This window comes from Neodiprion pinetum, chromosome 3, assembly GCF_021155775.2.
Source record: "Neodiprion pinetum isolate iyNeoPine1 chromosome 3, iyNeoPine1.2, whole genome shotgun sequence".
Classification (NCBI taxonomy): Eukaryota; Metazoa; Arthropoda; class Insecta; order Hymenoptera; family Diprionidae; genus Neodiprion; species Neodiprion pinetum.
In genome coordinates this window covers 39,371,296-39,443,384 of record NC_060234.1, presented here as the reverse complement: position 1 = coordinate 39,443,384, position 72,089 = coordinate 39,371,296, and the positions used below count along the sequence as shown (strand labels likewise).

The 72,089-nt window shown below is 41.9% G+C and overlaps 2 protein-coding genes and 2 long non-coding RNA genes across 5 annotated transcripts; all 4 read left to right on the top strand.

The window, feature by feature from the left end:
* Positions 1-2,802: 2,802 nt before the first annotated feature.
* Positions 2,803-9,472, top strand: LOC124215016 (uncharacterized). The gene is made up of 2 exons (XM_046617866.2): positions 2,803-4,988; positions 5,053-9,472. The coding sequence occupies exons 1-2, from the start codon at positions 3,665-3,667 to the stop codon at positions 9,075-9,077; spliced, it is 5,349 nt and encodes a 1,782-aa protein (XP_046473822.1). The 5' UTR covers positions 2,803-3,664; the 3' UTR covers positions 9,078-9,472.
* A 1,110-nt stretch (positions 9,473-10,582) lies between these two features.
* LOC124215019 (uncharacterized) lies at positions 10,583-19,996 on the top strand. Its single transcript, XM_046617870.2, has 20 exons — positions 10,583-10,889; positions 11,080-11,443; positions 11,518-11,794; positions 12,055-12,215; positions 12,985-13,153; positions 13,275-13,477; positions 13,548-13,668; positions 13,763-13,952; positions 14,115-14,257; positions 14,327-14,532; positions 15,769-16,124; positions 16,315-16,678; positions 16,752-17,028; positions 17,290-17,450; positions 18,226-18,394; positions 18,516-18,718; positions 18,789-18,909; positions 19,004-19,193; positions 19,356-19,498; positions 19,568-19,996. The coding sequence occupies exons 1-20, from the start codon at positions 10,628-10,630 to the stop codon at positions 19,772-19,774; spliced, it is 4,287 nt and encodes a 1,428-aa protein (XP_046473826.2). The 5' UTR covers positions 10,583-10,627; the 3' UTR covers positions 19,775-19,996.
* An 18,646-nt stretch (positions 19,997-38,642) lies between these two features.
* LOC124215025 (uncharacterized) lies at positions 38,643-50,975 on the top strand. 2 transcript variants are annotated; one of them, XR_006882258.1, is made up of 3 exons: positions 38,643-38,793; positions 40,339-40,526; positions 40,714-40,895. It is a non-coding gene; the product is annotated as an uncharacterized lncRNA (long non-coding RNA). The 2 variants fall into 2 exon arrangements; XR_006882257.2 differs by lacking the exons at positions 40,339-40,526; positions 40,714-40,895 and adding exons at positions 50,013-50,224; positions 50,535-50,975 and having other exon boundaries at positions 38,662-38,793.
* On the top strand, positions 44,215-45,524 carry LOC124215024 (uncharacterized). The gene is made up of 3 exons (XR_006882256.2): positions 44,215-44,366; positions 44,651-44,853; positions 45,206-45,524. It is a non-coding gene; the product is annotated as an uncharacterized lncRNA (long non-coding RNA).
* Positions 50,976-72,089: the final 21,114 nt, after the last annotated feature.

Here is a 72,089-nt window from a genome sequence, read left to right as displayed (position 1 = left end):
CATATAAGGATCTGTGATATATACCTAGTTACGTACAGACTTCTTCGAACGTCGTAAGCCAACTTGTAGCATCAGGACGACGGTTTTACACGCCAATAAAGAAGATACGGCTTGAAGCACGGAACTTTTTAATTACCCGAGTGTTTCCTCTCTGTTTATCACTATTCTGTCTCTCTTTTCTTTTAACTTCATTTCTTACACCCTCAAATTTCAGCTGTACTCAATGCTGCGCTTATTCTCTTTCGAATCTACAACGCGTATATTTTCACCTTAGAACTACGATAATCAAGAGTCGAGGAGTTGAATTACCGGCTGAAATTTAAAAACTATCAAAGATTTCACAAGGATTCGTCAAGTAAATCCTCATCCCCTTTTTTACCAATCATTTCATCAACTACGCGGTTTATTCCCCGGATTTTCTACTATCCGTGACTTTTCGCGTTCTCTTCTCAAGCAGTTGCACCCTTTTGGTGTCGCACGGTTTCCGTGAAAGTGCACTTTACGCTACTCGCGATCGATGGATATTCACCTCAATTTTCAGTCGAGCAAACCGTAAATGTTCACCTGCGGAAATAAGCTTCGCGGTATGTTCAACTTCGGTTTTCCGAAGCACTTTGCGGTATTACATCCATACCGCTAATGCAACTCCCACAACATAATTGCACTATAACGTCACGGGTCACACGGCTATTATACCGATAAGTGGCGCACAACCACGTGAAGACAATCGTATTATAACAATACCTTTCAGCGATTTACCAAATAGCTTTTGCAACTGTACAAAAATACTCTTCCGGAATTAATTTTTTGGTACAAAAATAATTGTGATTTCGAATATTGTATCTCTTTCAGATTTGTGGAGAGTCGTCGTTCAGAATTTATTTACGTTTCCAAAAATATAAGTTGACTAAGTTGAAAATATTTTAGCCAAGCTTTATTTCCTGCGAAAAGATTTTAGTGAATAAGTTGTTATATTTTTCCCAGTCTACATGGATTTACTTTTTATTTTTTTATTTTTTGTTTTTTTTTTCCTAATTCGCAAATATTCTTTTCATCAGATATTTTTTTTGTACCGGATTTTCATTCACAACTTCTTCATTCGGCTGCCAAGTTCTATGAGTTTCAGATCTTTCGCTCCTTTGTTTTTGAGATCATCGCACAAATTTGTCCGACATACCAACACACTGTTCCCTTTTCATGGTGATAAAAAGTATCGCGAAAAAACAGTTTTTCTATTTTATTTTCCCATTTCATTCGACCTTCTAAACCAGAACAATCATAAATTTCTTCTCTACTGCTTGAATTTCAAAGTAGCTGCATATTTTTCTTAAAATAATGACCAGGTTTCCGGGGTTCGATCACCTGACGACAGTAATTTGTAGACACCTGGTTCACAGAATATTTGTACTTCATCGCTTCTAATATCAAGGGTGGTTATACATAATAAGAGAGAGCAGATGTTGTGCACTCTGTACACCGAACGTCTTCGGCGCCGTAATATGAAACTGTAAAATTGCGGAAGCGGCGAAACACTGCAGCTAATACACTGGCAGCAGCCACAGGAAGGAAAGCTCGAATCTTGCATAACGGGGTGAGCATAAATTGCAACGAGTAGTTATCCACCGTTACCTTGCACACCTTTTACATCGGTTCTATCGGAATTGAAAGTAAATTTTTGACCTGTTCTCATTTTTTGTCTCAAGATTTTCAAACCGGAATGTATAGGTACAGGCTGGTTCAGGTGTGTGAAAAATGGTATCGAACTTCTCCACCTCTCATCTCTTTCTTTCTCTTTGTTTCTGAAACTTCGAAGCAGGGATGGCTTTTTAGTGGCAACAGATTTGAGGATTTGTCAGGATCACAATCAATTTTTATCGAGCTCTTTCGTCGAAAAAATTATAAACGCGGTCAAAAACTGGTATCGAATGAGTTTTGTCAATCAAGATTGGCGGTTGCCGATCGCGCCAACTTCATTGAAAATAAACATGAACGCTCGCGAGTCAACGCGCTATCTCGTATCGCAAACTGAAGCCCTTGGTCTACCTGGCGAAAATATTATCACGTATACCTCCCCTCCCACGATCAAATTTGACACTCGACAAGTTTTGTACGTTTATAGATCTTTAGAGCTTTCGATCAAGCCCTGTATCAATATGATCACTGCACGGAGAGCCAAAATATACCAGTTATAATATTTCCAACACCGTAGAAATCGTCAGTTCAATCAATAATTTTCGTCGTCTTCGGAACAAACGCTTTTTGGTGTGTATAGATATAGAATCAGTGTTAAATGCGTTGGTAATGATCCGAACCGGGCAAATGGATTTACATTTCACACGTGCTTACACGGGAGTGTGATAAAAATTAGCGCATTGTCAATAAACAAAGATCACAATTGTGATTAAATTGTGATTTTACGAAAGCGACACCATTATCATGGAACATAACTGAAAGCTAAAAAGTGATTGTTGTACGTAGCGTGTAGTGCGGGCACGTGTAATAATAAACATATTCACGATACATCGAAATCTTTCTTCGTATAATTTTATTGTTTTCACGAAATTATTATCGGCATTGGTTTTTTAAAAGTAACCTTAAAGGATTTGACGAAAATTGATGCAAGTATGACGGAAGAGTTTCACCCTAAAGAAGAAAATTTCGCTGCGGCTGAAACACGTGGTGGAGTAAAGCAGGGAGGCAGGTAAGTGATAATTTACATCATTGACGTACGTTGGTACATCACATTGGCCTAAATTTATGAAATTTGGTCGATAACACAAGACTTCTCTTTCATATTGTTCAGTCAACACCCAAACTGCCCGGGCGAAGCGAAGTTCGGCTTACCCGCAGCAAGAAGGCAGCACTAAGCAGAGCACAGATCACCCGACAATCGATAGCCAATCAATGAATCTCTAGTTCAAATTCACTGACACTTGCGCATTTCGCTATTCTCTGACGTCATTCGCTATGAATTTTCTGATTGGCTCTTAGCTATGGGACATGCTTAGTCTTCCTCACGGGGAAGAAGATTCGTTTTCTAACGGTTTCCGCCATTCTTCTTCTTTCGGCTACCTCAAGTTCACCTCGTGTTCTTCTCTCAGCTAATTTTTCTAATTGCTTGGCTTCTGTTAACCAAAATTACTGTGTGTAAATTCGCTTTAAATCAATTATTTAATTAATTGTGTTTTGGGTGCATTCGCTGCCACGTGTTACTCTTGGCATTGTATTTATTCGGGTAATTCGCTAACTGTATATAGTGTACAATAAATATCATTATAATTTTTTTGTTTTTTGCCAAATTCAGTGCGCGCAGTTTTTTTTATTTTTCTCTTTTTATTGTGACAAACTGTATCAGACCAGATCCCGAATTCCTCTATTGTTACTCGCTTTAACATTTGGTCCTTCGAGCCGGATCGGTGCTGGTTTGGTCACAATAGAATTGTGCTTGGCTTATTCTCTGGGTTATTTCTCACGTTAACAATTCGTGTTCAGCATTTGGTGTATTCGCTGTGCAGTGCCAATCTGGTGAAAAGCTAAGTGTCAAAGGCATCGCTGGACACATCGGGTGTCGCCTTTGGCGGTCAGTGTACACCGGTACATAGAACTTTTCCGTATCATTTGACCGAAAACTTAGTTCCGGGTCACCAGCACTGTTATTCGCATCATGTCTCTCAACAACAAGGCTGCGCTGCAGCAGGACCGGGTTGATTCTCTGGCCAACATTGATCAAAGACTCACGCCTGAGGCACTTCAGGCGATGTCTCTCGAGCAAGCCATGGCCCAGTTGGCTTTAGTCAATAGAACCGTCGACCGTATTGAGGCCTTGCACGAACGCATTTACGAGGAGCACGAAGAAGTGCTCGAACATGAGTACCACACCGCTCAGGTCTATCAACGTGGTGCAACGCTGTACGGGAGCCTGCAGACCCGCTTGGAGGCCAAGGTGAACTCCCTGAAGGCAGAGGCGACACCTAGGCATGCAGATGCTACACAATTTTTCGCGACTGGGCCATCCTCTACTAAATTGCCTCACATAAAACTACCGACATTCGACGGGGATTATACGAAATGGCGTGGGTTTAGGGACTTATTCACCACCCTCATAATTGATGCCGAGCAACTCACTGGGGCACAGCGCATGTCCTACCTCAAGACGCAACTCAAGGACGATGCACTGGCACTCATCGCAAACGTGCCTCTTACAGACGAGGCATTCCCTGCTGCTTGGGATCTCCTCGTCGCGCGTTATGATAACCCTCGTCGGCTTCTCAACACCTACTTGGAGGAACTCCTCACCACAGAGCCAGTGCCTAATCACTCGGCACCTCAGCTAAACGCACTTGTATTACAGACACAGAAAATTATCGATGCGATGGGAACCTTACGAGTCTCCATTGCGGACTGGGACCCTATCCTGGTTTTCGTCACCCTCAGACGTCTGGTACCAGAACTTAGGGAGGAGTGGGAGAGTACCCTGGGCATCTCGAATGAGCTGCCGGCGTACCAGAAATTACAAGACTTCCTCATCGGGAAGGTACGCGCCTGGGAGATCAGCGCCATCGGAGTCACCTCACGACCAACCTCACCCAAGGAGGACAAGGCTTCAACCTCCAAGCTGCTAAAAACCTCTAGCAAGCCCCCAAACACACGGTCACCCTCACATTCCAGCAAGACTGCAAGTACCCCCTCTGGTTCCACCGCTCAAGTATACTATACACCTAAAGAGGCTACAGATGAACCAGGCATCTGCCAACTGTGTAGGCAAAAGCACTTTATTTTGTACTGTCAGCAATTTAAGGTTGCCTCTGTCGCACAGCGCCGTACTATGGTTCAAGATCATCGACTGTGCTGGAATTGTTTGGGACGCCACCGCTCACAGGACTGCCGCACCACTACAAGATGTCGCCACTGTGGCAACAAGCACCACACGGCCATCCATGAAGAATCTCGGGCTAATCCTCAACCGACTGCTGCTTCGGGCAGCTCAGGTACAGAATAGTCCTATTAGGTCATTCGCTATGGACAGAATTCGCTAACTGCAATTGTTTTTAGGGCTCAATTCTCTGGAAACAATAGCCTTACTTGCTACAGCAACTTGCAGGGTATATTCGACAACGGGAGCTCCTCTGACAGCCAGACTTCTGATAGATCAAGGTTCTGAGCTGTCATTCATGACGAATTCGCTACACAAGAAACTGGGACTTCCTCTGAAATCCGCAAACGTGGGCCTACGGGCCATCGGCAACACATCTGCTGGCCGCACATTGGGCTCATGCACTGTTGAGCTACATTCGCTATATGGGAAGAATTCGCTAAAAATACAGGCCCACATTCTCTCTGTGTTGGCGGTAGACTTGCCGTCATACACCCTTATCGACAAGAAATGGTCGCATCTACTGGGACTGCAATTGGCTGACCCGCAATTTCTGCAGTCCAGACCAATTGACATCATTTTGGGAGCAGCACCTGCAGCTTTCATCATGAATGAGAAGATTCGCAAAGGGCCTGTTGATTCGCCAATTGCTCAGTCAACCCTCTTGGGCTGGATTGTCTACGGCTCAGTCAATCCAACTGCTACGAAATATTCGGCCAATTCTCTGCACGTGTCAGCCGACGAACAGCTACCGGATCTGATCTCCAGATTCTGGGACCAGGAAGAACCGCATGATGAGCAGCACATTCGCTATAGTGAGCAGGAGGACGAATGTGAAGCTCACTTTAGATCCACACATTATCGTCACCCAAATGGGCGTTACGTGGTGCACTTGCCACTCAAGGACAAGGTAGAAGCACTTGGGAATTCACTGAGATCCGCACAATTTTCACTGCGTCGGGTTTTGAAACGGATGAGCACGGACACTACTTACAGTGACCTCTACCACAACTTTATGTCTGAGTACGAGAACATGGGTCACATGAAACACATTTCTATGGCAGATCTACCGGAACAACATTGCTTCCTACCTCATCACGGTGTCCTCAAGGAACAGAGCACTACTACAAAGCTCAGAGTAGTGTTCAATGGATCATGCAACACCTCATCAGGAGTTTCGCTGAATGGGATCTTACACGTTGGGCCAAAAATACAAGTAGACATCTGCGATGTACTACTCCGCATTCGTCGGTTTCCAATACTTTTTGGATCCGACATCACAAAGATGTTTCGGCAAATTGACATAGATCCGAAGGACTGGCCGTTACAGTCCATCCTCTGGAAGACCAAGGACAATTCTCAGCAAGCGTACACCCTCACTACGGTCACATACGGCACAACTTGTGCTCCTTATCTTGCTGTCAGGACTCTACTGCAACTAGTAGAGGACGAAGGATCCAAATACCCGCTGGCAGTAGCTCCAATGACTGAAACCCGCTACGTAGATGACATCTACGGGGGAGCTGACACAGAGACGGAAGCGATTGCAATCGCTAAACAAACCAGGGAACTCTGTGCAGCTGGATGCTTCCCATTAACAAAATGGTCAAGTAACAGCGCTCGGTTACTCGCTACAATGTCACCAAACGATCAACCAGTGAACTCGCTACGGGAAATCGGAGATACTACGGTGAAGGTCCTCGGAGTTGGCTGGAATCCTCACCACGATGTATTCCAGTTCAACTATCACTTGGCTGAAGATCCTCCAGCAACAAAACGGGCAATCTTGTCTGAAATTGCTCGTCTGTATGATCCTCTCGGTTTCCTCGCTCCGATCATCATCAAAGCCAAGGTGATCATGCAAGAACTCTGGCTTGAAAAACTGGGCTGGGATGATCAATTGGCTCCGACACAACTCCACAAGTGGACGGTATTTCGAGCGGACCTCACCAACCTTGCTAACCTCCGGGTAAACAGATGGATTAATCTCAAGGAGAATGTGTCTGCAGAGCTCCACGGGTTCTCAGACGCATCCCAACTCGCTATGGCTGCGGTGGTCTACCTGAAGGTGACGGATCTTCAGGGGAATTCGTCAGTTGCACTTTTATGCTCCAAAACTCAAGTAGCCCCTCTGAAACCACTCACAATTCCACGTTTGGAGTTGAACGCTGCCGTACTTCTCACCAGACTTACTCTCTACGTGCGAAAAACACTTAACTTGGAGCAAATACCAATCTATTTGTGGACTGACTCTGCAGTAACCCTCGCTTGGATACAAAGTCAACCCTCTCGCTGGAAAACTTACGTACGCAACAGGGTTGCGAAAATACAAGACACTCTTCCTGGAAGCCGCTGGACCTTTATCGCTGGGAAAAGTAATCCAGCTGACTGTGCTTCGCGAGGACTGTCAGTTGGCAAACTGCTGAAACACCCGCTTTGGTGGTCGGGTCCAAAATGGCTCAGTTTGTCCCAAGAAAACTGGCCAACTATTGAACCACCTGCTACGACCGCAACTCATCAGGAAGAGAGACCAGGTCTAACCTTCATGACATTCGCTAAAACAGATTCACATCCTCTGCAAATTCTCTTAGAACGCTTTTCTCGCTGGGTTTCGCTGGTTCGAACGCTTGGAATCTGTCTACGTGCCATCAGCCGAATGAAAAAGGTGCCACAGTCCTCACTAGCCACCCCGCTATCTGCTGGAGACCTGGAACCCGCAAAATGGCTACTGGTCAAATATACACAAGGCCAGTACTTCTCATCGGAACTCAAGCTGCTTTCTGACGGGGGATTCCTACCAAAAAATCACCCACTCGCCAAGCTGACCCCCTTTGTCGACTATCACGGAATTTTGAGAGTCGGTGGCCGCTTGAAAAATTCGCTATTGGACAGTCAGCAGAAAAATCCAGCGATTCTGCCTAGATACTCACTGCTGACGTCACTCCTCATCGATCATGCACACAAACGGAACTTTCACGGGGGAACGCAATTGACTCTGGCTGCGTTACGCCAATCCTACTGGATTATTGGTGGCCGCGTACCAGTCAGATCTCACATCTTACGCTGCGTAGTCTGTGCTAGACACCGAGGTGTTCGAGCACAGCAATTGATGGGACAACTGCCCCCCTCTAGAGTGACTCCCGCACGAGCGTTTCTACATACAGGATTAGACTACGCTGGGCCAGTCACTCTGAAAACCTTCCAGGGTCGTGGAGCGAAAACTTACAAGGGGTGGATTGCAGTTTTCGTGTGCTTCACGACCTCCGCTATACATCTGGAACTCGTCACGGACTACTCTACAGGCGCATTCATCGCAGCGTATCGGAGGTTCGCAAGTCGCCGGGGCGTCTGCCACACCATTTATTCGGACTGTGGTACAAACTTTGTGGGTGCAGATGCAACTCTAAGGGCTGAATTCGCATCAGGATCAAAATCACTGGGAGAACTTTCACATTTACTGGCTACAGATGGCACAACCTGGAAGTTCAATCCGCCTGGAGCTCCGCACTTTGGAGGTAAATGGGAAGCTGCCGTCAAGTCTATCAAATTCCATCTCACAAGAACTATCGGAGAGCATCTGATGACTTACGAGCAGCTCACTACGGTGTTGACACAGATCGAAGCCGTGGTAAATTCGCGGCCTCTCGCCCCACTCTCGGAAGATCCTGCCGACCTGGAACCACTAACTCCAGGTCACTTCCTCATTGGAGAACCACTCACCGCTGTTCCGGAACCTTCGCTACCTTCAACAACGGAATCGACGCTAACTGGGTACAAGTTGCTACAGCAACTGTTGCAACAGTTTTGGAGACGTTGGAGCAACGAAGTGCTTCAACGTCATCAGGGCATCTCCAAATGGCATCGGGCGTCCAACGACATCAAAGTTGGCTCTCTGGTGCTCCTCACAGATGAGCGGTTCCCACCTACCAAATGGCCACTCGCTAGGGTAATCGCTATCCACCCAGGGAAGGACGGACATACCCGCGTAGTGACACTGAAGACAGCTACCACGGAATTGACCCGACCAATTGCGAAACTATGTGTTCTGCCCATTGAAGATCTTGACGTCTCAGCCGTCAACCCGGGGGAGAATGTTCAGTCAACACCCAAACTGCCCGGGCGAAGCGAAGTTCGGCTTACCCGCAGCAAGAAGGCAGCACTAAGCAGAGCACAGATCACCCGACAATCGATAGCCAATCAATGAATCTCTAGTTCAAATTCACTGACACTTGCGCATTTCGCTATTCTCTGACGTCATTCGCTATGAATTTTCTGATTGGCTCTTAGCTATGGGACATGCTTAGTCTTCCTCACGGGGAAGAAGATTCGTTTTCTAACGGTTTCCGCCATTCTTCTTCTTTCGGCTACCTCAAGTTCACCTCGTGTTCTTCTCTCAGCTAATTTTTCTAATTGCTTGGCTTCTGTTAACCAAAATTACTGTGTGTAAATTCGCTTTAAATCAATTATTTAATTAATTGTGTTTTGGGTGCATTCGCTGCCACGTGTTACTCTTGGCATTGTATTTATTCGGGTAATTCGCTAACTGTATATAGTGTACAATAAATATCATTATAATTTTTTTGTTTTTTGCCAAATTCAGTGCGCGCAGTTTTTTTTATTTTTCTCTTTTTATTGTGACAAACTGTATCAGACCAGATCCCGAATTCCTCTATTGTTACTCGCTTTAACACATATGTATGGGTAATTCAGAAGCAAATGAACGTAAAGCAATACATTTTGGCATAAAACGTGTGTGAAGTGCCATCAATTTAGTGTCTTCTTTGACAGACCGTCGTTTGACGTGGTTGTAAAATCTAGCTCGATCATGAGAGTACTTGGAAGACAGTATCAATCCAGACGAGAGATCGTTCATGATAAATATTTAAACGATTACTGAAACTTGGGTATCTTGAAACTCTACACACGAGGCGTGTTTTTGATCAGGACTACCGGTTGACCTTAAATGATACGCTACATAGTTAAACACTGCGCGCTCAGTGTCCTCTATCTAGAAAACGATTCAACGTATAAAAAAACTTTTGACATAAAAGTTGTAGAGATGTTTATCTTGTAAAATATTGATGATAAATACAAATAGCGCAAACCCCAAAGGAAACGAGACATTTTCAAAAAATCGATTTTTGTGACCTTTGACCTTAATTTTTGACAGACGCGGACACCTTACAATATGTAGATTTTGAGACAAGTTTCAGGATGTCGAAATGAAAGTTTATACAAATATACAGCTGGGTAACTCGAATTCCATAGTGAAACTACTGAAATGACTGGACTGTTAAGATGTTCATTAGAAACATCCGCATTCGCACAAGGGACAAGGAAAACTGCAGAAAACCTCAAATTTTTACAAGCTGCCACTTTGCGAACTCAGGTCCTCCCGTTCCGCAGTCAGATTGTAATCAAAAAATTTACTGAAACATGGTATTTACTGTATGTTGTTTCTCGCTTATTAGATATTTCGGAACTCGTTATGATATTATACAGTGACCCTCAGATTAAATGTGCATATTTATAGCGATGATTTTACCCCTTATAAGAAATGGCTGTCACCATTCTGAAACGTGTTTTAACGTTTCTATTTTAACCACCGAATTCATTACAATATTTTAACATTACTATAGATTACTAATTCTTCTAACTCGTTCTACCACTTTTTGTACAAACATTGACTATATATTCTGGAGAAGATGCTTCATTCGGTCAGTCTTCCTCAAATCAAGTAACCGCAAACGCACAATGCTTTTCCACCACAACGTACTCGTGACGGTACTGTTCCTTACTTCGATACAAAGTTATGGCTCTGCATCTATGAATACGGTTCCATCTATCCATGGTTCGGACAAAACCAGGGAATGGATCAAAAGGATTGTTGGCTCGTTACGACAACCGTGGATCGAAGGTTTCAAATCTGTTCTCCATACCACTGAATCTTCCTGTGCGACCGAAGTCGCGGTGTTGATACAAGCGATGGAATCTGGCCAAGAATGGGCTTTTCAAAGTAAGAAATAAGCTAATCATTTCGAGGGGTATTTTGTGAATATACTTCCTCAAATATCGGGTGTAAAGAATGCTCTGTTATCATAAAAGTGGAAGAGTCTCTCCATATGCCGAAGGTCGCCTCGTACGAAATGTACAAGACCTTGTGTAATCGATTATGCAGTTAGTAATGATTCTATTTTCTATAATAGTGCTGGATGCTTCGTCGGGTTTTCAAACCGGACTTATGAAAGGAAACTTTAGAGACGTCGGATTGTACGACGAATGCGTCGAAGTCAATGGGCAATACAACCACGTCAATATCCGGGGTAAGCACTGCATGGTTTCTCTGGGTTCGGCGTCTCCTACGTCACCTGCGGTTATTGGTATCGATTATCTCCGCATTTCATCATCGATTTGTGTTCCATCGTCGTGCAACGAGACTCACGTTGAGCAGATCTTCAATGCTACCGTCGCAAACATACCAACTATCAGCCACCTAGGATTAGAAGCAAGTAACGCGTCCTGCGCGGACGTGGGATCCGATGACTTGAGTGCTGGAGAAATTTACACGCTGTAAGTTGGCATTATATGTAGTTTAGGGAAACAATCACGTTTGATCGTTCAAGAAAACAGTGCACTCCTTACAGAATTTTTTTTCTGGCCGTTGCCGTATTCATGATTGCTTGTACGATCTGCGACTTTGCGAGACGACACAAGCAGACAGAAGCATCTACCGTAATGAATACGTTGGCGAAATTTTCCCTCTACACCAATGCACTCGCTGTTTTAAGCACGAAAGTAGAATCTGACACGTTTCAATCAATCGAAGGTATCAGAGTTTTGAGTATGTGCTGGGTCATACTGGGTCATCGTTTCATCGTTTCATTCCTCAGGCCAGTTGTCAATGTGTTCGAAGTTGTTGAAGTAAGTTGAACAGTTCACTCAATGTGCAGTATAGACGATAATTGCTCTAACGATTGATGGCTACTTTATCGGCATGATAGTACGAAAATCGTGTTTTAGCACGATACAGGGCGATGTCACAATCTGGAATACTTTTCTAAGTGTGGGATTTGCATTCTAGTAGAAACGATTATTAATAAGTAAACTCGCGTTGTTGCAAAATACAAATTATCCAGCGTTACGGCAAGCAAATCAGTAATATTGTCACAATCGATCCACAGTGGGCGAGTTCATGGACATCTTTGTACATTCAGACCGCGCCATTTGCTGTCGAAACCTTCTTTCTAGTGAGCGGATTTTTCACGGCTCACCTGCTGCTTAAAGCTTTGAAATCGGGGAGACAAATCAATTGGCTAATGTTTTACCTTCATCGTTACCTCCGGTGAGTTTCAAAAACTTTGATTCAAAGCTATACAGCTCGGTTAAGACAGTAGATGTGCAATGCACGTCATAAAGTGATTCAATGTTTTTCATATCCTAAGTATTTTTGATAACGTGTGTTTTAAGTATTTTTGAGATGAATCAGGAATCCGATGATCACCAAAGGAAGTTATTTTTTCCGCGCATTTATACAGTTTTGAGCCTTCGAAGTTGACAGATTTTTCATGATTTTCTCAAACGGCGTTATAGAACAAATTACCATCTTCTTTCTTCGGGATGAATTTTACAATTTCGCAATTTCAAGAATTACAAACTAATTTATCTGATATACGCTATGGTCACACTTGGTGATTCTTGAAATCGCATATTTGGACTTAAGAATATTATTACTTACTCATCGTCAGTATTTTTTAAAAGAAACATGTATCCCAGAAAAGGAAAACTATAGTTTTTTCCATTGCGCTGTTTGACAAAATTATCAAACATTCGTCAACTTCCAGAGCTCAAAACTGTACGACTGAACGGAAGATATAGTTTTTATGATCGTAATCGGATTCCTTGAGCTCGAAAATTCTTTCAACCAACCTTTTTGAAAGAAAATATTGACCTCAGATATTTGAAAACATTAAATTATATTACGACGCTATTTCTCACTTCAGCAGTTGAGTGGTTAATAGTGTACCGTGTCACTTTGCGTGTAGTCAAAAGCTACAGATGGGATATAACTCTTTCTCACTTGTGTACGTATAAATTCATATTTTTTCTTACAGAATCACGCCATCTTTCGTCGTCGTTATGTTGTTCGTTTCATTTTTTATAAATCGCTTTGGAAACGGCCCCCTATGGAAAATTTGGATTGGTGACCACGTAGAAATTTGCAAAAAAAATTGGTGGTTCAATGTGTTATACATTCAGAACTTTTTGAAACCAGAACTTATGGTTAGTATGGCCCAACGTATTTACTGGGTCAAACATATAATTCGTATAACAAAACAGAAATAGTCCTGGCATGGGTTTTTAATGGTAATAAATCTGATGAAATAACGCATGAAAATTTCAGTGCTTACCCCACACCTGGTACTTGGCTGTTAATATGCAGCTCTTTTGGCTATCGCCAATTGTCATATATCCACTTTACCGCTGGCCAAAACATGGAATCCGAATACTAGGTTTCGTCCTCCTCGCCTCGATTTTTATACCACCCGTTGTTCTAGGTATCAATGGTTACACTAACAGAACATTTACCATGCGCGTAGACTCGGGGTAAGTGAATATTAACGAACCACATTGTTCATCGAATGGAAGAAATTCGTTATAACCATTTCCACATCAGAATCATAGTCTTCGGGGACTTGTTCAACTTCTACATACCGACTTACAATCGAGCCAGCGCTTACTTCTTTGGAATGTTCTTGGGTTACGACGTAGCGACCAAGAAGAGGCAACTTACGAAGGTATTTCAGGCAAAGTTTTCGCATGACAAGCAATTCCAATCCTATTTCGATGGACAACTGATCGTTTAATATCGACACATTTTCCGATTTTTAGGTGAACGTATGGATCAACTGGACTGCAACCTCCGTTCTTCTCCTATTTTGTATGTGTGCTACTCATTTCAATTACAACAATGCTTTTGCGTACAACCGTGTATCGGAAGTTGTACTCGCACTTACGTTACGTCCGTGTTGGTCAGTTGCCATTGCTTGGATCATTTATGCATGTACTCACGGATATGGAGGCAAGTATCAGTTTTATTTTTGTGAATGGACAGCTGCTCTGAATTACGGAACACTGTGAAATTCCTAACTCGAAGGTTCCTGATGCAGTTGCCGAATAGGACTCTAGTCAGATAATACGATACATTGATGAGACATACTATTCAACATTGATAATATTTTAGGCCCCGTCAACAGCTTTCTGTCCATGCCGTTCTTTCGGCCACTCAGTCGGTTGTCATTTTCGACTTACTTGGTGCATTTGTTGATCCAATTTCAGAGGAGTGCGGCCGCACGGACTCCTGTGGTGTTTTCGAATTCTTTGATAGTAAGTTTTTTTTCTCGCAACTTCCGTTGTTCAACCTACGCATTTGAAATTCAACCCATCTCTTTGCAGATTCACGAGTATTTGATTGATTTGGTGCTTTCGATCGTCGCGGCTTTTGTTTTCACCTTATTTTTTGAGTCTCCATTGGTTGTGTTGGAGAAAATTTTCGTCAGTTCCAAATCAGAGGCTAACCAAGTCACTGTGGTGCAAGGCACGGATAACGGACTGCAGGTTAAGGAGGAAGGAATTCGAAAGGAATCGACGAAGAAGGACTGATGTTGCCGTTTTCTGTCAACCGTTATATTTTAGAAAATATTATGTCGAGAATTGGCACTATTATAGAATAGTTCTACCCACGCCACTCCTTCTGTATAGTCGAAGTTTCTTTATTTTCAAAGTCGCCTCGTGATTCTGTATACTTGATTTTTTTTTAATTTTTTCTTTTGAGGGATAAAGGTTGAAGGTTTTGGTTTCGAAATAAAGTACACTCGCGATTTGAGCCATCGGTTTTTTGTCGTTTATTAGCTCTTATGGAAAAAGCCTTGCGGCATAAAACCCACGACGTTTTATGTTGTTTACGTTTCTTCCTTTGTCAAGAAGCCAGTTTGGTCCGTGCCATTGCAATCCTCGGTTTGCGTTTGATTTTTTGATCGGAGAATCGAGGATCGTATTGCTGTTCACCCGCGTTCGGAGAATCTGGAACCATACGACCGTTCACCCGATCGTTTCGATTATCGAATTATCTCCTTTCTTTTGGGAAGTCTGTGAGAGAGCACAGGACTCTCTCGCCTTGGTGTCGTTGCGCGACGGACGACCGGGTCTTCCTGACTATTTTTACGTGTATTGCACGCTCGCCTCCTCGCTCAATGGAGATTTGGCATCCCTGTTGACGCGAGTTGGTCGAACGCGCCAGCAACCAAAAATCATCATGGCCCTGGACGCAAAAGACTCGTAGGCACTGCACAAGGCGTGTTTTTGATCGGGACTACCGGTTGACCTTAAATGATACGCTACATAGTTAAACACTGCGCGGTCAGTGTCCTCTACCTAGAAAACGATTCAACGTATGAAAAAACTTTTGACATAAAAGTTGTAGAGAATTTTATCTTGTAAAATATTGATGATAAATACAAATAGCGCAAACCCCAAAGGAAACGAGACATTTTCAAAAAATCGATTTTTGTGACCTTTGACCTTAATTTTTGACAGACGCGGACAACTTACAATATGTAGATTTTGAGACAAGTTTGAGGATGTCGAAATGAAAGTTTATACAAGTATACAGCTGGGTAACTCGAATTCCATAGTGAAACTACTAAAATGACTGTATGTTGTTTCTCGCTTATTACATATTTCGGAACTCGTTATGATATTATATTTATAGCGATGATTTTACTCCTTATAAGAAATGGCTGTCGCCATTATAAAACGTGTTTTAACGTTTCTATTTTTACTAACCAATTCATTGCAATGTTTTAACATTACTATATATTACTAATTCTTCTGACTAGTTTTACCACTTTTTGTACAAACATTGACTATATATTCTGGAGAAGATGCTTGATTCGGTCAGTCTTCCTGAAATCAAGTAACCGCAAACGCACAATGCTTTTCCATCACAACGTACTCGGGACGGTACTGTTCCTTACTTCGATACAAAGTTATGGCTCTGCATCTATGAATACGGTTCCATCTATCCATGGTTCGGACAAAACCAGGGAATGGATCAAAAGGATTGTTGGCTCGTTACGACAACCGTGGATCGAAGGTTTCAAATCTGTTCTCCATACCACTGAATCTTCCTGTGCGACCGAAGTCGCGGTGTTGATACAAGCGATGGAATCTGGCCAAGAATGGGCTTTTCAAAGTAAGAAATAAGCTAATCATTTCGAGGGGTATTTTGTGAATATACTTCCTCAAATATCGGGTGTAAAGAATGCTCTGTTATCATAAAAGTGGAAGAGTCTCTCCATATGCCGAAGGTCGCCTCGTACGAAATGTACAAGACCTTGTGTAATCGATTATGCAGTTAGTAATGATTCTATTTTCTATAATAGTGCTGGATGCTTCGTCGGGTTTTCAAACCGGACTTATGAAAGGAAACTTTAGAGACGTCGGATTGTACGACGAATGCGTCGAAGTCAATGGGCAATTCAACCACGTCAATATCCGGGGTAAGCACTGCATGGTTTCTCTGGGTTCGGCGTCTCCTACGTCACCTGAGGTTATTGGTGTCGATTATCTCCGCATTTCATCATCGATTTGTGTTCCATCGTCGTGCAACGAGACTCACGTTGAGCAGATCTTCAATGCTACCGTCGCGAACATACCAACTATCAGCCACCTAGGATTAGAAGCAAGTAACGCGTTCTGCGCGGACGTGGGATCCGATGACTTGAGTGCTGGAGAAATTTACACGCTGTAAGTTGGCATTATATGTAGTTTAGGGAAACAATCACGTTTATCGTTCAAGAGAACAGTGCACTCCTTACAGAATTTTTTTTCTGGCCGTTGTCGTATTTATGATTGCTTGTACGATCTGCGACTTTGCAAGACGACACAAGCAGACAGAAGCATCTACTGTAATGAATACGTTGGCCAAATTTTCCCTCTACACCAATGCACTCGCTGTTTTAAGCACGAAAGTAGAATCTGACACGTTTCAATCAATCGAAGGTATCAGAGTTTTGAGTATGTGCTGGGTCATACTGGGTCATCGTTTCATCAGTTTATTCATCAGGCCAGTTGTCAATGTGTTTGAAGTTGCTGAAGTAAGTTGAACAGTACACTCAATGTGCAGTATAGACGATAATTGCTCTAACGATTGATGGCTACTTTATCGGCATGATAGTACGAAAATCGTGTTTTTAGCACACTACAGTCCGATGTTACAATCTGGAATACTTTTCTGAGTGTGCGATTTGCATTCTAGTAGAGACGATTATTAATAAGTAAACTCGCGTTGTTGCAAAATACAAATTATCCAGCGTTACGGCAAGCAAATCAGTAATATTGTCACAATCGATCCACAGTGGCTGAATTCATGGACATCTTTGTACATTCAGGCCGCGCCATTTGCTGTCGAAACCTTTTTTCTAGTGAGCGGATTTTTCACGGCTCACCTGCTTCTTAAAGCTTTGAAATCGGGGAGACAAATCAATTGGCCAATGTTATACCTTCATCGTTACCTCCGGTGAGTTTCAAAAACTTTGATTCAAAGCTATACAGCTTGGATAACACAGTAGATGTGCAATGCACGTCATAAAGTGATTCAATGTTTTTGATATCTCACTGTCTAGTATTTTTGATAACGTGTGTTTTAAGTATTTTTGAGACGAATCAGGAATCCGATCACCACCAAAGAAAGTTATTTTCTCCGCGCATTTATACAGTTTTGAGCCCTCGAAGTTGACAGATTTTTCATGATTTTCTCAAACGGCGTTATAGAACATATTACCATCTTCTTTCTTCAGGATAAATTTTTCAATTTCGCAACTTCAAGAATTACAAAGTAATTCATCTAATATACGCTATGGTTATACTTGGTGATTCTTGAGATCGCATATTTAGACTGAAGAATATTATTACTTACTCATCGTCAGTATTTTTTGAAAGAAACATGCATCCCAGAAAAGGAAAACGATAGTTTCTTCCATTGCGCTGTTTGACAAAATTATAAAACATTCGTCAACTTACAGAGCTCAAAACTGTACGACTGCACGGAAAATGTAGTTTTTATGATCGTAATCGGATTCCTTGAGCTCGAAAATTCTTTAAAAAAATGTTTTTGAAAGAAAATATTAACCTCAGATATTTGAAGACATTAAATTATATTACGACGCTATTTCTCACTTTAGCAGTTGAGTGGTGATTAGTGTAACGTGTCGCTTTGCGTATAGTCAAAAGCTACAGATGGGAAATAACTCTTTCTCACTTGTGTACGTATAAATTGATATTTTTTCTTACAGACTCACGCCATCTTTCGTCGTCGTTATGTTGTTCGTTTCATTTTTTATAAATCGCTTTGGAAACGGCCCCCTATGGAAAATTTGGATTGGTGACCACGTAGAAATTTGCAAAAAAAATTGGTGGTTTAATATATTATACATTCAGAACTTTTTGAATCCAGATGTTACGGTTAGTATGGCCCGACGCATTCACTAGGTCAAACATTTAATTCGAATAACAAAGCAGAAATAGTCCTGGCACAGGTTTTTAATGATAATAAATCTGATGAAATAACGCATGAAAATTTCAGTGCTTACCCCACACCTGGTACTTGGCTGTTAATATGCAGCTTTTTTGGCTATCGCCAATTGTCATATATCCACTTTACCGCTGGCCAAAACATGGAATCCGAATACTAGGTTTCGTCCTCCTCGCCTCGATTTTTATACCACCCGTTGTTCTAGGTATCAATGGTTACACTAACAGAATATTTACCATGCACGTAGACTTGGGGTGAGTGAATATTAACGAAACACATTGTTCATCAAATGGAAGATATTCGTTATAATTATTTCCACATCAGAATCATAGTCTTCGGGGACTTGGTCAACTTCTACATAGCAACGTACAATCGAGCCAGCGCTTACTTCCTCGGAATGTTCTTGGGTTACGACGTAGCGACCAAGAAGAGGCAACTTACAAAGGTATTTCAGGCAAAGTTTTCGCATTACCAGCAATTCCAATCCTATTTCGATGGACAACTGATCGTTTAATATCGACACATTTTCCGATTTTCAGGTGAACGTATGGATCAACTGGATTGCAACCTCCGTTCTTCTCCTATTTTGTATGTGTGCAACTCATTTCAATTACAACAATGCTTTTGCGTACAACCGTGTATTGGAAGTTGTAGTCGCACTTACGTTACGTTCGTGTTGGTCGATTGCCATTGCTTGGATCATTTATGCATGTACTCACGGATATGGAGGCAAGTATCCGTTTTATGCTTGTGTATGGAAAGCTGCGCTGAATTACAGAATACTGTAAAATTCCTAACTCGAAGGTTTCTGATGCAGGCGCCGAATAGGACTCTAGTCAAATAATACGATACATTGATGAGACATACTATTCAACATTGATAATATTTTAGGCCCTGTTAACAGCTTTCTGTCCATGCCGTTCTTTCGGCCACTCAGTCGGTTGTCATTTTCCACTTACTTGGTGCATATGTTGATCCAATGTATGAGGAGTGCGGCCGCACGGACTCCTGTGGTGTTTTCGAATTCTTTGATAGTAAGTCTTTTTCTTTACAACTTCCGTTGTTCAACCTGCGCATTTGAAATTCAACCCATCTCTTTGCAGATTCACGAGTATTTGATTGATTTGGTGCTTTCGATCGTCGCGGCTTTTGTTTTCACCTCATTTTTTGAGTCTCCATTGGTTGTGTTGGAGAAAATTTTCGTCAGTTCCAAATCAGAGGCTAATCAAGTCACTGTGGTGCAAGGCACGGATAACGGACTGCAGGTTAAGGAGGAAGGAATTCGAAAGGAATCGACGAAGAAGGACTGATGTTGGCGTTTTCTGTCAACCGTTATATTTTAGAAAATATTATGTCGAGAATTGCCACTGTTATAAAATAGTTATACCCACCCTACTCCTTCTTTTATTCAAGTCCGATTTTTCTTTGTGTCTGACGCGCGCCGCACCATAATTATTAGCTGTATCGGATTGTACTTGATTACGCATGTGGAAATATTTTGTTTTAATAAAAATTATTGATTGATTTCGAATCTGTGCATCGAGCAGATTTGTACTTGGCGTATCTCACTGACCTTCTAAGTTTTTCGCATGAAATCTTCTCAATGCTATTGTGCCACCAAGTATTTCCTTGATGAAAGAGCCTCCCAAAAAATTATCCGTCTGGAGATCCCCGCGGATTTCTCTGAAACAAGTGCTGAATAATACCTTACTATACCCTAATACTCAGGGAGAAATTTTAACTTGAATATGCGAATCCTTCCGAAGATATGTGGAAGCAAAGTTGACAAATTTCCATACATTAGATAGAACCACCCAACAAATAATCTCAACGCTGAATCCAACTCGCGTATGTACCTCCAAAATAATTCAGTAAAGCCATAACATCCCCTGAAACGTGTATGCTCTTCCAAGGCATGATATATAATCGAAACGATATAAAGATAGAATTTCATTTACATCTCAAGGTATTTTTCTAAACAGGCCCACCAAGTACCACGTGTTACTTTCTTTCAATAAGTCATTTTGTTTTTACATTTACACAATTATCATTTGTAGTTGGATAAGTTTAGGGTGAGTCTGACCCCAGTGTGACAACAGTGAGATTCTAGAGAGATGTGAAAGCTAAGTGTCAGGTTTCAATCATGCTATTATTGTAAATTAACAGACATGTACATGGCAGTAGTATGTGTTTTGAATCTTTTTTGACCAACCATGAGAACACATTTTTAATGTACTTGGCGAAAGGTTTTTGGATCAGAGTTGCTTTTTCGGGGAATTCAAACTACGAACGGAATGATAGATAATTCGTCAGAACTGAACATACGTTGATAATCACCTATGTGATGAAAAATTTGCTCGATAACGTAACCGATCTCATCTGGTTATCAATAACGGAACAACTTCGAATATAATTCAGAACATTCGATTTTACCCTTTACTTACAAGAAGATAGTCTTCTGATAAAGCTCATCCAAACTGAATTTAATTACCAATTCTAAGCCTCCGTTCCTCCATTTTTCCTTGCTGACGTTTCGTTTTCCGATTGTACTCTCGAATCAGTGACTAATGAATCGTCGGCGTTTGATTGAGAGAAGTAGCTTTCCGTGCATATCTTCTTAAGAGTTTCCTCCATCCCAGGAATCGAACCAACAAATTCTAACCATAGCATCCAAATCGCGCGTCATAAACACTCGCAGCATGCATGCATCCTTATTTCCTGAGAAGCTTCCTTATCGCCGGCATCGCCCTACCACGTGATACACAAAAAGCCGTACGTTTCTCAGCCAATCTCCGGGCTTACGGTGCGTTTGCATTTTCGTTACCACAGACTCCGAGGGTTTGAGTTGGAGATAGACGGTGTCGGTCGTAGGTGTAAACAGAAAACTTGCGAAGTCGATAAATAAATGGGAGACTCCCGAGGTTCTCCGGGTTCCAGTGTCGACTCGCCTCGTCTTCCAGCTGCTTTTATATGCGTCTGGATCTGAACGAGGTGACGCCACTGTCGCACCATGGGGCAATAAAAATCTGGCCGTAAGGATGAACCGGTCGGACGGTCTGAATCGAAAGTTGGAAAAGAAAGGACTGTTTGGAACATCTACAGCGATGTTATTTACGATGATGATAGTCAACGACGAGAATGAAACAGAATCCCTTCCGCATGTGATAGAAGAAATGAATCTCGAATCGTTCCACGTTAGGAAAAACAGACGTGTCGCCATGATCTCACCGATTTTTACCAAATTTTACACATTTGTTCAGGCTGCTGAAGAACGATAAATTCCGAATTTTCCGCCCCTGGGTACAAGCCTGACGTTTGGAATCGAATCTTCAAGTTTTTGGCCCACTCACAGGGTTTTTCAATAAATCCTAATTTTCTACTTTTTTCGGCTTTTTGAAAATGTCGGTAGACTAATGACGGGATCATGTTCCCCGGACAATTTGCAAACGATTCCATGTTTGAGATTTTTTTTAGCTTATAATACGCGAAATGCAGTTAAAACACACGATTTTTTTTCATTTAAAAACCCGAAATTGGGGCAAAAACTTGAAAATTCGATTCCGGGCGCTAGGACTATCCTCTGAGTGTAAAAATATGGAATTCTTGACTAAATGACTCTCAGAGCAAATTTGTATAGCACAAACTCATGTATCGACTATTTGAAAATTGGTTTTGTTAATTTAATAAATAAACAAAAGCTTTTCTCAAATTGCTGATAATCAATCGCAGCGTAATTGTGTGATTCCAATTTTCTCAGATACATCTTCATCACACAACGCGAATGTTGTTCAATTAGCGTTCGTTATAACTGTTGTAAAAAAACATTGCCGCAAATTTTCAAACCCTTTTTTTCTCTATTCTTAACTCTTGATTCAGACGATCCGACACATTCATCCTCAACTTCTGCATTCACGGCCTGAAGTTACAAGATTCTCCCGGTTTTTCTCCCCCCTCCAGTCGCAACCCGACCGACTCCTTTTCCCATTTCCTCGGTGTGAAAGCGTGTATTTTCCGTGCATCCGCAGCTCGTCGTCGACAGAAAACGGCCACTGCGACTGCGAACATGGAAAACTACGTACACACCTTTACAAGTTATAGGTATAGTACTTCCGCCAAATATGCAAATTTACGCGAAGCGGACACCCGAGCCTTCTGGGTGCTGTTCCCTGGATATTGCTAAGGAGAAAAATACCCCCAGAAAAACACCGGAGCGCGGGCTGTTTCATATTTTCCAACCTTCGAATGGAAAAATTGTTCTCCTGGGTGGCCCTGGGTTCTAGCAGCCACGCGTGCTCTCCTTGATGCAAATGAACTCTGTTCAAACTCCCACTCGCTCCGGGGATAAGATCAAGTTTCTCATTTCAGTCCATTATCGGGCTGCACAAACGTTGCGTCAAAGTATCCACCTTACAGGCACTCTCGCATTCTCGGTTCTTCTCGTTTAACCTCCATCTTCTTCTTCTTATTTTTCTTTCAACCAAAAGCATGAGAAATTGCACTTTAGCTTTACACGGGGATTTTGCGACTAAAGGATCGATGGTGGTGAGAGATGATTTTACAAGCTGTTACATTCTTGTGGAATACAGAGCCCGCTTTTCCACCGAAACATTTCTAAATGAAAAACATTACCTCTCAAGATTTTTTTAGCGACGTTTTTTACAGTTAGTTGCAGCACTTCGGGTAATAAACCTCGATTAAATTTCTCATTCCAGCAGTTTCGAAATTTCAATTTCAGCCAAAGCATTGCAGGATAAACAATGCGCCTTTATTGACGGTGTGAATTTCGGTGAAAATTTCATATTTCAACCCGATGATATTCGATAAAAACCGAGGACAATGCCTCCTCGCCATTGTTATACAACCCACGAAATTTCTCCGCTTTCCGGCTGCGGAGTCGGGCTCTCCGGTAATGGATCCGACTTTAGAAACGTTTCAGTGGCTCAAACTTCGTCCTCGTGAAGAATAACGGGAAGACGAAAATTAATCGACGGAGAAAATTGTCGAGGTGAAAAAAATAAACGTAGCATGCCACGTGATATTAAAAGATAAAAAAAAAAATTAGATCTTCTAACTTGTGTTTATAAGTTGAATTCTGAGTGTTAATTACGGGTGCAAAAATTTTGACCACGTTTTCACGAGGGGAAACAAACTCGAGTCCAATGGTAAATACTTACCAACAGATCGAAATCGACGGTCTCGTCGTAACGATTCGGGACAAAACGAACTTGGATCGTCAGAGTATAAAATTCAGGAGACAAGGGCTGCTACATAGATGGACTAACCGGGGCGAAGCGTTTTATCTCTGGGAAGCGGAGGCGGAGGATCTCGTTTAACAGAGATTTACGGTGGAATTCGAGTCCTGGAGAAGCAGTTAGACGGTAGCCGGAGAACCGCGGAGGACCAGCCGGATATATTTGGGCCGAGATGGGCGTCTGGGAATTCCTTATGGTTTCGCACCTTGGCCATGTATCGAGGGAGCGCCGGGGCATAAAGAGAGAGAGAGAGAGAGAGAGTAAATCTCCCGATTCCTCTCCGCATCCTTTTATTTTTGACCCCGAGAGCATAAGAGGCGAAGGAGTGACGCGTGCGGAAGAAGACACGCGGCGTTATTTATCGGCCCAGTTTCTACGCTTCTTCGGCCCGCTTTTCGCCGGCTAAATTATTGAGCTCGGCGAACGAGTCGCCCAGAAGAGATATTATACCCCTCTAGAACGGGAACTTATCTGTAAAGTTTGTCGGCGCGACGCCTCCAAGACACCCAGAAGGACGAAGGACTCGGGCGCTGCCTCTTAGCGTACCCGACGCCTCCTCTCTGGAGACGACTCCTACTATACGTCTCATGATCTCCGTCGGGGACCACTGCTTCCAAAATTCACGCAACACGCATCCCTGCAATATTCATTTTTCACGGTTGCCTTTTTCCTCTCTTTCCTCGCCGCTGCTTGCCCCACTTCCCAACGATATTATATGCTCCGAATGAGAATTGAAGCTGCCAACGCCCCGGGAAATGGGGTTTCAGAGTCCAAGGATTTTTTTCTCTCTTCCACACTCGGCGAAAAAATTTTGCGTTTGAAAAAATTGTTCGTTCAACCGGGCTTTTCTACTTCAAACAAAGACATGTTTAGCTATGCTTAACCCGCCGGCTGACACCATTTTTTTGTCGCCACTGTTAAAACTGCTTCAGAGCATTTGTTTTTATAATTTTAGTAGTGACATGGAATCGGCAGAATGATGTGAGTAAGAATATGCAAACAAAAATGCGATATGTATGTAGATTCAGTGAATGGTTATTTAAAAAAAGAAGACAAAAAGGCGCGAAGGATTCCCTTTGGAGGAGCGTAAATTTTATAGTTCTGTTAGGTCATTAATGTCTCAGGTTTAATCCAGAGGGTTAAATTGGTGAGAAATGTTTTTGAATGAATCATTCGCATTTTATTTAATTAAGTATTTTCATGAATCTAGGAAACACTTCTTTTTGTTTTTCTTCTTATTCAAATCATCATCACTGAATAACATCGTCATTAAAAAGTGAAAAGCTTTTAACAAATAGAATAACGCAAGTGCCATTTGTCAATTCACATTGTAGTAACCGGCAATTTAATTTAACTTCGCAAACGTTGAATGACTATTCGCAAGATACTTTGAGGCAGTGGTTAGAGTGCCTGACAGCCTGGATTCAAATTCCACTGAAAACTGTCCGAAATTATGAAAAAAATAAAATAAAAATTATGTCAAACGAAGTATTGGCGATAAATTGTTTCTCCAATTTTTGTCAGCTATCACAACTCTTCGACAGAATTTGCGATTTTGTAAAAGTTATCACCATTCTCTGCTTTAACGGATCGAATGAAAAATACACATTTTTCAATAACACGGATCAGATGTGCTTATCATTTTCTTACGGGCAGTTGACAAACGCTCGCAAGCTGGGGATCTCTCACCCCCGTTTTCGCATACGAATTGCACAAAATCCGCAAACTCGGTTTCGCAGTCTGACTCAGTACGAAACACGCGGTGGCGAGTGGAATAAGGACATCAGGGGGAACGACTTGATCTCCGAAGGTTTCGGGATCCGCGCGGTTCCAACTTCCCGGAAGTTTATTAGCACGGGGTTGTCGCGGTCAGCTGACCGCATCCTGCAGGAAGTCACTCGCCGTATCAAACATCCCCTGACAAAGTTTCATCCAACTTCGCCGGCGCATCGGCTTTCATTTTGAATATGGAACTCGGGACGAGACTTAAACCGTTTCTCTCCAGAATTATCCTCCGAGTGGGGCTTAGCATGGCTAAACACTGCCAAGTAAAAAGCTCTCATGATCCCCGACGAAGCCAGCCGCGCATCTTTCCCCAGACGTTGCGGTTCTACGCCATGACACCTTACTGTACGTTCACTCTCTTGGTATTAAATTTTATCCCATCACATTTTTATCCCTTGCTCACTGCAAGGGCCGATTTAAGCTTACTTTGAGCGAGCTTTTTAAGGATGATATTTTGCTTTCGCTGCAGTTCCGATATTGCTGAAGTATAATTTTTATTGATCAATTTCATCACGTTTTCACGAACTTTTAACTCTTCCTATGGTTGAGAAACATAATATCACATTATATATTTGCTCTGTAAGAAAAAAATTCTCATCTAATATCATTTCTGACATTAAATCGGTTCTGGGATAGAATTCTCCGGAACTGCTAAGAAAAACAAAATTCGTTTTCCCGGTATTTTCAGTTCCATACAATGCGAAAGATTGAAAACATCTAAACAACTTTCTATATTGTTCCTAATGATCAATCTTGACAATGACCTTATATTCGGTAAAGCCAGTATTATTTACGTCGAAAACGCAATGAATCATATTTTTCTTCGTCAACAGAAACTATTGAAAATTCGAAACTAATTTGGTTCGCGTATATAATACACAGTGAATCGTTAAGGCCTGAAAATTGAAGGATTTTTATATGTCATTGTACACTATACCATACCCAAATTTCAGCCAAATCAAAAATTCAACCCTAAAAAGCTGAGTGAAAGTTGGTGTTTTAACACCGCATGAGCTCGAATTAACGAACTCGGAACCTGATCTCGCAACGTGAGAAATGGACAAAACAAAACGCACTTTTCTACCCCGTTTCAAACATAATCCTACTGTGGCAAGTATCCGTGACAAATGTCAGAGCTAGTTATATTCCTGATACTGTAACGGCCTGGGGGTGAAAAAACATGCCCGAGTTTTCTACCCCGCCGGCTTGTACAAGCCGAGGCTTTTTCCGCATCTGCAGGTAAGAAACCACTGGGCGAAGGTAAGGCTCTCTCTATCACGCGATTCAGCAATCATAAGAGGCGGGCTAACGTGCACCGGGTCTCTTATCGCAACTGCAAAGTGAAATTATTTCACGTAAGTCCCGAGCTAGCTAGCTGCTGATACGTAATTGTAACCCCCTTAGGAAGAAATTACACCTATACACAGGTGGGTACATCGGGTCGAGCCGGAGCCCGCAAGCTCGTTCTTAACTCGCGCTTTTCTTATGTCTACAGCTCGAACGGAACACTTTTTCTTTTAAAACCCATTTTAATTGGCGCTGATAACGAGCCTCGCATTTTATACGGTTTTTTAACGTGTTTGCTGTGCTGCGCTGTGTCGAGGATAAGCAGGAAGCCTTCTTGAAGTAGTAAACGAAACGTATAGCAACGGTTTAAGCGTGGGTATAGTATAATTGGAATTTCCGAATAGTTTGAATGACAGAAGCGAGTTTTACGAATATGCCGGATTTCTTTTGTACGATCCACGTCCGATGTAAGCTTCTAGGAACTGAGATCATTCAAAATTTCAACCCTCGGGTCCAGAATTATAAACAAGTAATACGAGACTGACGAAACTTGGTACAGGGATCGACTCGCGTAGCTCATAAGGTTCGTTGATATCGAATTTCAAGAGGTTTATAATCAGATTCTACAGCGAATCTCCCAGCCGAGATCATCGTTTCAGAAATAATTAATTTCAGTAATTCCTGCTAGAAAATAAAATCTCTTGAAATTGTGGGGTGAAATAATGAAACGAGTTTGAAATTTCGTTCTCACGAAAGCTCAAAAAAACTGGCATCGTTGCGCGTCATCAGCGATCTTCGCGAGTAACCTTATGTGCGAAAATTCCCCGCCAGAAGAAACGTGATCCCAGAAATCTAAGATTCGATTTTATAATGAGCTGCAAGAGGGATGAGACTGTGTAGGTACGTGATAGGAGAAACAATCAAGGCTGCGAATGAATGAGGGGGTGAAGAGCAATTTTGCGCCTGTTTTATCAATTTGCTAGATCTTAATCGTGCCTAATTATTGTTATTAGGGCTGTAAGCGCGGCGGAAGGTTTGTCCGGTGTCGTGTAGCCGTCCTGTCGCGATGTCGTGCAACACCCAACCCTCGACACCGGGTCCAACCTTTCGGCCTCCATCGTTCGCGTCCTTGCGGCAAAAAGAATGGGGTTCGTGCCAAGGCGCCTTAAACTAGGCGTGGCGCGATGTCGAGCTTGCGACTGCCTTTCATAATTGTTCTTAATAAAACTACCCGTTTATCCCGGCTAAACTGCAAGCTCGATTCCATCGATTCTTATTTCTCGACGACGCAGCCGACGCTTCTCACGCTTCACCTTCGTCACGCGTGCCGCTCGCACTCGCGTCAACAACTTTTGCAAATGGAATAAACGCGCCCGATGAAGGGTAAACGATGACGAGGACTCGGCGCCTCACACCTTTCCAATCTCGTGTAGTCAAATGCTTCGAGCTGATTGTCTGAAAGCTCGGCAATCAGTCCATGCTCATATTGTCATAGTGACGTGTAACCCTTGCAAAATAGACAATATGGCTCCAACTTGAACCGTCAACTTCACGTTAGTTCTACCTTTGCGGTAGGTATGTACTTGAATCGTATGAATCGTCACCTCGAGGTCCTGAAATGCTTGTGTGAACCAGTTTCTGGATCGAACGTCTGACGGAACACGTTTCCCCGGGGGTGAATTTACTCGGCTTGATGTAAACGCGACGATGGTTGGAACGTTGCATCGCATTATCCGCGTTAAGCTTTCATTTCTAATCTAGTATATTTGTGTCTCCGTCGACATTAATTGCGCTTCAAATTGAATCTAAAAAATTTGTGGAGACCGGAAATCCATCCAATCCCACGTCTCGAAGCTCGTTTTTGATTGGTTCGATTATCACTGTACTGAAACGTCCAGTCTAAGAGGTTTTCACCATTGTAGCATCCAGTGTAAACGTAATATCTGGCTTCAATGCAGCTACGAGTCTTCAAATGGATTTGTTTGACTCCGGCTAAACTCGCACTATCCCACGTGCAACTTTAGGCAAGTTTGCACGAACCCCGTTGAGCTCAAGTGATTTCAAGTAAGTTCGAAAGACTTCCGAGCAAGTGTATAAACCAAACTTTGACAAATATCAGTCTTCGGCAACGATTTCTCTTTCGGTAATCACCGTCTCGGCCAAAGGTGCGAATAGTCTTATCGACGAACAAGACTGACGGATAATCTGAACTTGCGTCCTGCTCCTTGGCCCGAGGAAGTTTTCATTAAAAGTTCCAGTCACGTGACGGCCTATGTAAAAGTTTGATTGGACATTCGGTATATCGCAGCCCCGTGGCTGGATTCGGCGTCACGTATTCCAGATCCGGAGAGTCGAAATGCGAATGGGTAAAACTCGGCTAGTCGAGATCCTACGCGTTTGTTATTACCCACGTACTCGGTATATGGTTCATGCATATCTACGTCTTCGGTCAGAATTTAGGTCCGTGCTTGTACAACGTATTCCTCTCTCCTCTCCTCTCCTCTTCTCTCTTCTCCGGGTCCTTCGAAATGTGCGAAGAGCAGCTATGTACCGACTTGCGGAGGTCAAACTTTCCGCGGGTTGACTGCAACGTGGAAACATGTAACGCCACCGCTTGATTTTTAATTTTACCTTTGTTTACAGGCCCATGTGTCTAAGTAACCACCTCAATCTCACAACCTGAGCCTCTACTTCCTCTCTGTTGTAAAATCAACGAAACGTGCTCGGAGACCTTTTCAAGTCTCCTATTATATCTACCGAATTCGCACTTTGTAAATCGTCAAAAACTGAACGAATAAGAATAAATCAAGTACCTATTTACACACTTTTCCTCATTGGTACCCTGCATGAATCATATTACTGGGAGATCAAAAAACTATAGAATACGTACAGTAAAAGAATAATTTCAAATTTTTGTTCTACAATATGTACGAATAATTGTGTAAACTATTTATACCTCCACTAAAATTTTACCGAATGTTCAAATCTTTTCAATAAGCTTGTTCGAAATGAGGGAGAAGTTTTTGATACCTTTTTTTGAACTTCAACCGGACTTCGAACGCGATGCTATTTAAAAATGAAATTTCAAAGACAATTATTTTTCCCCCATCAGGTATAAGTGCTCAAATATCTCTTGAATTAAAAAAGTTCTCGCCCCGAGTGTCATTGTCGGATCCTTCCGAGAGTTGAAAAGGTTGCAACAGCCTGCGGGGTTGATCGGGTCTCGAGTGCTGCGCGATCGTACTTTTTGACGTCATTTTCATCTTGATTTTCAATTCATTTTAGCGCGATAACAGCTTTCAGCTATAAAAGAGATTTGGGGTGGTTTTTGGCCAGATGCGATCGTTCACAAGACCCGAGTTTAAAAAGTGTAAGCGAACAGGCTTCAGAAATAATTATCATACGTATTACAGTCACGATAGGCATTGAAAGAGGAAACGAAGTTTCTGAATTACAATAATACTTCTCGAGGGGCGAGAAAGTGTTTTTTGTACTCTTAAAAAACCAATCTCAAGATGTAAGAATTGCTTCGAACGGGTTCAAAGTGAACTGTATAGCAAACTTTTCGCCCCATCGACGGAAAGCAATGTTTTATTCATCGAGACGATCGAGCCTGCTTTGTGGGAGTTCCGATTAAGCTGATGCCCGTCAATTCCAGAGCTTTGTATTTTTAAAAAGTTATCAACATTATGCGTACTTTTCTTTTCTCGTGATGGGCAGCTGGTTTACAGTAGAAAATTCGACAAGAGACTCTCAAATCCCATCTCAAATCCGAAACCACTCGGCTAATATTTTCCAGACGAGAAGGATTCTGGTTTATGCATCTACGTTTCACCGACAATGAGGAACACGAGTTTGAAAATTATTTTCTCCAAAATCCAAATACTACGTGGAAGATTTTCACTTCCCAGAAATCAACCCAAAACTTTCATATTTCTGTTCCAGGTACGTTGGGTGTTCAAAGCTTGAATAAGCTCGTCGAAACTGAGCGCTTAAGGGTGAGTTTTTGTGCGTTCTTTTTTTTTTCTTTTCGACGAAATCACGAAAAATAGAAGAATTCTTCGAATCTGAAGTACGAAAATTGGAAACAAAGCACTTCTCTCGCCCCCTGCGCGAGTACGTATGACAGGGATAGCCGCACAGTTTGTTATTCCGGGGTAATTCGATGCGACAGGACTCCCCCATCCGTGTGGCACCTAATCTGATGCCCGTGGGTGTCGTTTAATTATTTGGCAAGAACGTGGGGCCAAACCGTGTGCTGTGTTCCATATTATACGACGTGACTTCCGAGGGTCGCGATTTCGTCGAAAGAAACGGTCGGGGCTGGTTTGTATGCGCGAAAAGTCACGTGCCGAAACAACGCACGCCACGATTAAACGGTCGCGAAAATAGCCGACTTGTCGATACGTTAAACCTGCCGTATGAACGCGAGCACGCAACTCGTGATTTCTATCGCAGTCAGAATTATTAGTCCAGACAACGGCCGTAACTTTGTTGCTACTTTTGTGGACAATTTTTATTCATTCAAAGAGGAATTATTGTGCCAGTGTAATATCTCAACCCTCCGCGTGACAAAAAGTATATATATTTTTTATTTTTAAATCGTCTGTTTTGAGAGAAAAAATTCAGAACAAGAGTAGTTATCATATTACAATAGTCCCAAAAATAAAAAGTTTAATTTTTACTAGATCGCCAGGTTACGAGGTCTAGAGAATTTTTACCCTACGATATCTTGAAACCGATTAAATTGTTGCAAAATTCTGTCCGATAGATGAAATTAGAGTTTCAACAGTGGGAATTTAGAAGCAGATTCATTTAGAGTTGTAAGATTTGCAGTGTGAAAGTTTGAATTTGATTTCTTTGGAAACAAATTTCCTAAGTATGAAAAAACACTTAAGCACTCCAATTTCATGCCATTAATGTAATGGGGTAAATAAATTATTTCTCAAATTACATCTTGGTATATTATATTTCTTGAAGCGAAAATCGTACGTATCTGTTGACTTGCTGAATTTCTACCACGTGACGAAGTCTTCAATTTTGCGATACTTGGGAAGGAAGGGCACAGCATTTGCGAATATCGTATACAGCAATGAGTCGGCACGTGCCGATGTGCGATCATTGAGGCGAATCGTTTAGCTACTCGTGCGATACTCCAGTTGGGCACAAAGCCAGATCATTCTGGATACGTGAACAACCGCTGATCGTTCGGTTATTAGAGCGGAAAAGTTCATCTTCCGCGTCTCTCAATCGATGATCTATTTAATTTGCCGTTAAATTTGGGACGAATGACGACGTTGCGACCGTTGTTAGTTTGGTCGATGAATCGTGTCAATCACTACGGATGCACGAACTGTAATTTGATTGAGAAATCAGCGATAAGTTGGAAGCATCGGTTCATTGATCGAAAGGAATTTATTTTTTATCTAGAAAATGTACAGTGGTCCCATGATCATTTTCTGCAAAGGTTATTTATCGATGATATCAGTTTCCTTTCTTCTTCCCCGTTTCGGGGCTTATGCATCGCCGATTCGTTTATGCGCGAGCACGGATAATTCCGCAAAATTGAGCGAACTTCATTATTCGTGCCAATTTCACCTCCAAAAGCCAGCGTTAAAAATTCGCGGGACAGAATTCACCGATGCCAAAATGGTGAAGCCTGCCTGCCAGGAGATGAAACAAACGTGTTTATATTTCAACACATTTATAATTACCAACTCTGAAATTGTTAACTCTGCATCGCTCCGATCCGAAGTAATTATTTAAACGTTACACGCGAAGAATCATTGGCACGATCCGGCAGTGGTTGAAATTGACGAGGAAACCTCGTCACTGTAATTGTATTAATTTGGTGAAATAGATTCGTCGAAAATAGTCGTTTTGACCCGATTAATGTTGATGTGAAAAGACTCATCTATACTGGATTTTAATTCAATCGATTCGAGACTGATTGATTGGTCCTTCGATAATGGAATCCGTTGATACAACCGAACCTCACCTTTCGCGAACTTTCCAATTTGCAAGAGGCAATACGAAAATCGAGTGAGACGAGTGAAGATCAAATCACGTCAAATTTGTAATCCAACGCATTGTTCGTTGCGTGGTAAAGCAAAAAAAAGAAGAAGAAAGAAAAAGAAAAAAAAAAAGAAATGAAATTGACGCAAGAAAAAAAATCCCTTCCGGCTTCGTTTTATCCAGGGACGCAAGTCCCATTTGTTCGGATTAGCACTACCCTCATTGTTACGAGTGTTGCCGTAACGCGTATACGAAGCGTGCATGCAGCCGCAGTATGCAGTATTCTGCAAATAAAATTTTCCGCATTAACGAGGTAATAAAAATGTCGTTCCGGTTTCGTTTCACCGCGGGCAGCCATTCGAGACTACGCGAAGTTTATTTGCAGAACGTTTCGCAGCCGTCGCAACTCGTTCGGCAACGCGGGGGTCAATGGACCCCATTTTTCTTCCTTCTTCGTCCTGAAAAGCAACCCTTAGAATCTGGCCGGAGTGTCGCGGCCTATTTCCAATTATCACAGACCAGGCAGACTGACAGCAATTCGGCTCGTCTCCGCATTTACTTCACGCCTTGGATACCGTCGCCTGGATTAGTCGAGCCGGACATGTCGATGGGAAAAAGCTCGACGCCCAAAAAGCGCCCCGAAGAAGACGTGGAAGAAGAAGGCATCGTTTTATTTCTACCCTTTCTTCGTCCCGATCGGTTTTTTCCCCCCGTTTTTTCTTTCCCTTCTCTTCTTCACTCTCAGCAACTCGTCTCCTTCGATTTTTTTTTTTTTTTTTTGTCCTCTCCTTCTCGTACCTCCGTCTTTTCACAGGCTTCTTGACTTATTTTTAGACTCGCTTATAACGATCACGCACCCCGATCAACTTTCTCAAGCCATATTCTCCACTCCAAGGATATAAAAGTATGATGAATTCTAATCACCTCGAGCTTACACCGATGCGGTTTAGCAATTTACTCCGCGTATCGTTGCATATCGTTATAGCATTTACTTAATCATCCCTTAAGTGCACGATCTTTTATATCTACCCACCCATTTTTGTACATTGAACAGCCTTGGAGTAGCGAAAAATTTTCACAATGATTACTCGATGCGACCAGTTATGGATATTGCCAAATGCAACTGTTACAAGTGTAACAAAAGAGGAAGAGAAGAATATTCCAATCCCTAGTTTCCTGCGGATGATTAGCGGAAAGGCACATCTTGGACGGTCTAAAATCATATCTATTGTTGGGATTTAATTTTATTTTTTATTCAAAGAAAATGAAAACATTTATTGTTAGAGCAATTTGAGTTTGAGGGTTTTATTATTTACAGTTTCAATAAAATTTTTAAATTCTTTCATTTAAATTAATAACAAAATGTTGGTCATTCATTCTTATTTTATAAATAAAAGTATTCCGTCATTATAAAAATCGGGTACACATTCATTTGCGGTATCCGGAAGCAAACGTCAGGTGCTAAAGAGAAACGAAGCGATTCGCCTCTCTGATTTCACCAACTCAAGTATCGAAGAATGCTTATCGAATTAAGCTCGCACTTTGAAATATTCCGTCGATCTCACGCGACGATCGATTGAGCCGTAAGCTGGAGGTTGAAATCCTGTCAGCACCCGGGGAATAATGGGGGGTCAATCGGCCAGATGACGATGTGCAATGTGTGTGTGTGTGTGTGTGAGCGCGTTTTGCAGGGCGTGATTCGGCCGGTTGTCTCGCGGGTGATCGAGGATTGCCGTTCAGCACTTCGCCCTGCGACCGACCCCGAACCTAGGCCAACCTAATAATACCCCTCGGGTCAGCGGGCCGGTGAATATGCTGGAAGCGAGGGACCGCCGGTTGCTGCAGGGCGAACGAAATTGTCTGGGAGTCTAATCGATGCCTCGCTCAAGACCGAATTACCCGCGGCTTTGGGTCGGCTTTATTTTTTCGCTCCTTTTACCGTCTTATATTTTTTTTATCTTTCGTCTTCTTCTCCATTCTTTATTTAAAGCAAAAAGAAAGAAACAAAGAAAGAAATTAAATAAAAATAAAACTTCTTATCCCTCTTTCTTCGATTTCTTTCCCGGCTCGCATCTAGAGTTCTCTTTTTACTCGTTCTGTAATTCTCGCTTAAAGCTGCCGGCTTTGAGGTGACACTGCGGGAGATTTTACTCCGCGATTGTTCCGCGAAAGGCGAAAGGTTACGGCGAAGGATTCTTATCGGCATATTAATAAAGACCGATGAGGCCGTCGAAAGGATTGCAGAAATCGGTTAGTCCTGGAGAAACTCGTTGTACATGCAGATTATACTTCCCCACTCGCCCCGATCGTTGTCTGGAGTCGTACCGTGACGACGATCGGATATCCGAAGAATCGTAACGAAAATTTGACGAGAATTGAGAGCGAAAGATGACGCTCGGTATTCGAAGCTTACACATTCATGAAACGGGATTGTGGGATTGAGTTTTCGGCTTTTACGACACCAAGGCGGGGTGAATTGGTTGAATTTAAGAACCTGAAAAAAAGATAGAGAAAAGCCACCCTTGAGACGAATTGAAACGAAACGAGACCGAAGTTGGGCATTCACCTGATCTATCGGGCTTATTCATTTCCTCTCGGAATTTTCCTCCCCCAGATCCTGGTTTTTCGAAACTCAAGACGACCCGCGGCTTTCTTTTTTGATCTGCTTAACTTGCGGGTACAGCTTGATACCATATGCGTGGCGTGTGCATGCGGGCAAGTTTAAGCGGGAAGCCAACGAAAAGCTTCGCTTCCCCCTCTTGGGTTTCATCCTGCTTCTCCACATTCTCCCCCGATTTTCGATAGTTCGTCGATACGGAGAACCGTTCGCGAAACGTATCAGCGTCTATTTTTGATAAAAATTATGATCACCCTTCTTTGTATCGCGTACTTTTAACAGGGATTTTTTCACCCAGAGGAATGGAGGCCCGATGGAAAATCTTCGTTTTCAAATAATTACTCGAATGTCTTGGAGAATAAATAGACTTGTTTACGCGTAAATGTTATCACTGCTACATTATTAGAAATTTATAATACGTTGTTTATTCCTAGGATGATGTTTACATCGTAAATAAAAAATCTCTAGATTATTACAAAACGTATTTACATTCATGTTTAAATTACTGTATTTACGTATGAAATACAAGTTTATTATTTCTCTCTCCTTCTCTCTTTTTTGAAAACACATTATCACCGTTCTTTCCTTCTCTTTTACAAGTGATTGATTCGCCAAAGAATCTCACCAATTTAACTTTGAACGAAGTTTGCACTTGGCAGAAATTTGTTATCTACGGATACCGATAAAGCACGTCGTCCGGCAAAGGAAATGAAAAGTAATGCATCGAGAATTCAGTAGCATCTCTCCCCCGAGTATAAGGTATCCCCATTACCCGAATTTTTCGCAATACGTGAGGATCCCGCGTTATGATATATTCATCAGGGTGGAGGATTAAAGCGTAAAGCGACACAAGTATACACGGACGTTTTCCGAATTCGAGTAAAACGACGAGCCTCGTCCCCTGGCATCACGAATAAGACCACAACCCCGCATCCGCGAGCGGGTATACCGCCAATCTAACGCGGATTGATCGCCTTCGGACAGTTGCGGGACATTGCTGCAGGAAATCGGGCGTTAAAGTTATCCGCCGACCTCGAATGTCCTTCGAGCATTGCAGATGCGAATACCCGAGATCAAGTTTAACTGTAATTGAGCTGGCCGTCGTTCTCTTATCACAATATTATAAATCCCTGGTTAATCTGAGCCTGATCCACGTCGATATCGGTTGCCCTCGAGGACTTTAGAGCGTCCGAGGGGGGAAAGTTATGGGCTTCGACGCCTTCCGGGCCCCGAGACGACGGCGATAGATGATCGCGGCCAGGGGCAGAGGTCACTCGGGAAACCGATTAATTTCACCCGCCTCCGATCCCACCTTCGACGAAATCCATCCCGAACTAGCGATCCTCGAAAGGGCGATCCGGTCATTGTGGCGGCGCCGCGACATTTACGAAATTTTTTCGCCTTCTCTTCCCCGTCTTACCGCTGCTTGGGAATGTCTTCTGGACCCTTTTCTGGCCCCGTTCTTCCCTGCGTGGATCGAAAAACCAACCCTGGAGTTCGTATTTTTAACCGTCTCTTACCGACTGCATCGTTGATAACGATTCAAGCTTTTCTCGCCACCCCTTCTGCTTGATTCTTCTTCTTCTTCTTCTTCTTCTTCTTCTTCTTCTCATCTTCTTCCAATAAGTAATACCAGTTCGAGGCCGGGCCCGACTAAAGTTCAGACGGTAGGAAAACTTTTTCTATGGCTTCTTCGGGACTAGTTTCGGAAGCACTGTTTTCCAATTTATCGCCATGGTTACCGGCGTCCCTGCAACCTCGGGTTTCCTTTAATTAGAACATTCGGAAGAAAAAGTTGAGGGGTGAAACTCCTTTACGATGCACCCGAGGTATATAAGGTACGCAATTAACCCCGTCGTAGATGAGCAGCCAAAGTAAACACTGCGTAACATCCGGTGATGAGATACGTCGAACAGGAGCTTTGGCCACTGATCAATTTCCAATAATCTCTACCCTCGAGCTTTTCAAGTTGCTAATTTGATCATAAATTCTTGTCATTTCCTGAAACTTGCAAGTCAAGCTTAGCTTGGCTTTCGTCTGATTATTTGTCGGGTACTTGATTTAATACGAAACACATGCGAAGTAATATAAAAAACATGCAAACATATGTTGAGAGTCAACGGATTGATCCTTCGGTCGTATCAAATTTAAAATTTTAAGTGCTATACTTCGAGGCATCATCTTGTAAAATTTTCAGCGATTTTTGTTGAATTCTTATGATCTCGAAACTGAATTCAAATTTATACAAAAATTGTTACAAATGCTATGAAAATTGATAAACAATATCGCGAATGGCGAGAATTCCTTGTTCGACTACTGCGGTTGAATTTCAATTTTCACAATATTAATGTAAACTAGAAATCTCGACTCGACTGCAATTGTAGAAGATGGAGCATTAATCTGTTCCAAGTCTAGTCGAATACATAAATCCACAGAAGAATGAAAACTGGTGTGTTACATCAATGAATAAATGTAAGAAATGTGGTGAATCTAATTTTAAAATACAGCTGCATGTGGAAATCGATATTGAAAAATCCACGGAAAAACTTTTGAATAATTCAGAAATCGATGATCACATTCTGCAGCCGCATCGATCGTAATTACCGTTGTATAATTATGTTTCCCAGATTCTCGTTCTTGGCTCGGCGTTTCATCTCTTTGAGAGCTCAAAGTTCTGTCATTTTAATACGGAGTAATAAGAAGGATAGGTATTATGAAAGTGTCTCGCTAACTTTGAAGATTACACAGATGTAACTCTTGTTGAATTGAGATATAACGGCTTGATCGGTAAGAGAAGGCAACTCCAGAAGTGAAAGTTGGTTTTCATTTTAAGATGACAAGTGTCAACGGTGATCGAGTTTCCAATAAGGAGTCAGTATTCGCCGATTTTGTTCGACATTGTTGTTTGAAAACATTTTAAAATATCCAAAAACGATAAACTTGTTACGTCCAACGAACAATTTATTCCTTCTTTTTTTCCTCTGTATAAAATACCACACGAAGTATCGTTAAGAACTCGATTTCGTTGCCGTCCGAAAATTCTCCGAAGGCCACATTTCAAAGTTCTTCCACTCGTTGGTATTATAATGAATAATTCAGGATACAATGCACATAAGCAAACATATCTTAGAATTACACGCAATTATACAATCATAGCCATCGAAGGATGTGGTAAATGCCAACGCGTCTACAAGGTCACCCACAATTTATCGTACGTAATGTATTCGTTGCCATCGAATGTCGGGAACTAGTGACTAATTTCTCGATACGTTTGCGCGTATAAAGATAATGGAAGAGAAGGAGTGAGCGCAGTGCATCCGAAGCCGGAAAAAGACGCGGACCTTTAGTGAATCTCAGGAATTCGTATTGCGAGGTGAGCTTCGCTTGTCAGATATTTTCACTCGGAAATATTGTATTTTTCTTACGTTTTCAATCTACACACGTGATAGCGCGTGATGGAATAAATTTGTTCGGCGAAATAGTAAAATTGACGAATAGTATGATTATCGATGACAAAAAAACTAATTCTTCAAATTCTTCAGAAATTCATGCTTGGTTTGCGGTACAAACTGTAAGACAAATTTCCTTACATGTGGTGATGGTGGGTTTTTTTTTTTTACGACCATGATTTTTTCGCTTATTATCCCGAAAGGTGAAAGTTGGTGTCGTGGTAAACTACAGTGGCACGAAATAATGCTTACTATAATCTAAATAATGATTGAGGTCAATTTTGGAGTGAGAATCGTTCTCCATTTGAAAGCCAAGGAATTACGGGTAATTATAATTATTATGATCCCACGAATATACTGAAACTTTTCACACATCGGTATACTTTCCTGATCCGAACATTTTGATTGATGTATTTTGCCTGCGAGCGCGAATCAATCTAATCGAGACGATCATCTGCAATTTTCAAAGTTTGATTGAACCTTTCGGCTTTTCCGTGATCTGCTTGAACGGTATTTGAGACGAGACATTGTCAAAATCGGAGATTCGTTCGATTCGAATACTTAAAATACGCAAAATGAAATTTTCAGTACGAAAGACAAAAAATTGATAAAACAACAAAATACCTAAAGATGGATCATTCTACTCAAAAAATCGTAACTCACTGAATTTTCAATATTTTGAGCTGAAAATTAACTTGGTAATTCTCAAGACACAAAGATATTTGAGAAGAGATACGATTGTCTTGAAAAAAGGTATTCATTTCAATGAATGAAGTCGAAATTTTGGAAAAAAACTGATCTTAGGATTTTTACGAAATTTCACTATTTATTTGCAATCAAATCAGATTAGTTTCGATTTTTTTTTTATGTGGAATTTACGATCAAGATACAGTGGGTCATTTTGACCCCGGTGTGCAGCGTAAGGCTTGAATATCGCTAGAGTTGGTCGCTAAAACTCGCGACAGACTAAATACGAAAACATTTTCTACTACCTGTTATGATCGGAATGATTGTGATGGTTAGAGTGGCTAATATTTTGACTAAACCGCGTACAAGCTTTCACCAACTAAGTAAACGTCGTACGTGTTGGTGGCTTATATCGCAACCCATTGCCTGCAATGTTTATCATTTGGTGTGTAAATATACTTGTTATGCTAATCAGAAGATTGAGCGTGAGCTTCGACAAGCTCGACGCGTACTCGGTGTATTCTGCATCGTATAAAAATAACCTCTCCAATAACATGTAAAAAGAAGTTCCTATCGTAAGAGACAGTGTGCGTTTGAAATTCGAAGAGACCGAAAGCGATTCAGTGATCCAGCAACAGTAAGTCTTGTCCAACAAACATAATTCAGGTACGTTTTTATTCGAGTTGACCGATGTCAGGTTAGCATTCAGAGATTTTTCTCTACTCTTACCGTGCGGGATTGTTTTTTTTCTCATTTTTGAGCGATCGTCGATAATTTCGTAGATCAATCATGAAGTGGGTGTACGTATTGGGCCTCTTGTCGTTGGCCGCTGCAGCGTATTCGGACTGTAAGGAGGACGCGTGTTACACCGTACGTTGTGCACCGGTTACGAGAGAAACTTGTCCAGACGGTGTTATCGTGTTGAATGGAGGTTATTGCGGATGTTGCGATGCGTGCCGTGAGAAAATAGGTGAGTTATTGGAATACCGCATTCGGTTTGTAAGAAGACATCCTTGTCCGCAGGGATGTCATCAACGGTGCTCTCAATTCGCGTGTAATAATCGTCCCGTATTTTTGTCTAATACGCGTTTTTCTAGTTCGTTTTATTCGTTTAGCCAAGTGTGTTTATCTGACCTTTTTCTCTCTCACTATTTAAGCGAGAGGGGACGATTGCTCGGACCTCAGTTCGAACTGTTCTTCCTCATCTTCGTCGCCTACCAGAGCTTGCGAACCGGGTACGAGCTGCATAAAACGGAAAGATCGAACCTGGACTTGTCAGTAATGGAACGTGACGAATGGACGTAGATTATCATTGAATAAAAATAACATTGTCGTTGAAGCTTGTGTTTAATTATTGCGTGCTTGAGCACGCGTCGCATCGATCTCACATTGTGCGTCAGTCTTGTACCTCGATCATCGGAGAGGTATTGCAAATGTTGTCACAGCTACGATATCGATGTAGGTATAACAATGTGACCCGGGATATTACTTTTATGAAACTTAAACAAAACTGCCGCTGCTTTGTACCCACAGTTATATTATCAGTGTATGCCTACCCAGTCTTATGAGGAGCCCGGAGTTGTTTGACGTCGTGAATTTAATATACTCCGAACATAATATATAGCGACCTTCCAGATCCATCGGGGTAACAAGGTGAAATTTCCACGTACAGACCCGTGTAATTTCCGCCTAATTTCAAGAGGGTACAGAATTGATTTTACGAAGTCAGTTTCACTGATTAGGTGTATGCAAAATCACATTGGCGGAAGAAGGTCGCGAGTCAATTTTTACTCGAGATATTACCAATTGTTAATGCGGAATTTGTTCCTTATACGAATAGAATGCAGATATTTTTTACCCATTTTGTGGGGAATTTTTATTCGTGCCGTGTGCATACTCGGTTGTTGACGAGTTTCACACTGGCCAAAGTAAATGCACTGTAGATATGTATGTTTTGTTATGCATGCACCAATTCGTCACATCCGTACGTGAGATACGCACAATTTTGTGATATTTCGTTGGTATATAAGAGACGATTTCAAGCGCAGACGGCAGTCAATATTCAGAAGTTGAGCACTCGAAGGTGTAAATCGTTTCGTCTTCAACTCTGCAGTGTTCAGGTACATCACGCGATTGACCAAAACCTTAACTAACTATTTAGTCCATTTTTTTCCACTCGCAGGATACTGTGTATAGTTTAATAAAATTATTTTCATTTCGTTTTACCCTAATTCTCACGTAAATTCATAAATCGTTCTTTTTTTCGGCCTAATTATTAATTGAAGAATTTCTTTTTGCCCAACACTAACAAGAAAGTGAAAAATGACCGAATTTTCATCTTAATAGTTTATTAAATTCAGTTGCATCGTTTCCCGTACAATTCTGGTCACAATTAAAATATTTCGGTCATTCTCTTCACGATATTCAATACTTTGATTGTACCGTATACCAATCACAAGTCTCAATGGCATTAGTTTGTTTTAGAATGCTCAGGTAGAGGTAAACGAATTATTCGATCATTCTCATTAAACAGCATTTACTCGATAATTCTTTACAGAATGAATATTCGTTGAGATAGCGTACCGTCAAAATACATGTTTACGATCTACCCAATAACAATATTGATAATTCATTGATGTTAACGCAAGTGTTTCTCACACTGAAAGTATCGAAACAGTTTTATGGGATTGGTATACATGTTAAACTCACCTCTCAAGAGGTAGAGTCAGTAAAGTACTATTTTCTGAATTTCATACTCACTGCCAATTTAATCGTTGCCCGATTTTGAAAGGTCGGATTCCTCTTCGAGATACCAAATAAGAACGAAGCACATAAATAATCGCATAAGTTTCCTATATTACAGAAGCACGATGAAATTTATCTTCGCGTTCTTACTTGCTTTGGCTTCGGTCATAGCTGTCACAGAAGGCATAGTATGTTCTTCTAATTACTGTACCAGCACCGCAAACACGTGCAAAAATGTGACGAAACAACAGTGTTGCCTGCAAGGAAAAATTTACAAAGAAAGCGCTACCTTCTGCGGATGTTGCTCTGCCTGTCTCACCAAACTCAGTGAGTAGAAAAAGTGTTTTTCACGGTCAGACGACTTCAAATTCTTAAAATATATCACTTGAAATTAACAAGCTTCGAGATAGGAAACCCTTCGGCTCACAAATTCAACGTCGATCTAATCGATTTGTTAAACCTCTAAAAGTTCGACAGCGTGACGCTACACCGTCAATTCAAAGTCGTATTTAAATGGATTGAACTCTCGAATTTTTCTGTGTTTTATTTTACATAATTATAATAAAAGCATCATTGGAGGCTAAGGAGGTTGGCTTCACTGTATTTTTATTTTTCAAGACGAAGGGGACAACTGTGCTTTAACGACGTTGAAGGGAACGCCACCCAACGAGGAATGTGCAGACGGCCTCAGTTGCCAGGCAAATACAACCAGCGATACGAAAACGTGTCAGCCATCTCAGTAAAACTAACGCAATTCCGCCAGAATAAGACGAGAGTCACTCAATTTACAACAAAATTACCAAATATATCTGATCTTGCTGTAATAATAGCTTTTAATATTACACTCAAATACGAAATATATAATGGACGATAACAGTTTTTGTCGCGATACACATTATCCACTTGTCAAAGGTACAATAATTGCTGCATTGTTATACACTCAGTCCCACGTTGCGTATAACAATTGCCTCCTGTCAACCTATTCTTCAATAAAAATCGTCCCGTGAATAAAACCCACAAGATTCTAACAACTTCCATTCCTCTCCGTCAGCCAGTTGTTGAACGGAATTAATATTTTGAAGAGAATCATCGACCGAGATCAACAAACAAGAAAGTACAGTGTGGCCAGATTATTATCTCAGCAGTTTAGATTAAATTCTGCAGAAGTTGGACGGTTAAATATCCAACCGTGGCTGCAATTTCAATACTTGAATATTTCTCTTCCCTACATTTAATGCTTTGATTAAACTGTATACTAGGCAGTTAAGAAAAGTAACATTGTTTTGTTTACGCTCTTACCACTTTAAATGTTACTGTTCGCTAGAAGGAAGATCCTCCCAAAAGATGAGCTCTCCAGCTAAAGTCTATCAAGTTGCTGTTTTAATTTTACTTCCCATTCGTTTAATATGAGAAAATTTGACTTTTTAAGCTTTCTAAACCACTATAACAAAGCATAATTATTGAGATTAGAACATAGAGGTATGAAAAGCTTGAAGAATGAACTTCAAGGATCTACGCATAAATTTAAAAAAAACATTGAACAGTTTACAAGTATTTTAACTTTTAACGAAAATGGAAATTTTTCCATGTTAAACGAATTAGAAAATAAAATTAAAATCTTTTACGAGGATTTTTCCTCTATCAAGCACCAACATTTGAGGGGCGAGGGGATAAGGGGAAAAAACTTTTCATTTCCTTTCAATCACCCTACCGTGTACACAGTTCTACTTCTTTGTCGCCTTAGTTCGTTTTAAAATTCTGAGCAGGATGCTGAAGAATTAGTTCAACATTTTTATCAAACAACGTTTACACGATAAGTGTGTATAATATACATCAATTGAACATTTGTTAAAATAAGATAGGAAAAGAATAAATGTATGTTCAGCATGATAACAATATCAATGATTCATTGACGTGTGTACAAGTTTGCTCACCTTGACTATATTGAAACAGTTCTCTGCAACTTACGTATATATTATTCGCTTTTCAATATACCGAGCCATTAGAGTTCTATTTCCTGAACATAATACTTCTTGCCAATCGAACCGTTCGTACATCTTCAAAGGTAAGCCAACTCTTCCACAGTAGTTAACATGACAATTCAATCAGTGCTCACTGACTTTGTACAATGCGGTTTCAATAATTTTTGATCTTATATACCGTGTGTAAAGAAGCATTACTTCGCAGTTCGCTGAATCGTCATCTCTCGGTGAATAGATTGTTTTTTTATACTTGTAACAAATTGAACAACAGCTACTTCTACAAGCTACGCTTGCTCTTGAAATACTTGTAATAGGATGCGAAATAAACACCAATCAGGTATAACATGACGATTTTCCGAAATTACAGAACAGCGATGAAGCTCGTCTTCGCGTACTTACTTGCTTTGGCTTTGGCCATAACTGTCACAGAAGGCATAGTGTGTCCTCGTGATTACTGTGCCACTGCTAATTGCACAAATGTGACCGAAGAAGAATGCGAAGCGCAAAACAAGTCGTACGACCCCAGCGGTAGCTTTTGCGGATGCTGCTCTACCTGTCTCACCATACTTCGTGAGTTCTCAAAGCAAGCGCCCGATTGAATTTCGTAAGGTGGAATGGACTAGGAATTCTAAAAAGATATCCCGTGGAAAAAAGCTGGGTTCGATAGGGGAAGGCTTTCGCTCATAAATTCAAAATCGATCCGAACAAGTTTTTCAATCTCTACGAAGTTCTCCAGCCGTGATTTTTCACCGTCAATTCGAACAGCGCACTAAAGTCTGGTTCATTGTTTTCGTGCAAAAAACATGATTGATTTTCGTATTTCATTAATTTCATTCAATGTGCAATATTTTATTCTACATAAACGCTCGAGTTCGATTAGACTCCGCGAACTCCGGCTCAATTCTATTTTTCATTTTTCAAGACGAAGGAGAAAGCTGTACTATCACACGGTTGAGGGGAGAGCCACCCACAGCGACATGCGAAGACGGCACCACGTGCCAACAGGTTGGGAACAGCTCTACGTACGAGTGTCAGTCGACTTCGTGAAATTTCTATTAACCCTTCCAGAAGACAGCAAAGGCAGCAGTCACGCGACTCTACGCAGACGTGTGCGATTAACAAAACGCAAAACCCAATTCATCTGACCTTCCTACGATGAGCGTTACTTATACATTGATACCTCTTTAATGTTTCAATGAAATACGAAATACCAAATGAATAAATATATAATGAAAACATTAGTTGGAATACACGTTATTCGAGCCATGAGCGTTCAGGCCGATGTGGTAGATGTCATGAATATTATTTCACTTCACACATCCCGGTGATACTTTTGACCAAACATTGAAACTCCGTATAACAATGTGATAATTATAGTGAGCTGTGTGCGTATAATTTTCCCCAACTAGAAACCGACGTCAAGCTTGCCCTGAACGTCTCGCCAAGCTGACATCAGGTTGCCTGATGAGACCCTGATCAAGCTTGTAACACAGCGTTCTAGAATCCGCTGATCAGTCTGTGTTTGTCAGACATTGATCAGATTCGATGACCAGTCCCTGGCTATACTCGTTCACCAGATTCGGTTCATAAGATTCGGTGGCCAGGCACGGAGTAGAAAATTTGATCCGGCCGGGATCAGCGCCTCATCGTGCTTGTCTTGCTTCTGATGCCAATCTGATCAGAGGTGCAACAGGTAAACCTTGGGAGGGACTGGCTGATTACGAATAAAATACCTCGACTTGAACTTTTTCAAGGATCATACTTTCATCGTACAGGGATACCTGAGGAACGACACTGACATCGGTGACGCCAGATTTTCATGGAGAATAAAATGACACATGTGCAGTATTTTCATCGTATTTAATATATTTTGTATTTCACTGACACAGCATCGTAAAGCCGCCAGCGTCTCTCACGGGGGGAAAATTAGATGGGTTTGGTTCCGATTCGTGTTCATCGCATGTCGTCTGCGCAGCAAGTCGAATAATTCGTCCCTCCGTTGAGTGACGATAGTTTCACTGACACGTATAGGTGTTGTTACCCGCATTCAGAACGCAAGTAGTTCCTGTTACGCATTCTGACGTAGGTGGGGTCCCTCTCAAAAACCCGTAATAACAAATGTCTCCTTTTCCTGGAAAGCGAAGATACAATCGGATCAGAGTTCCGACTTTCTCAATTTTACAAAATATACTTTCAAAATTCAAAGGCTTGAACCGGTTCGGCGCGGTTTGAAAATTTAACCTGAACAGGTGGACGAGGTATATCAAATTATAAATCATACTTTTCAATCAATCTCGTTACCAGACCACGGTGAAACGTGTGTAGGTTTCTTACATAAATCTGCAGTAACTTACCGACTAGAGTGAGACAGGCGGCGCAGCATCTACAATAGGTGGCATTGGCTTTGTAAATTTTTCCTTCGTTATTGCAATTTTCCGTTGTCACGGACGCATTGCACGTCTGGTAAGCACAGAAATTATTAGTACATACCAGACCCTGGGTCATAGCCACACCCGCAGTCACAGCAAGCAAGTACGCCACAATCAGTTTCATCGCTGTTCTGCAAAATAGTAAATGCCCTATGATACGGATTGTCCGAGTTGTACTCACTTGGTCCCTGTTCAACGGTATAGAAAATGCCTCGATAAATTTGATCACGCTTCGATTCCAACTCGTTAAAGAGCTGGTGTAACAACATGCGGAAATGTGCACCGAGACAAAGTTAGTAAATGGTTTTCTCGCGGATTCTACAAGTTGATGCCGAGAAGAGTTGAGACTTACACTTCGAAATTAACGTACGAGTCGATTGGAAAAATTCGTCAAGTGTAAAAAAATTGACTGTAATGGCTGCGTCGATGAAGGAGCGGGTATATATACGCCGACTAAATAAAGACAGCTGTTCGTACATTGGCAAAGTGATAGACACCTGTGTTTACCGGGATTCTGGGGTGAAATGAAGTATGACTGATTTGATCGGTGAATATTTATATACGGCATTTTTCACGCAGAAAGAAATAAACCAAATTTAGTCAAGGTATCGGTAAATTCGGCATTGTCTCACCAGTTGAGTATTGCAGCGAAGTTGAAGACGAAACGGTTTCTGCTGTGATCGTTCTTTTCAAATCGTGAACGTGGAATATTCTTTGCACTCAGAATCGCAATTGCTTTTATGTATACCAGCGAAAAGTCACAAACTTGTTTACACTCAAAGCGTGAAGATGATAAATTCGTGCAGGTGCAATAAAAATGTGCATGTCTTTATTTGCTTCCGACCCCGCGAAACTCATGAACGAGCGAATGTGACACGAAACGAGTGATTATTACCCGGGAAGCGATACTCGTCCGAGGCATTCGCACAAGACGTTTGGAAGCACCATAAATAATCTGCATGCAAACGCGTTTACGTAAACAATTAATATTCCGTTCGAAGGACTATAATTGATTAGACATGATGAATTTGTACTGATTTTCCATCGGGCCCTGATAAGGTTTCCTTCAGGTACTCCGTATCGAGACAAATATGATCAGGGCTTTATGGAACATCAGTTTTGCCACATCAAAGTTTTTACTCTGGTAAGCGTACAAATCGATCATATCTAATCAATTGTTGCCCTTCGAATGGAATATTAATTATTCACGGAAACGCGTTTGCATGAAGATTATAATTATTTGTATGGCCTCCAAACGTCTTGTGCGAATACCTCGGACGAGTATCGCTTCCCAGGTAATAATCACTCGCGTCGTGTCACATTCGCACGTTCATGAGTTTCGCGTGGTCAGAGAAAAATACAGATATGCAAATTTTTTATTGCACCTGCACGAATTCATCATCTTCACGCTTTGGGTGTAAACAAGTTTGTGACTTTTCGCTGGTATACATAAAAACAATTGCGATTCTTATCGTGAGTGCAAGGGATATTCCACGTTGAGGATTTGAAGAGAACGAACACAGCAGAAACGAGACAGTGTCGAATTTACCGATTCCTCGACTAACTTTAGTTTACTTCTTTCCGCGTGAAAAATTCCGTTTAAAAATATTCACCGATCAAATCAGTCATATTTCATTTCACCCCAAAATCCCGGTAAACACAAGTGTCTATCACTTTGCCAATGTACGAACAGTTGTCTTTATTTAGTCGGCATACATATTCCTTCATCGACGCAGCCATTACAGTTCATTTTTTTCCACTTAACATATTCTTCCAATCGACTCGTATGTTAATTTCGGAAGATAAGTCTCAACTTACAAGTTACTGTAAATTTATGTGCGAAACCTGCATACGTTTCACCGCGATCTTGTGACACGATCGATTGAAAAGCATAATTTATAATTTGGTATACCTCATCCACCTGTTTAGGTTAAATTTTCAAAGCCACGCCGAAACGGTTCAAGCTTTTGAATTTTAAAAGTATATTTTGTGAAATTGAGAAAGTCTGATTAGACTGTCGGAACTTTCATCTCGTTGTATCTTCGCTTTCCAGAAAAAGGAGGCAGCTGTTATTCCGTGGCTTTGATAGGGACGCCACTTACGTCAGAATGCGAAGCAGGAACTGCTTGCGTTCTGAATACGAGTAGCAACACTTAGACGTGTCAGTGAAACTATCGTCACTCGACGGAAGGATCAATGATTCGACTTACTGCGGAGATGACATGCGATGAACACGAGTCGAAACCAAACCCATTTAATTTTCCCTCCGAGAGAGACGCTGGCGGCTTTACGATGCTGTGTCAGTGAAATACAAAATATATTAAATATGATAAAAATACTGCAGATGTGCCATTTCATTCTCCACGAAAATCTGGCGTCACCGATGTCAGTGTCGTTCCTCAGGTATCCCTGTACGATGAAAGTGTGATTCGTGAAAAAGTTCGAGCTGAGGTATTTTATTCATAATTAGTTGTGCTCCCGACTGCTTTAACTGAAATGAGATGATGAAATTTCAGTTCAGGAATTGGTAGTACAGAATTTTCATTTCGTTCTTCACACGGCGATCGATCAATATCAAGCAAAGATAACGAAATAAAAATCAGAAGGACGATTGCCGATAATGAGCTTAACTTGTCGTAAGACGATCAACGAGCTCTTCGTTTGCTTTTATAGACGTTCCAGCCGCAGGGAGCTTTCTTCCCTTACCTTTTACCGTAATATAAATGTTCCTTCAAAGCTTCTTTCTGATTTCTTTTACTCTCTTATTTTACTTTACCTTTTTTTTTCGCCCTACCTCGCCGACAAATAATTCAGCAGCTTTTACCCATGCTTGAAAATCGCCCTCGGTATGTGTATTCTTTGAATTAAAAACTGGTTGTAATGATGGGCGTTGCTGTACGGGCGATGAATTTTTTGTAACTAACAATATTCATGCCATACTAATATTAAAATACTAATCACTTGTCGAGTGTTTAACTTTCTTGTAACGTAACTGTGCGAAATTTATTCAGAGATATAAATAATGCTTACAATCAGTATTCGGCTCGAACTAATTGCGACTAAATTCACTATCAACGAATATGTATAAACATTGCATTCAATGTACACGCAAAAAATACTGCTGGATGATAAAAATGTATTCAGGCTGACGCTACGTGTTTGGCAATCTGAACACTGACATGCTAAGTTGCAAATTTCTGTATATCGTCCTGCTTTGCAGTCTCGTAATTGGTATAAACAATGCTGTTCGTTTTAAATGGAATAATCAGCAATATGCTCCGTATTTGATTTCTCGTACAGGTACATTCACGAAGAAACAATGAATCACGTATACGCTTTTACTTTCCTCGTTTGCGCCGTGCTTTCTACAAACGGATTTGTCTGTCCCCCTGATGTCTGTAAGTCCACGAGATGCGACGAACTGACGGAGACGGCGTGTGCAAAAGACAACGGAATTTACCAAACAAATGGTGGCTTTTGTGGTTGCTGTCCGATATGCCTTAAGAAAATTTGTAAGTAATGCAATATAACCCAGGTTTTGTAAATTGAAATAATATAATTGATCATGAGGTAGAATTTGTTTTATTATTTGTAGTTCTTTTTTTTTCGTCAATTTTTTTTTATGCTTGATAGAAGATATATTCTCTTTTTTCGAGTGAAATTTATTCATCGTCAAATCTTGATTGGCCAAAAAAATCTTCATTTTATGTTTTGAGTGTTTCAATGCCTTGATAAACAATTGTTTTAGCTAAAATCGAACTATTCCATTGATAATTTGACGAGAGAATTCTACGTTCCGTTCATTCTTTTCATTTTTTCAAGCCAAAGGAAGCTCGTGTTCCGCGTTATTCCTCGGGTTACCTGTCACGGCCATTTGTGAAGAAGGTACCAGCTGTCTGCCAGAGGGTGAAGAGAACTACAAGTGTCTGTAAGAGAGGAGAAAGTCGACGAAATAGAATTCAAAGATTGAAAAGTTAATCTCTAACGAAATAATTTCGTGAGACTTATTTTTACTTATTGTTAGTATTACATTTCTGCCGCGAAAGTTTTCAGCCTCTGCGAGTAATCGATAGATTTTACGATGTAATAAATAAATTATGACAACAGTGTTTGGAAAACGCCCAAATAGCAGTAAATCAAAACCGCAAATGGAGATGATGGGATAAAAAATATGGCTGTAACGGCTTTCGATAAGAAGTCAACTTTCTGGAAGCCTTTCTCCTCAATCCTTTTCACTCGCAATAAAAATTCGCTTTAAAAGAACCTTTTCACTGATTTTTTCTCATTCGTCCGGAGAATTCGACTTTGACTTGCTTGGTAACTTTTCCATTTCAGTCTATAAAAGTCCACTCGTATTTTTCCACGAACAAAGATGATATCGCCGCTTTTATTCGACGTACCGAATAACCGGGACAAAACTATCCGATCGGATGCATCTCGTAACATTTGTCGAGGATCTGATTATCAAATATAAATAAGGTCGCTGCTGAACAGTAGCTTTTATGCGTATACGGGTGTGCGTAAAAAATATTACCGCATGTCCACCAATTACTTTTAAAACCTTTTACGACTATTCCGACTCACCGTTAAAATTCTTCTCTAAACCATACTTGCGCAGATGTCTTTTCACTCAGCTCGTTATTTACGAGGTGATAAAATTACCGCGTGACAATGGATCACGTCCCCGATTCGCTTACTGCACAGAGGGTGAAAAAGAGAAAATAAAGAAAGGTAAAACGGACAGAGAAAAGAAATTACTTCAATTAAATCTCAATGAATCTTCGCTGAACCGTGCGTTTCAATTGATGATAAAAAAATTTCGAGTATACTGTTCTTATTTCAAGTTCCGTTGCTCAAGGGATGAATCAGGGTTGGTGTAAACAACTCGCGTTTGCGACACGTGATATCCATCCTTGATAACCGTCGAAAAATCTGTCAAGCTCATTGACGGTAGTCATCGCAGATTTTTTTGGGAATTCACATCCTAAAAATAAATCCATCCGCCGGTTGATTGGGCTTGAGAAAAGCGCGCACAGGTCTCGCCCCTTTAAGCGCGTCGCGAAGCGGTAACTCCTTATCATGTATCATCGTAAAAGGCGTAAATTTTTTACGCGTCTGTCACTTTGTTCCTCCGCGCCTCAGAGACTGTAGATCACTTCTCCGATAGCCTGCAGAGGCTCTCCTAGTCTCTCCAGTCTTTCGGCTTCCCGGTTCCTCTAATCTTCCGCAGGCTTGAAGTATGAAACGACTCTTCTTCGTGGACGATTTGCTATCTTCAGCGGAAAGTTTTTTTTTTTTTTTTGTCTCTCTTCTTCCTTCTATCTTTCTCTTCTTCCCCGTCGCCGAGAGGATATTACGAGACGCCAAGGAAATCAGGTGGAAAAATGTGACGCACACCGTGTGGGATCATCATCGCGTGTGTATCGCACTCGAAGATGACGGAATGTGGGAAATTAATTAGATTTGAAAATTGATCAGGACGTTAGGACGATGGTGATGTGTGCTGATGCTTCCGCTCCGTGGGGTGCTGAATTTTGGGGAAGGATAGTCCTGGTTCCCTGCCATTAGCAGAGAATGGTGGAGGAGGGCTGCCACCCTATCGAACGGAGCACGGTTGGCAGCCCTGGTTGAAACGTCAGCCTGTAGAAGGCGAGCGATTAGCCACAATCGAGAAATATGTATTATTTATTGCGAGGGTGCGTCGGAATTTGGAACGGCTCTTTCCATTACCGATAGTCATCGCACCTGAGGACGAGAATATTCAGCGTTCCTTCTCGATATTTAAATCCCGTCCGAGTCCCGAGCCGAAGAGCTTCCGCAGACGGCGGATCTGTTAACGACGCCGAATGGTGAAAAAAATCGATTTCAACCGTTAACGATGTTTTGTTTACTTGCTTATGTACGCTTGTTTCTGTGTAAATTTGCACAACTTGGCGAGAGCCGATGAATACGACCAACCGAAACGCGAATAAGACACCGGCGTCAACGGAAATTGATGCACCTTATTGTGGCGGGGTGAAGGCTGGTATTTCACCAAATTACCGAACGTTAATTGATTTACTCACGCTTCGTGGAATTTTCACGGCCTGATAAAAAAGAAACGCAAAAAATTCTCGGATGATTTACCCCACTTTCTGTAGCTGGGGTGCGTTGATTGAATCCCGTTGTTGAACGATTTAACTTGTCGAAAATCACTCCCGGCTTCCCTCGGCCTGACGGAATTCGTGATGTAGTTCGTTCTCGACCTTCAACAACCGTCACAGAATGCTTTCGCCTGTATCAGTCGTGCAGACTGGATGAGATAACGAATCACTAGAAAAGTTCGGCAACCTTTCCTTCTTCCGTCCCACTTTCAGCTAACAACTTTCGTTATTGCTTCACGGAACGGTGAAACTCATTCCTAAATTCTTGCACTCTTCACCGGGTTTAGTACTTGAAGATGTTCCGTCGATCGATCATTAGCTGGACGAAAAAAGCCTGCAGTGTGGAAAAACTAGCTGTTCGTGACAGCCGCATTAAGACGTCATCAATGTATTCTCGGCGGTGAAACGAGCTTTCGAAAATCAAAGTGATCCGTGTCCCTGTACCCTACTGAATGTTGAATTCGCTGACCCAGGGACTTGTCGAGATGTGTGGTATCACCCCGGACCAAATAGGCAGGCGACGAACCTTTATTGTCCCCGATGGAAAAACGGCGTGAAAGAGGACCAGGATTCGGACGATAAAAAACGCGAGAGAAAGCGAGAAATTGAGGTAAAAAACGGGAAGAAAAGAAGGGAGTAATAATCCGACCCGCAGTTCAGCGCGAGAGCGAACTGCCTCAAAAAGTCAGACATCCAAACGTTACGTCATCGTTAGCCAGAAGGAAAGCCCTGATGAGGCATGTCCTTCGTTACAAACGCGAGATTATTTGCCCTTTTGTACCCCTTGGTTGTAATCGGACCGCTATCGCACCTGCGAATATCCTCGTCAAGGTGCTCCGCAAGCTCGAAGCTTGGCCCACACACTCATGTACGGACCATTCGGACATCGTGGCGAAGCAAAGGTTCCCGGGTGTCGCTGTCCGCGCGGACTCATCGGATGTGAAGCCATTCATCGCGATTGCAGAGTTGACGCCCAGGTGCCAACGTCCGTTGAATGATTCATTCGGAAACTTGGCTACTACACCCTTCGGTTACATCGCATTCTATTGAAGTATTAAACCCCTGCCCCTTCCCTATTGGGAGAATATGAGGGAGGAAGGGTCCTCCCTTGTACTGCATCATCGACCGGAAGACCTCAACCTGGCCTCAATTATTCACTAGTTGTCGTCGAGGAATCCCGGACCCGGAAGATTTTAACCACAGTTCATGATTGGAATCAAAGGGGATTGGTACGTTCGGTCTTTGGGTCCCTCGGCGTTTCTGTTCAATTCTCCCAACCAAATCTCACTTTGACTGATTAAACACGGCCTCGGTGACTGTTGGACGTCGACTGTACGTGTAGCAATTCCACGATCTACGTACGCGATAACGGCGATTCAGCTGCAACGACGACATCAGCCAGGATTGAATTCCGCTGTCAAACCGTCACGTAGCGATACTTTACACGGCTGAATTTCAAATCCGACAAATAATTGATCCGTTAAACAGTGGTTGTAAACTCCGTACGTACCGTGGATTGGAAACACTCGGGATTTCGAGTGATGGGGTTCGTGCGTTTTTTCACCGGGATGACAACCTTTCTCCGACCATCTCGACGTACGCACACACGTACGGTACATGTAACCAGTAATCACACGCGTTCCCTCAGGATTGATTTACAGCGGTGGACAGTGTTGACCGATGAAATTTCGTGAAAAATGGAAGTGTAACCTGATTTATTTCCCAAAATTTCAAATCGCTCCAACGCGTATTACATGAACTTGTACATGAACCAACATCAGAATTCTTAACGGCACCAGTACCATAATCAATGGAAAGCACTTGAGGTTATCTTTACAATTGATCAGCTTTTTTCCTCCTCACGAATTTGCTGTCCTTCGTTACAGTGCCTCAGAGTACTGTTTTGAGAACATTGTGGTACATTAAAAAATTGTTGCATCTAACGATTCCGTCTGGCAAGTGTTGCTTTGAACATCGATCCTTAATTTAGTCCCCAATGAATCAACACTAACGTATATCGTTGTACTGCAAAGTCTGTTCGAATGGTTTATGGATACCGTTCATCATATCGCTCTCTTGTACATATCAAGAGAAGTAATTTCGGTAGTGTAACACGGTAAATATATATATATACATATATTCTATACATATATATAAAAGGTATGCCGATGCGTACATTGCATCAGTTTTGAAAGCTTATAGGGTGATTCGTTAACAAAAGCATCAGTGATTTATTGGAGTATACAGGCTTTCAAGTGTTCCAATTGGGTTTGCGGGTGCTTTTCAATGGACATAAACCGATTTAATTGGGTAATGCATGTGGGTATAATATACACGTATAACGCAGACCTGTCGATACGAGCACGTACAATTTTTGAGAAATTGATCCTGCAACGCGACGGTGTAAATTATGCCAAAATGTATCAATCGTCCCCGAAAATGTGCGAGCCGAATTTCTCCGTCCGGTAGAGAAAATATATTACCTGCCTATCTCCCGAGTCTGATATGATGAAACCAACGGCACGGTTTCGAGCACCGCAATCTGTTTCATCGAACACGCAATACACCGAGCCAAAAGCTGTGCCCGCTTTATCCTCGCATGCTGCAGCCAGTTTGATAAGCGACGCCACCTCGTTCCTCACCGCGGGTATATGATGGCCCTCTTATTGAACATCCATACACACACACACGCACAGACACGCGTGCGCAAGTGGCAAGTGTAACCGGAGCAGGGTATAATACATACATGAGGGGGCAAATTCCCTGCCTTGCGTATAGGTACGTATGTATATCCAACGTTATCGCCTTATTCGGCTAGAAAAGATTATAGCGCTTGGTGAGAAGAGGGTCTTTGTCATTGAAGGAAATTGGACGACGAGCCAATACGTGTAACTTTACCCGCCTTATCTCTCACCCTCCCTTGCCCGCCTTCGGCGTTCCGCTTTCAGGCGTTTCACCCACCCTGAAAAGCCCGCGACAAACCCTTGGGTTTGAAAAAAAAAAACGCTCCTCTACAAATGCTAAACAAAGTCGAGGGTGAGCTTACGTAACCTCGTTACCGTCTCAAGATTGAACTTTATACCGCGTAATATCTTTCGGCGTTGGCAGAAAGGAGCGAGCCTCCTTCCTTCTTTGCAGGAAACGATCCTGTTTACAAACTTTACTTCCAGGCGTTTATTCGCTCTTATTGATTGCAGACGAGCTGCTGCTACGTCTGCTAAAAAGTTTGAAAAAGAGAGAGAGAGAGAGAGAGAGAGAGAGAGAGAGAGAGAAATTTCAAAGAAATCACATTCTTGGAATGGGCTTGACGGAATTCGCGACGTTATCCGGTATTCAAAACATCGCGAAATGACATCAGTTAGCAAATTATTTTTGGCTAAATTCGCGACACTGATCGAATCACTTTTGCAATTAGGAAGAAGAAAAATTTACTCAATTTTTGTATTTGAACTTTGATAGAATTTTTCAGATATCGTTGAGTTGGAAGACACAAGTTTTTAAACCGCAAAGCCTTGTTCAATCAGACGATTCGATTTTACCTCTCCCGGTAAAAACGCCTCACCTTCTTCCCAGACTTTTCTGCCAATATTCAAGCTTGCGGTTCTCGTTAACATACCGTATTTATACATTCCGCGATAATTCAATATTCGCCCGTTCCCGCATCTTTTTTCAATGTCCTCGACTCCCCGTCTCACCCTCTGCAGCAGGAGATATTCAGATCGAGAATTTTAAATAATTCATACAGCCCGATATCTAGCGGAGCCGGCTGGCACCCTGAATCACTCTTGCATTATTTACCCGCTATTTCTGTCTCGTTAAAGTAATCCTGAGAGCATACCTGCCAGGTTCAGGGCGGTTACCGTACATGCATATGCAGGGAGAGCCGCAAATATGGATCAGAACTCCGGCGAGTCCGCAGCCCCGCCTATAACGTGTTAAATAACTAATTAAATGAGCTCGGAAGATGAGGCAAAGTCAAATCTCGTAGGTACGTAACACTAACTTGGTACTCGAATCAAATTAACAGTCAATTACTTAGGAGTGCAAGCCGTCCCTCGTTTCTTCCCTGCAGAGACAAATGAGGGGATTGAATAAATCCTCGAGTTCCACACGACTGCCGTACTACCGAATTAGTCGTCGAGTTGAATTCGCTCTCCGTTCGCGACGGCCGATTTTAACGAACCTCTACATCATCCGTCTCCCATATGAAACGAACTTTTCTCACCCCGCAAACCGAGGAACATAAATCGACTTATATCTGGAGACCGGTAATAGCCCGGCTCTAATTAACGATTAATATAACATCCGTTATCCAGGTTCCATAACCCCGAGTGGCCCATTTTGGTTATCGCGAGTTCAATAATCCCGGGCATACGTGCGAAATTTATATAAATTCTCATTACAAGGCTCGCGCTGCTCTTCCAGAAGCTCGAAAAAGGGGAGAGAAATAAAAACAAAAATCCTATTTTTTTTTTTATCCCTCCAAGCGATTTCCGATTCGCGAACACCGAACGCACCTGTTCTCCGTCTAGGCGTCATGCCTAGGTATAAGCGCCGCGCGATCGTGCAAAAAGCACTCGTACATCTGGTACAGCCGCGTGAAAAGCCAAAGTTTTAATGAACACACGTAACGAAGGATACGGCGCAACTCGGTCGAAGTGTAAAATCCGAGCCAGTTCTCCGCATTCGTTGCCGGGCATACTATTTTCCTCAATTCATTAACGGTGCAGCTTTACAAACGACGCGATCAACGTCGGTAAAACATCGTTCGTTAAAAGTTACCGTCTCCCAAATGTCGTTGATTCGCATTTTCGATCGCACAGGCTTATTCGATCGTTTCGCGATAATTGCGATCGCTGATGTTGACGCGCGAATTATGCGGGATCGTCAAATGATTGTCGTTGGATTTTGATAACAGTTCTGTGAATCCCGTTTTTCGACAAAAGCAAAGGGGGGTACGTAAAAAGATGAAACTGCACGTCAGCTTTTTGTTTCTCTTTGTGCGAAACAGAAGTTTTCGCGATAATGACGGTTCGTACCTGTACGTAGAAATTAAATCTGCCGGTGAGTTGAAAAGAATTTTTGGTGCCCTGTTTTTTCTATCTTCCGAACTGGGTCACGAGTCATATATTATTTTATACATCACGTACTCATTCATGCAAAACATTTGCGATGTTGGCGGCGCTCGAATGACGTCGAGAAGGGCTTTTGAAGCATTTATCATTCGGCGGATGCCATATTATTACGGAAACGACATCGGGTGACAGAAGCGAACAGCGGTTGTCTCCTCCAGCCTGTGAACTCGTTATAAAAATTATTATCATTGCGCCAGGTTATTATACACCACGCCATATATTGAATGTAATACCAAAAGTGACACGGAGACAGCTTTCCAGCATCGCGACTTTGAAGCAATATGACGTAACAATTTATTTCCTCTAGTTTCACAGTCCAGGTAGCTAGAAACTTACGCGTTCCTCAGAACCAAAGTGTCAAATTGAATCGTTGCGAGGCAGACGGAAATTATTGCAGAATAAGATTACGGGAATAAGTAACTCGATTCCTGATACAGAACATGGTCCAAGACCATTTCCTAATCACCTCAAAAACGCTGTTGAATCTCTGCAAGTGTTGTCTAATTATTGGCCTGGTTCCTGGTTTCGGATTGCCAGGCAAGAGATTTTGGAAAAATTTGAATGTTTTTCGCGAAAATGGAAATTAGAGTTGAATCAACATTTGTTGGCACCGGTTTTACAGCTTTTTCAGTGTACAGTGCAGGGTAGTTTCCGCCCGTGAAGTAACTGAACTTAAATACCTGATTGGCACGTGGATTTACGAGGGTTTCACGTATTTACGGGACAACGCTCCTCGCGCAACAGCGACGATAAATATTTCGGAGACACTTTGGGTCGGATCTTCCATTTACTGTGTCTATAATACACACGTACGTGAGCTGCAGATGGGATCGCTTCGGTAAGCTGGGACAGTTTCGAAAAACCGTAAAACGAAATGTCGGGGCGCTTGTCGCACTCGGGAATGAATCTACTGCCGAATAATTTTTTGACTTGCAAGAAGAGAAAGAGAGAGAGAGAAGGAGTGATGGATTGTCGACGGTTTGGTCTAGTCGTACACTTTCATCGAGTCTTTCGTGAGCTTTTCTCCAGCCCGCCGATTTCTCGCTAACGGTGACAACCGCTTCTGATAAAAAAGCGCAAACGACACTTGCCGTTCCGAGAATCTGCAAGGCGCGACCTTCTTGCGATTTCCTTGAGCAATGCCGACGGCGAAGGAATCGGATGGCTCGATTTTCTTGCAACGAGGGAAAAAGCAACAAGTGAGCATGATGGGGCGCAATGGCGCACGCGAGAACCCTCGGTAACCCGATTCTTAAGTGCCTGGCATCCCTCTGGTTACCCCCTGGGTTCTGCCTATTCCAGTTCCCCCCTTTTTCCCCCGCAGGGCGACCAAACAAATTATATATTGCGTTCGACTGCGAGACGCGTCCGTTATTGAGCTTTTTAATCCAAATGGATAACTGATAAATATCCGGCGAATTTTATGCATTTTCAATGATTGAATACAAGTTTACACGTAGGGAAAAAGTGATTCATCGACGGGAAAGTCAAAAATTCATTCACTCAGCCGGAAGTAACCTGCTAGGACGTTTAATTTCACCGGTAAGTAGATTGGAAATGAGCGATGGCAATTTCGGTTGAGGGAGTAACGAAGCGGGACTTAACGTGGCGCAACTGTAAACCCTGAACATTTAATTTAAGTGAAATATGATAATTAATTGGTCTGTGTTGTTTACTCGATCCAATTAGCTCAGTTTATTTCCCCTTTCGAATGCGATTCGAAAACTTTTCGCCAGCAAGGTGATAAAGAGGTAATACCTACGTAAGCTCGACCTCGAGAGATTTGTGTGATGACGAATTATGAGGTGGCTGCATCTCAATACCGGATCAGTAGCACATTGACTGAATAACCAATTATCTGATAATTATCTGTTTCTGTCCTACCCGGAACAGAGGAGCGGAATTCATGCGATAAAAAGCAACGCCACTTATAATTTCGATCAATAACACGGCGTGCCGCTAATTTCAGTAATCCACTGAGCTTTCATTTCAGGGACTGTAGAAGCTGGAGAGAGTTTTCATTCGAGCCGTCAACACCTGCTCGAGGACGAAAAGTCAAAGTAAAACAACTTTGAAAGCGAGGCTTGGCGTGAATGGAAAGAATCCAAATAATTCTCGCAGTTAACTCGCGAATTCTTTCTTCCTCTACAAAATGGCGTGTCACGTGATTCGCGTCGCTTCGCTTATTCGTAGAGGATGTCTTTTCCGTTTTCATCTCGTCTCAACGGTTATGAAAATAAAAAATGTATTTCCATCTGCAAGATTCACTTCTTACATTCTTTCTCAGTATCCGATTATATACGAACGAAAATCTTGAAGGTTTTCTTACCAACGTAAGAAAAAAAAAAAAAATCACACTTTTGTAATGCTGCGTCTGTTTGATGTAGAATTTATTCTAGTGGCACCTCAAAGATTTTCGTCTCATCGCTGAGACATCATTTTTTATATCTGTTGCTTAGTATCGTGAATTATTCTGATGCGAATAACTGGGTGTTAGATGAATTCACATAGAGTTCACGTCGAGTCTCTCGCTGATTCGATACCCTCTTTTTTACGTCTCGTTCGAAACACCCCAAAAGCTGCGACTGTTCCGCCGCAAGCTCCGGTGCGTATTTACCAGAGGATTCCTGCAGGAGGCGCATAAATGCCAACTGTAACTATAACGATAACGCGCCACTGAAAATATGGGATGTTGCATTTCGTCGCTGCGTATCAGCAGAAGGAAGAAACCAACACGAAGGCCTCCGGCGACGCCTTCAGGCACGGACAATGATATCGTCAATCCGTGGCGACGCCGGGCGTCGAGACGCAAATCTCGGTTCAACGTGCAGGATGACTCGGGAAAAGCTGCTTTCGGCAAAGCCGGAAAATGGAAAAGTGTACAAGATGACGGGATAAATTTCCCCTCGATATATTTACGCGTGACTGCGGTAGAAATACCGGCTGTTCTTTTTGTGAGGAGAGTTGAAGCGCGGCGGTCAATTTCCGAAAATGTCAGATTTAGGTACGATATTTGCACTCTCCACCGATCAAAGAACGAGGATGAAATATGGTTGGCTGTACCGTGCCAATCTCTGAATTGCGAGTACCTGCAAGAGCACAGCCACTTACAGCTGTTCCAATTTGGATAATTTGCGTTGAATATTTGAAGGAGCCTGCGAGACGCACTCGACGATCATTGAAAGAAAGGAAGAGAACAGGCTGCTCGGAGCTTTTTGATTGGGTACCTACGTACAACAAAAGGCAGCGGAGCTAGCGAGTTGATACTTGAGTATACGTACACCATACGTAGGTATACGCCAATTAGAGGCTCGCCGAGTTTTTATACTCTTGTTGCCTGACGGCACGGCATGTCCGTATATACCTTACACGCCTCTGCTCCTTTAGCGTCTTATAAACCAGGCACCGATACACGTAAATTTTTCCCCCTCAAAAGTTTATAAATTAGCCTTGTAAAGGATCTATCCGAGGCATGCTGATCGCGAAAATACCCCCCGGATAAGGTTTACGAAAGTATCTATAGATATGAACGCGACGTTGAAACCAAGGAAAATTGACTGGTTAATAATAATTACCAAAGATACCGCAGGTTCAAGTTTGCTGTCAATATCACGTTATCCCTTCTCCTCCGCTCTCTTTCTGTCCTCCCCCTCTCTTGACATTCCATAAACAATGTCTCAAAAACGACAACTACAACTTTAGAAGGCTTTATAATCATCCCTGAGCTTTTGATCCCCGTCTCTCTGCTCTTACCGTTGTGTTACTACACGCACCCGTACATACATACGGCTAAAAACGACGAAACATCTTGAGCTCTATTTCACCTCAAAAGCACGTGTTGCTCAAGGGATGGAAGCGAGGTCGCCGCGTTGCAGCTCTCTGGAAGCTCTCATTCACCCTTTGAATCGAATTCAACCGCCTACCGTTTACTTCGGCGATGTATTCGTGTATGTGTCAGGTCGTTTAAAGCTCGTCAAGCTTACTAGAAAAAAGCTCTCAGCAGTTGAGGAGATACCGGAGGAACTTTCAACGGTTCAACATGTTCGTTAGAAACGCCTGTAATCGCATGGTTCTTCATCATCGATCCGATCCGCTTGAACTCGGTGTTTAACCCTTTAATGGTCAAGCCCTTTTCCCGTTAAAAAAAATTATTTTTCTCAATCGTTTCAAATTTTTCTGAATCTCAAATGTTCGAAAAATTACACCTTTTAAAAATAGAGCTTTTCAATTTTCATGCCAAAGTAAACAGTTTTTCAAACGATATTATTCAGTGAAAATTTTCTTTATGATGTGTGAAGATTCTAATTCCAACAATATTCGAACAATTTTTTTAACGATACCTGTTTTACTGAATTTTTCTAATTACTGTAACAAATGAAATTTTTCTCAGTGTGCCACAATGGCAGTCAAAAGATTAACGGCCTTTCAATTTCGAACTAAATTTGTAATATTCATGAAAATCGCTATCAGCATAATCGGAGAATGGACACATGCACGCGCATTATTACAGAAAAGGTGACAGACGAAGGGTAACGGTAATCAATTACGAAATCGATCGAGTTTCTCAGACTGGTTTAGCTTTGTCCGTAGCACTTGGCCCTCCAATTTGGCCCGAAGCATTTGCTATTCACAACGGGGATAAAGTTTGACCCCAAGTTCAAACAGCAAGTAAATACCATTCTCGTCGATTCGCAAAACGTTTCTCACAATCGTGAGAAAATTCAAGAGAAAGCGATGCCCTGTGCCAAAAAGCAATTGCTCGCACTCGGATTTAACAGCTTCGGTGAAGAATATATTATAAAACTCGTTAAATTGTTGGAGAAAAAGATGCGGAGCTGAGAAGAGAACGAAACTGTGTCACGTATTCCCGTGACAATTTCATACGTGGGAAATGTTCGTGCGCGCACAGTTTACGCGTGGAAAACTATCGCTGGAAATTTCATGGCTATGAGATTTGCACTTACGTGGGATAAACAGTGCGAATGGATATCCGTAACAAAGTGTCGACGCCGTGTGGTTGAGCTCGTTGGCTAGTTTGTCAGGGAATAACTTTCAGAAGCATATATCTGGTAGAAACTTGGTTCGGCTTAGTATCCGTAGTATTCATTGACAAAACGCAGAAACGGTTGCCAAACTGACAGAATTTATAGCCTCCTCGAAATTTATGCATGCGAGTTACGATCAGGCTTCTGACAAGCTCAAATATTCCCCTGTACGCATACATATGCATATATATATATATACATGTATGTAATATGTATAGAGGAATGTATATTATATGTACGAACTTCGAAGCATCCCAGGAATGAAACCGCCGTATACGGCTACCACATTTCCGGACAAAAAGCAATTTGCCTAGGAATATAAAAATACAGATATATATATTTTAAAAACATTATCCTAGTCGACACGCGGATTTGTGCGATGGTTTCCCTTTCAAACTTCAAAAGAATAACGCGTGTCAGCCAATTCTGTGCTTGCGTTGGATTAAAGTAACTTATTATTCTTAGCAAATGTAAAAAAATTTATTAGAAAAAAAAACGTTCGTGAAAAACTAGAAAACTACATTTTACATTTTTCTTCTCCGTTCATCCTCGAACCGTTATGAAAAAACTTTACTCACTAAACACGAGAAAACATCGATGATCGAAACGATATTTACGTGAAAATTTTGTAAATACTTCGAGCTTTCGAGTACATTTGATCAAAAATAGGAAAGCGAATTTATGCAAACATATTGAAATTGAAAATTTTTACGTTCCGCGCTGTGTCGCACATCTGGGTTTTCTCTCATACATGTAATATTCATGTGGACTATAAACAAAACTAGACCATGAATATAATATACATGAAATGCGATAACCTCCACGTGAAATCGACTTTTTTTTTTACCTCCAATAGCGTTGGATATATTACCCGAGCTTCCACTTATGTGTACATATTCCCATAATTCACGTCTATGCAATTTTATCTACAACTGCGAATCTTCCTCGTTTCGAAAGTCTAGCAAACTTCATAATCCATTCGATAACTGTCGATCACATTGAGCTGTTTTATAAAACCTACTGAGATTTTGCAGTCTCGAGGCCAGCTTTAAGCTCGACGGAAAAATAGGTAACGGGGTTAACGGTTAACCCATGGCGTGCAGGTGACACTGAGTCACGTTGCTAGTTCGAGGCCGAATTCCGGCCGCCTAGGCGCCTGTTTAGGACTGGTCCTCACTTCCTCATTCTCTTACAGAGCTGAGTACGCGACAGGTTCTAATTTGGCGCCCCTTCCTCTCCTCTCCTCGGTTCTGTTCTAAATTACTGCCGTTCGTTTACTTATCGCGTCCCCAAGGCAAAGCGAGCTATCACCGGCAGCTGGCTGAAACGACGATGGCGGTGAACCGGTTCAAGTTTCTTGCCGATTGCGAGTGAGGACTCGACTGAAATTCGGAGGCTTCGTTCGAGGTGGCGAAAAAATTGCGGAATTGGTTTTTCATTCAAGTTCGAAGCTGCGCGCGAATTCGCGTGACACGGAAACGCGGTTTGTGGCCGGCGAATCGGTTGCGAATGCTGCACGAATCGGGCCTCGCCACGTAAATCCGCAATTTTGCGGATAAATTTAGCACGCCGCGTATACGGCCAGAGTTTAATGGATTGAATAAACTGCCACTCACGTGTGAAAACGCAGAATTCTATAAACGTAATTCGCTGCCCACCGTTCGGTGTCAGTTTACGCCAAATGTCCAACGCATTTCGGTATAAATAGCAACATTTACAAGAGTCCGCGTGTATGAAAGCCGAGAATCTAGTCAAGCTTTCCGACTAATCGAATTCCGGATTTAATCCGCGCATCGATCGTCCAACCCAATTTTTTCCTTCTCAATCTTCCGTTCTATATTTATTTTTATTCGTTTCAATGGAGGGGAAAAATGAAAAACGAGTAATGGCGCGGTATTCCGACTTCGGGCGATGAACGTTTTACCCATTTTTCACCCCGATGCCCACCTTCGCGGAATCAAGTATTTCAAACTTTTATAACAGTGAAAGTCAGATCGATCATCGTCTCCGGCGTTATTTCAACACTGGAATCACAATTCAACCATTATTCCGTCAGGTGGACCTGCGTCGAAAACTTTTCGCTTGGCATGCGATCATTGCTTTGCGTGTGATTTTGATTTTGCAGTGTATTCCGAACGAATGAAAAGCAAGTGTCGATTTCGAAACGGTGACGAGATAACGGACATGGAATATTCTATTAATCGTTACGTGCCGACCTACACGGTATTTTATAGTAACACCGAGTACCGTGCGATCCGATATAAGCACGATGATAATTTGAAAAAAAAACACACGCACGGTGTGAAACGAATGTTCGAAAAATTCGCGACGATCGATATTCTACGTATATTCATACCTCAATTTTCTCTTCCTCGCATAGATGTATTCCAGTGATACAATATTTCATTCGCTCTTTACAAAGCTTGCCTAAAGAAGATCATGTGTGATAAGGTGCTCTTTCAGAAGATGCCAATTTCCTTATAAAACATTTTATCCCCCGCTTCGATACGAAGCTTCGTTCGCACAGAATCCTGCCGGTTGGTGAAAGGCATTTTTACCTACCCTTTCCGGTTTTATGCAGAAACATCGCGTATCGTTGTACGATAATTGAACAATGGCGGTAATTCGAAGTCGGGGTATATAAACACGAATTGCAGAAAAATGGTTTTTGCATTATCGAAGTGTAAATTCAAGCCGTAGCTTGCTACCGTATCAATAATACAGCGACGATCGAAACCTTCTCGAAACGAAACGAGCGACTCGATGAAATAAAAGGGCGGAAGGAGAAAAAGGGCGTTTTTTGCAAACCTTTCAACTCCGCGTCTAGTAATATCAGCTGGCACGAAAATAAAAAGGTTTGACGAGTTGTCGAGGGAAGCGGAAAGCAGAAAGCCGTGTTCACGTGGGGTGCCATAATACCAACCGGTAGAATCGTAAACGTGGATAACTAGATAAATTCTGACACGTGAGCGAGACGGACACGGTTCGTGACACAAATAAACCGACGCTGTGTGGCCGCATTAGCGGACAACTTCAACGAGTTCAAGTGTACGTACGTGTGAAAGGTACGCGTATCCAAAGCTCGTACGTACATGTGCGAATGCGCACACAGCGAATATCCAGTCCAGGTGAGAACCCGCTTCGTATTCGAGAGGGCGCGTAATTTTCCGAAACGGACTATTCGTCGAGTGGGAATTGAGATATTTCAAATTAGTCAAAAGCTCGCGGCGACGCAGAGGAAGGGAGAAGGGAAAAGGGAGACATCCGCGTGACTTATGGTGATCAATGACTCTGGGACGAGACGCGAGCGGATGAGGCATTTTATACCCTGTCTCTGGTCTATACATCAACGCTGTTCTACCCCGCAACTTTGCCTCCGCGATAATCTTCCGTCGGCCATTATAACCACGAGAAGATTATCCAGGCGGTTAAATAAGCATGCGACACTACTCGTGATCCATCAAATTGACGATCTTGTCCTCAGCGACATTGGAACGCGCTGAAGCATCGATATTCGCGATTATTTAAAGATCATTGGTTATCCTTTCAATTTGTATAGCTTTAGATCACGAATGAATAGAAAATTATCTTAATTAAACAGATCTTGAAACAAATTTATCGATATGAGGATAATTCAAACTATTCTCAATCCAACCCACGCCGTAATCATCCGATCATATTCCAATCATCACGATATTAGGTGGAAGAACTAACAGTCTACGCTACAAGTGGGCAAAATCTGTACTGCAGTATATAGTAGAATACTGATAGAAATCAGGGAGCGAAGAGAAACATTTCATTGAACTACAGAGTCAAGTGACGTTTTTCTTGTCCGAAAGTGAGTTTAATTCGATCGGCTATAGTTTTTTGAAATCAGTCAAAATGCATGTGAAAATATTCAGTGATGCTGTGCAAGTATTCTCAGTACTTTTAAACGGACTGCATTCGCACCTCGCCTGATCTGCAAAGTAGGTTGAAGGTGGTTACTTGGCTTTTTAACAAATTTAAGCTACTAACTGTCAAGTTACGATTTCGGGACATCGTACTCAAGTGACATCGAATCGACTTTGCGGCGGGTTAGAAAATATTTAAATAAACTTGACCCCTGCTGACCTTAACACACACTCGAAGTATACCGTGTGTGAAAATTACTTAATCTACAGTGGCATGCACAGAGCTTGGACTTTTTTCTTCACGACTGATTAGGCGAGGTGATAATATTTCTTTGATCAACGAGTGGATTAAAAGGGTTCCAACGGCTGAGGTCGGAGGGGCTGTCACCTTTCTCTCTTCCCCTTCACCTTCACATTTTTTTCGCCACCTTTTTATTTCAGATCTTTGCTACTTGAGCAGGAAGTACGAAGCGTCCAAAAATAGTTGCCGGACCTCCGCAAAATCTCCGGGATCTACGGGCGAGGGTGGACCGGACAAACAGATTTGCTCGCCTCGCCGAGCGGGACAAAGTCATCGAGGCCGGAATATCGACGATAAGGTCGTAGGGGAGTCTGCAAGGCAGGAAGCCGTGGACGTCGTAGGTCTGTAGGTGTATACGGGAAAAGCCAACGTATCGCCGAGCCGCATCTCAACTTGCGTCGACTGAATATAAATCTCTGTTCGGTTATTCCTTATTCGCCCTCTCTCCATCTCGGTCCCTCGGCACTCCGGCATCTTATAGCTGGTACTTTTTCCATTCTCAACGACACCGCGACGCTATCACGGGACCGACGAGTGCTTTCTTCTTTCACCTCACCATACACCGATTCTGCACTATTCTGCCTTGAATTTCCTCTCGATCTTTCATTGCTTCCTTTTCTCTCTCTCTCTCTCTCTCCCCCACTTTCTCTCGCCAAAGAAAAAGCGGAAGCCGATCTTTAAATGGGTTGAAAGAATCTCAAAGAAGAAAGAAAGAGGACGTCCCATCCATATACGCCTGCACCTTCGTCTCTTGATTTTCACTGGTTGGATAAAAAGTTCGAACTGCGCAAGTATTTCTCTCGGGCACGCTGCTCTGTGTATTTATTCCTTCTTTTTTTTTTTTCAAAATTCACCTTTCTTGACAGACTGCGACACCTCCGCGCGACTCTGGTCCTTCACACACACACACACACACACACCCGCGACGTGGCTTCAAAGCTCGGAGCACCGCTGTCTCAAGTGACAAACAGAACTGGCGGTCCTCCTACATTGCAGGGAAGAAAGGAAAGGAGCTAATTGAATTCACGACAACAATAGAAACCTAGCTTCGAATCTCGCATTCACGTTGTTTCCTCGGTGCATTTTTAAAATCCCCCACCCCTTGCGCACTCTATGCTCCCTCCCTCTCTCTCTCTCTCTCTCTTTCTCTCCTCCGGTATTCTCCAGCGGTTGTATATAAAATTTATCCGCGTATAAGGTATAACGTAGGTGTAACGTTACGTGCTTCACGTTTTTACGGAACTCTTTTGCCGTCACGTCGTATCACCGCATTATACCTTCTTTTAACATACTTATGTCTCGTGTAATTTTACTCACGTGTCGTGGACGCGTCTGCGAATTCGTATCAGAAGTCACAGTGCCGCCGACGTTTAGAAAACGCCGCACCTGATACGTATGAAAATTTAGTCAAATTTTATACTTTTCCGAGTCAGGTAGAAAGTGTGACGAGGAGAGCCAGAGAAACAGAGAAAAAAAAAGTAGTCGTAAGAAAAAAAAAAAAAAAAAAATAAAAAAATATCATCTCCCTCTTTGGTCTTTTCTCTGTAAATTAATCACCTCCTTAAATATTCGGTTACTCCTACAAAGTATGTAATACTTGTGCATTGTACGAATTAACGACTCTTCGACGCGTTTTTATCGCCAACGCCGACGTTTTATTACATTTTTACCGATCTTTCAGAGCTCGAACTACGAACGGGAGAAAGCGGATCGAAAAAACGAGAGGAGGTGCGAAGAAAAAAAAACCTTCGAAAGAATTCGGTGTGAAATGCGATAATTCATAAATGCAAAACTCAACCCCTATATACATATATATATATATATAGTTTTTAAATTTAAATATATATATATACATATATTAGATATATATATATTTCTTTTTTTACCTTCACACCCTTCGCCTGCATGCCTCTGGTATTAAAGATTCCACCCCTGTATTCCGATCGTATTTAAACCGTGAAGAGACAGCTCAGCTCTTACGTATGACTCGCACTTATATCCGTTCTGGCGATATTATGCGACCTTCCGAATCGCGTCTGCATACTTAAAGTTTTCTGCAATCTTTTTTATTTATTTTTTTTTTTTTTTCTCAGCGAAACTGCGTAGCGTACAAGAGTTCAGCCATCCCCTCAGATGATGACGTGGAATTGATATTCACGTTCAAGTATGTATGGGACATTCCGTAACATCTGGATCAAGATTTTGAGTCGAGGTCTTAGATTGGTTTCTTTTTGGAAAACGCAATCGCAATGTTTTTCGGAATTTTTTGACCCAACGTGTCTTTGTATCAAAGTATAATCAGAAAAACAAAAATTATTATTATTATTGGATTGCATTTTTGACACGAGAATGAACATAAAAGGTCGTTATAATATCTCTCTGAATAGCTATTTTTCCGCACACATTGTAATGAGCTTTTATGTTCATTCTTATGTCATAAATAGAATGAAATAATAATGATTTTTCTGTAACTAAATTAAAAAAAAAAAAATTATAAAGCCAATCTGAGACATTGACTTGGAATCTTGATCGAGATGTCACGGAATGCCCTGTATATATATAACACTGTTCGAATGAAAAGATTCGCGGACAGAATCTCAGGCTGCGAATCTGGTCCTAAATTTCCAGCCGGAAATGCAAGGTGTAGCGAAAACGGCGGCGCAGTCACGTATTTAGAATTTATCGTTTATTCTTACCCATACGCAAAATCGCGAGTCATACAGGCACGCCGATGCTCAAACTTCTGCACGTTCTACTTGCCGAAGGTGAGGATTGAAAACGATGGTGGAGGATTCGAAAAGCCATTTTAACCGCATAAAATTGTCATTCTTAACCGTAAATGGATTCGCTTATGGTGGGGAAAACCAGGTTAACATGAAATATCGGTTTTCAGATAAAGGCTTTTCGGGTTTTAGACCCTGGTTCAGTCACCCTTGAGAGTACTTGTGTACGTATACGCAAGTAATCTGAAATATATCATTATACGAAATACATTCACTCTATTCTCCGATCAATCTTTTACCCCCATCGTTTGTATTTCGCACTCTTCACGCGTTTTTATAATTTTTACCTTCATCGACCCACGTGATTCACGAAAGATTTCTCTTCTCATTGTTCGATGAAAGTCGAAAGTGGGTTAATTTTCTCAACGAATTCCCAACCCCCACAGAGCGTGAAATATCTAGAGACGGCAATTTGCTTTCTGGGCGGATCCGGATGAATTCCGATAAGGAAACTGACAAATCCCTTTGATGGGAAACACAATAGAGGGCAGGAAATTGCGGGGGAACAACAGCGCGGTATAACTAACGTGATGAAATTCTTTATGTTGCAGGTAAGACAAGGAGGGAAAGAGAGAGAGAGAGAGAGGGAGGGAGGGAGAGAGATGCCGGAGGCAAAGCCAAGGATCAAATTAGAGGAATGAATTCTGCCGGGGTGCGCAGATACGTCACGTCCGTACGGTCGATTGGTTATGCCGGTAGCGTAAAACACACCTCATTGTAGTACCAGTCAGACCGTAGAGTGCCATAAACAAGGGGAATGCGGGAGACACGGTGCTGCTGCTGTTGCAGAAAGCGACGAGACTTGCCAAGTTAAAACTTGATTAACTCCTAACCGTTGATGAGGTCTTGAATGGAAATTCCACCGGAAAACTGTCCCGGCTCTCGACGCTTGGGTCAACCGTTTACTGCCAGACTTTAGGACCCAAGGAGGATGATCTCGGTGTGCCTTCTATTATTGGAGTCAAATTTCGCCCGTACTCGCCCGTGACCTTCCTTTGCCCTTCGGTTTATTGCCGACCTTTTCGATTGACGCTGATTTTTGGACAATTAGGTCGGTTTGACATTAAGCTCAAAGTGAATTTCGTACGCGAAAATTATTCGTTTGTCTTTACGTGATGTTCGATGCAGTTGCACGATATCGAAAATTATACCAGTTGAGAGTCGAAAACTTATTATTTTTATAAATAAGTTTATAAACTGCGAACATCTTTTTGAAACACTCAAAAATAGAAGATAATGGAAATGTGAATGAATGCTCAAATGTCCATGCTTCGATAAACGCTTCAAAATCGTTGAAAGTTGTAATGGTCTCGTTCGATTCCACTCTGCTCAGTTTACTCAGAAGACTAGATTTTACAAAATTACTGAAACAGATTTTATTTTCTTTTAGTGGTCATTTTGGCACTACGGTTTGTTGATTTTAATCGTTATCGGTACAACGCGCAACGTGTCGTAAAGTTGAATATTCAACGACGCCTACAATATCAAAGAAAAGTGCATCGGTGAGTAACTTCTGGAAAAGTATTGAGTGCATCCAAGCTTCTCCAATTATCTTAATTCCAGTATTTTCTATTCGTGTATTTTTAAAGAGACTCCCGTAACTGACGATATCCAACGTCCGACTATCAAATATAGAAACAAACAAAAAGTGCCGATTTTTGTTCAACCAAATTCCTGGCCTTGCGCTCGGAAACATTTGCATCGCTTCAAGGATGCTTTACAAGAATTCTGCAATCGATACGTAATCAATTCCACTACGTTCCTCAGTTGCAAGATGCGTGAATACACGTTGAGCGAGTTCAATCGCAATGATTGATTATCCGTTAGCTGCGATGAAGTCATAACAATTTTACGATCATGTTTCTCCCTTCACTTTTCTTACTCGGCAATCTGCACTAACTTTCAACGTAAGATTATCCTGACCAGATTTTTCTCGAAATAATTACAAATAAACCCAAGTATCTTAAAGTCACATATGTTGCGTACGCGCGTCTCAAGAAGGGTGATTTTGACTGGGAAGCGCCGATGAAACGTTGATTCAAGACTCGGAAAATAATTGAAATTTCACAAATCAATG

Bases quoted from the DNA above. Each gene is read 5' to 3' on its own strand.
- LOC124215016 (XM_046617866.2), top strand. From the start codon at position 3,665: ATGTCTCTCAACAACAAGGCTGCGCTGCAGCAGGACCGGGTTGATTCT. The intron at 4,989-5,052 runs GTACAGAATAGT...AATTGTTTTTAG, and splicing joins TGCTGCTTCGGGCAGCTCAG to GGCTCAATTCTCTGGAAACA.
- LOC124215019 (XM_046617870.2), top strand. From the start codon at position 10,628: ATGCTTTTCCACCACAACGTACTCGTGACGGTACTGTTCCTTACTTCG. The intron at 17,029-17,289 runs GTAAGTTGAACA...ATCGATCCACAG, and splicing joins ATGTGTTTGAAGTTGCTGAA to TGGCTGAATTCATGGACATC. The intron at 17,451-18,225 runs GTGAGTTTCAAA...TTTTTCTTACAG, and splicing joins TACCTTCATCGTTACCTCCG to ACTCACGCCATCTTTCGTCG.